General features: G+C 40.1%; 1 protein-coding gene across 2 annotated transcripts; it reads left to right on the top strand.

The window, feature by feature from the left end:
* Positions 1 to 46,695: 46,695 nt before the first annotated feature.
* LOC110880329 (kinesin-like protein KIN-14S) lies at positions 46,696 to 50,946 on the top strand. Of its 2 annotated transcripts, XM_022128924.2 has the most exons (13): positions 46,697 to 46,866; positions 46,990 to 47,085; positions 47,193 to 47,258; positions 47,345 to 47,439; positions 47,546 to 47,645; positions 47,747 to 48,043; positions 48,131 to 48,410; positions 48,521 to 48,682; positions 48,765 to 48,980; positions 49,071 to 49,108; positions 49,204 to 49,367; positions 49,478 to 49,591; positions 50,032 to 50,946. In XM_022128924.2, the coding sequence occupies exons 1-13, from the start codon at positions 46,860 to 46,862 to the stop codon at positions 50,803 to 50,805; spliced, it is 2,409 nt and encodes an 802-aa protein (XP_021984616.1). In that variant the 5' UTR covers positions 46,697 to 46,859; the 3' UTR covers positions 50,806 to 50,946. The 2 variants fall into 2 exon arrangements, with proteins under 2 accessions (XP_021984617.1, XP_021984616.1); XM_022128925.2 differs by lacking the exon at positions 47,193 to 47,258 and having other exon boundaries at positions 46,696 to 46,866; positions 50,032 to 50,937.
* The last annotated feature ends 21,143 nt before the right edge of the window (positions 50,947 to 72,089 follow it).

The following is a 72,089-nucleotide window of genomic DNA, read 5'->3' as shown; positions in this document are numbered from 1 at the left end:
CATCGGCTAATCTTGACAACATTCAGGCTATTCAGCGCCTCGCTCATCGTATCACAGATCAGGCAGTGGATCAGAACAGACTGCCTAAACGTATCAGCGCTACTGCTACCGCTACTGCTTCTACTACACTTGCTACTCCCAGTGAAAACAAGAGAAAATGGGATGGGGATTCTAGCAAGGGATCAGCTTCAGTGCAGTCACAAGTTCAGCAACGAAAGACAGACAGTTACCAGAGTCCCAGTCAGCACTCTTCAGGTAGCCACAGGCAGGGCGGATATCGAGGGAACCTTCCAAAGTGTAACACCTGCAACAGACACCACAGTGGCCAGTGTAAGAAGGGTCGCTGTCAAAGATGCCTCAAGATGGGTCATGAGGCCAAAGATTGTAGAAGCCCTCGACCTGCGAATCAGAACCAGCAGCAGCCACCAGCACAGCAGAATCAGCAGCAGGGCAACAAAGGGTGTTTTCATTGCGGTGCAGAGGGTCACTTCAAAAGGCACTGCCCTCAGCTGAACAGGAACCAGAACAACAACAACCATAACAACAATCAGGGTAATGGCAACAACAACAACAATGGTGGGAACAACAACGGCAATGAAGCAAGGGGTCGTGCGTTTGTGTTGGGGCAGGGTGATGCCAGAAATGATCCCAACGTCGTTATGGGTAAGTTTCGTCTCGACGATATTTATGTTACTGTTTTGTTTGATTCGGGTGCGGATACGAGTTATATGTCTTTGAAAATGAGTAAATTGCTAAAACGTACACCAACACCCCTAAACACCAAACATGTCGTAGAACTAGCAAATGGTAATAGTGTAGAAGCCACGCATATAGTCAAGGGTTGTAACATCGTTTTAGCGGGTCAGACCTCCTCGATTGATCTTATTCCTATAGTTCTGGGTAGTTTCGACATTGTCATCGGCATGGATTGGTTATCCAAGCAGCAGGCGGAGATTCTATGCAAGGAGAAGATCATTCGTATTCCTCGTGCGGGTAAGGAACCTCTCGAAGTTCAAGGCGACAAGAGTGGTGCTGTGGTTGGCATCATCTCTTTCTTGAAGGCTCAGAAATGTTTACGAAAGGGGCATACTGCCATTTTGGCACTTGTTACTGATGCATCGACGAAAGAGAAAAGAATAGAGGATATTCCAGTTGTACGCGAATTTCCTCAAGTGTTTCCTGAAGATTTACCTGGTCTACCGCCTCATCGTCAGGTCGAATTTCAAGTCGAGCTAGCTCCAGGAGCAGCAACTATAGCTCGCGCACCATACCGTTTGGCTCCAACTGAACTGGAGGAACTGTCTAAGCAACTACAAGAGCTCTTGGATAAGGGCTTCATTCGTCCAAGCTCTTCGCCTTGGGGAGCTCCAGTACTATTCGTGAAAAAGAAGGATGGCACTTTCAGGATGTGCATCGATTACCGCGAACTGAACAAGGTCACAGTGAAGAACCGCTATCCTCTTCCTCGTATCGACGACTTATTCGACCAGTTGCAAGGGTCGAGTTACTACTCCAAGATAGACTTGAGATCTGGTTACCATCAGCTGAGAGTCCGGGATGAGGACGTCTCCAAAACAGCATTCAGAACTCGCTACGGTCATTACGAGTTTCTTGTCATGCCATTCGGGCTTACCAACGCGCCTGCAGTCTTCATGGATCTTATGAACAGGGTGTGCAAACCTTATCTTGACAAGTTCGTCATTGTCTTCATCGACGACATTCTGATCTACTCCAAGAGTCAGGAGGAACACGAGCAGCACCTACGTCTTATCTTGGAACTTCTTCGAAAGGAGCAACTGTACGCAAAGTTTTCAAAATGCGACTTCTGGCTTCGTGAAGTCCACTTTCTAGGCCATGTGGTGAACAGGGATGGGATTCATGTCGATCCATCCAAGGTAGATTCGATCAGGAACTGGCCTGCACCGCGTACACCAACGGAAATACACCAATTCTTGGGTTTGGCGGGGTATTACAGACGATTTATTAAAGACTTCTCCAAGATCGCACAGCCGCTTACTATGTTGACACAGAAAGGTGTTACCTATCGTTGGGGTAATACACAAGAAACGGCTTTTCAGTACTTAAAGGATAGACTATGCAGCGCACCTATTCTCTCACTGCCCGAGGGCACGGATGACTTCGTGGTTTATTGTGACGCATCGATACAGGGGCTTGGTTGTGTATTGATGCAGCGGGATAAAGTTATTGCCTACGCTTCTCGTCAACTCAAGGTTCATGAACGGAACTACACGACGCACAATTTAGAGCTGGGAGCTGTTGTTTTCGCGCTTAAGATATGGCGACACTACCTGTACAGTACCAAGTGCACTATTTACACCGATCACAGGAGTCTCGAGCATATCTTCAAGCAGAAGGAATTGAATATGCGTCAACGACGATGGGTCGAGTTACTTAATGATTACGAATGCGCCATCAAGTACCATCCAAGCAAGGCCAATGTTATGGCTGACGCTCTCAGCCGGAAAGACACTCTACCTAGACGCGTACGAGCCTTGCAGCTCACTATTCAGTCCAGTCTTCCCGCACAGATACGAACTGCTCAGATGGAAGCATTAAAGCCTGAAAACGTCAAAGCTGAAGCCTTACGCGGCTCAAGGCAACGAATGGAACAAAAGGAAGACGGCGCCTACTATGTAACGGGGCGTATTTGGGTCCCACTTTTTGGCGGTTTACGCGAGCTGGTAATGGACGAAGCTCACAAGTCCCGCTACTCGGTACATCCAGGGTCGGATAAGATGTACCACGATCTCAAAACAACATATTGGTGGCCTAGCATGAAAGCCCACATTGCTACTTACGTCGGCAAGTGTTTGACATGTGCAAAGGTCAAAGTGGAGTATCAGAAACCAGCGGGCCTACTTCAACAACCCAGGATACCACAGTGGAAATGGGAAGAGATTTCCATGGATTTTGTTACAGGCCTACCTAGATCTCAGCGTGGGAATGATACCATATGGGTGATCGTGGATCGACTCACCAAGTCTGCACACTTCCTGGCTATAAAGGAAACGGATAAGTTCTCCACTCTCGCAGACGTTTATCTTAAAGAAGTTGTTTCGAGGCACGGGGTGCCCACCTCCATCATTTCGGATCGGGATGCACGATTCACGTCAGAACTCTGGCAAGCGATGCACAAAGCGTTTGGCTCTCGTTTAGACATGAGTACAGCTTATCACCCTCAGACGGATGGGCAGTCTGAGCGCACGATTCAAACTCTAGAAGACATGCTTCTGGCGTGTGTCATCGATTTCGGCAACAGCTGGGAAAAACACCTCCCTTTAGTGGAGTTTTCGTACAATAACAGTTACCACACCAGCATACAAGCCGCTCCATTCGAGGCATTGTACGGACGTAAATGCCGGTCACCTCTCTGTTGGGCAGAGGTGGGGGATAGTCAGATCACGGGTCCAGAGATTGTAGTGGACGCCACGGAAAAGATTGCACAGATACGACAACGCATGGCGGCAGCACGCGACCGTCAGAAAGCATACGCGGATAAGCGTAGGAAACCGTTGGAATTTCAGGTCGGGGACCGGGTTTTACTTAAAGTCTCACCCTGGAAGGGTGTGGTTCGTTTTGGAAAAAGGGGCAAACTAAATCCGCGGTATGTCGGACCGTTCGAGATCATTGAGAAAATAGGCAAAGTGGCCTACAAGTTAAACCTACCAGCTGAACTCCGTGCAGTTCACAATGTATTTCACGTGTCGAATCTGAAGAAGTGCCTGTCAGATGAGACCCTCATAGTTCCTTTTAAGAAACTCACTATCGACGAGCGGTTGCAGTTCGTCGAGGAGCCAGTTGAAATTACGGACCGGGATGTTAAGGTCCTCAAAAGCAAGAGAATCCCTCTTGTTCGAGTTCGTTGGAACTCCCAACGTGGCCCAGAGTACACCTTGGAACGCGAAGACCAAATGAAAGAAAAGTACCCCCAGTTATTCGGAACCAATGCATCCACTACTGAGACTGAAGCTACTACTGCGGAATTTCGGGACGAAATTCCAAATCAACGGGGGGATGATGTGACACCCCAGGAAAACCAGTAAACGATACAACTTACCTAGCTTCCTCAGTGAGTGCGTACCAAATTTCGGGACGAAATTTCTTTTAAGTTGGGGATAATGTGACAACTCGAATTTCCAAGATTTCTTTTTCGCATTTATTGCATGTTCTTGTATTGTTTAGTTGATTATTTGCACAATTAATTGCTAGGAAATTATATATGTTTTGAATCGTATTGTGTGATTGTGCATGGTTGTTTGGTAATTGTGAAAGACTTGGTAAATATATGAACTTGTGGTGAATATATGAAATGGTTATGAGATGGTGTACATGTGTAAAATATGATACTTAGGGAGGTAGAGGGTAATTAGTGAAATCCTAGAGATTCTTAACCCTAATCCTTTGTTCACTAATCATTTTCACAAGAAACCAAAGCACGTACTTCACATTCTCTAGCAATCATCACCATCATCACTGGCAAGACATTCATCATTTTCGATTTCCACATTTTTCTCTAGAATCAACACAAGGTAAATGATTGTTGTTCATTGATTTTTGATTGTATCAATTCTTGGTTGTTAGAATGCTTGTAAACCCTAGCTTTGATTTGATGGTTCTGTGCTTAATTTGAATCTTGATTATTGAAATGATGATGATGATTAGGGTATGCTTGATAGATTGATCCTGTGATGATTGTTGTTGTTAAGTATCGAATGATTGATTGATCCTGCATTGTGAAACTATGTAACTAGGGTTTTCTGGATCGTAGAAACTATGAAACGTAACTGTTACAATTACATTGAACATGATTATGCATACGTATGATTGATTGTTTATCAGAGTTTTGTGAATGATATTGCATATGTCCGACTTTTAGTGTGAAGCAAGGTCCGACCTTTTGTGGAAAACACCTAGTCCGAGTTCTTATAAGCCTCAAATGTCCGACCTTTGTGAGTTCAAAGGTGTCCGACTTTGATGGCTATTAAAGTGTCCGACCTTTAATGTAGTAGAGGGTCCGATTTTTTGTGAGGGGACCCTTAGTCCGACTTTTGAGCATGTTGGGGGTGTCCGAGCTTTTTATTAGACAAAGGGGGAGGTCCGACTTCTTCTTAGGGGTGTGAGTTGGTCCGAGTTTCTTGGCCACTCCCTCCTGTCCGATCTTTTACCCCTCAATCATGTATCCGAGTTTTAACCCCACCCCCTAGTCCGAGAATTTCATGTTTGTTTAGTCCGAGTTTAACTTCCAACTTGTTGTCCGACCTTCATTAACACCCACATGATCCGAGTTTTAGAAGGCTTCCATAGTCCGAGTTGTTGTGACTTGTTTCTCATGATCCGACCTTTAAACAGGGGAAACCCCCCCCCCCCACACACTTGTTTGTCCGAGCTTTGAATAGGGCAAGGTCATGTCTAACTTTATATGATGTTAAGTGAAGCTGAATGTATGTTATCAGTTATTACATGATTGAACCTGTTAAGTGTTGACTGTGTTATATTCGTTAGATTGTAAAGCATGCAACTGTTGTTTAGTCTGATAATCCATAAAGCGTGTTATTGATTTACTACGTTAGAATAGACCGATGAACGTGAAATATAACTGTTAGACGTTGCATGATGATGATTGCCTAAAGACACTTCGTGACATATGCTGCATGCGAAATCCTTGAGAACTTAACTGATTGTGTGTACATGCATACTATAGGACGTGATTGAGTATTCGTGAGCACATAGTTTAACATACCGAGCAAACCAAGGTGAGTTCACACCCTTACTAAGGCATGGGATTCCCAAGGGCTTGGGAATGGGATTGAAGGAATAAGGTTGAATAGATTCGTACTGACACTAATACTAGACTACCATATCACTGTCCTCGGTTGTGCAGGACACATACTTATGCTACTCACTGTCCTCGGTTGTGCAGGACACATACTTATGCTATTCACTGTCCTCGGTTGTGCAGGACACATACTTACAATCTACGTAGACTTATACTTATTACTATCCTCGGTTGTGAAGGATACTCACGTAAAACCTACGTGTATTTATACTTACTACTATCCTCGGTTGTGAAGGATACTTATGGTTACGAATAGTCTAGTGGTTATACAACATGGGAAGCCCCCACCAATAGAACGTACTATCGGCCCAGTAGAGCCACATGTTACATACGAACTTACTATTACGCATTTACTTTCTGTGAACTCGCTCAACTAGTTGTTGATCCTCTGTTACATGCCTTGCAGGTCGTTAGACACATGGAGCTTGCACAGGGAGGAGCTGGTCGTTGTGGGCTTGGATCGTGATTATCTTATTAAACACTTATGACATTTCGTACTTAATTATGTTGGGTTTTGATTATACGCTTCCGCTAAACAATGATAACTTACTTATGTTTTGGAAACACCTTTCATATGGATTTGGTTTGGTTTAATTGCTATTACTTTAACTATATACATTGTTCTATATGATTGGTGGCTTGATCCTGGTCAGTCACGCTCCCAAGCGGTGATACTCCGCACGTGGATTTTGGGGGTGTGACAGACACACTTGTCTGCATGCTTGCAGGTCTATAGGTTTATATCATTGGGACTTGCTGTCTGGGATGCTGGAGTGGTCATGGGTCGATATACATGGAGTCGCAATACAAGCTTAATGGTTTATGTACACATGGTTTATGAAACACTTAACAAATGAGTTATGCTTCCGCTGTATACAAAGAAGGATATGTAACGATTGTAACACTTTATGTTAATAAATGAAAGTTTTTTTTTAAATATAATTATGAGTTCAATGTGATTGGTGGCTAGATCCTGGTACGTCACACGCGTCGCGGGGAATTCCGCATGTGGTATTTTGGGGGTGTGACATATTACCGCGAGACGTGTGACTGACCAGGACCATGCTACCAATCATATTGAACAATTAATTAAAATAAAATAAACCCATCACCATCAACACGATTAGTGACCAAGTGTTCAAAACAAAGTGTAAGTTATTAGCGGAAGCAAAGTTTGAAAACCAAATAATAGTTTCAAGTTCATAATGTTTAATAAGAACCCAACAATGGTTCTCCGCCTCAACGACACTCCCACCGTGCAAGCTCCTGCATTATACCTAACGACCTGCAAAACATGTAGTAGTGTGTCAACATAAAGTTGGCGAGTTCACAGTTTATCAGTGTTGTTTCAAAGAGTAGGTTGTTAAGTTACTCTGTTTTATAAAACATGTCATGGGGAGCTACCCCATCTTTAAGCTACTAAACTGTGTCATACTGAAACTAAAGTAAAAGTTGTTGGTGCCCCGAGTTAATGTCTATTGTCATTGACCCTGTGCCCAGGCATAATAGTTCACTCCCGTCCTCTGCGGCACGGTGTGAGGCTTGTTAAACCTAATAGCGGCTACTAACTAGTATCCTGATTGCCAGACCCCGACGATTAATCGGTATAAATGTGCAGGGAATTTCAGATAGAGTTTCGTTTAGTCCGCTAAAGACATGCAGTATAAATATCAAATTAACAGTATTCCATCCCCAGGAATACTAGGCAATCCCAAAGCAGGGAAAGTGTTGTTTATTCCTAACCACTGGGAATACATGGTTTTAGTAAAATGTGTGAATTCACCTTAGATTAGCTCGACAGATTAAGTTATGCGAGCTAGTATAGTCAACCATGTCCTATTATGGAACCAAGGACATTAGGGGTTGTTTATGTAATTCACGCAAATCTTACACACATCTAACAATTAACATGCATACAAGTTATCACAACTACGTTACCCAGTAGTCTTAGGCACATGTTCGTAATATAGACTACAACACGCGATACACCATTTATACAATCATCAAGTATGTACGAGTACCAAATATAGCAGATTCAACACTTTATAAACTTACAAACATGCACAACTCAATTCACTGAAAATAGGCTGTTTTTGGGTGTCCGTTTACCGAACTTACGATATTGAAAAGGCCACAATCTTTTAATGTGATGTGCCCTTCGGAGGGGTTGGTCTTATGTTAAATTTTTAGAGTTTAACTCTTTACCAAAAATTAATAAAAATTCATTTACTAAGTTGCAATCAGATTCGTCACTTTATGACTACAGCTCACGGAAAAATTTATTTAAAAATCCTCGGTTATCCGATTGACGAAATTCTAGTCGAAGGTTTGCACGGACACTTAAGAGCATCTACAATATAAATTTCGTGGTCTAACTCTAAGTATTCATCAAGTTATGACTCAAAACATAACACGTAAAGTCTGCAGAAAAATACAGCTTTAATTGCTGAAACGAAACAATTTATTTAAAATAGCAAACGACGTCCAAAAATCATGATTCCAGCGTCATTAGAAGTGTATTTAGAAATAGCACGTTATAGACTTAAGAAACTCCAGATTTTGTTAAATTACGACCCAGTTACAGCAGATTAAAGTCGGTTGTAACTGTCGGACAGCTTGCTGTTTTCGTTACCCGATCTCCCTAACCGAAGAACTAGCGCGCCCAACGACCCATAATGATCATTTACAGCAGATTATTATCGCTATACGTCACCTACGTCATTAAAACAACAAGATTCTACCATCCTTCCCATGCCCAACTCTGACAACTAACCGAGTCCGTAACTAAATCTAAACTTTATATACATACGATTTTCATCACTTAGCATACAAATATTCTTATAATTACCAGAGATCAATCAAACAATGAAATGTATGAGTAGCATTTATAACCAAAACATATCACAACACTAACCGGTAGGAGATGAGAGAGCTAGAACACTTCATCTCTAGTGACAATTTAGAGAAAGATGATGAAGTAGTTGGAGTCGTTGAAGAACTTAGATCGGATGAAGACGTCGATCATGTTGTAATGAGCAAAGGGGGCAATGTGTCATATACTATGAATGTGCAGTTTGTTGAAGGAGTTGAGGTGGATTTTGAAGACTTGCAGGATATCGCTTACAATGATACACCGGTTGAAGCAATTCCTAATCCTGAGCCTATTCCTGAAGAAGTTAAGAGGGTCTTATGGCTAAGAAAGCCTCCTCTAAATCTAAAGAAAAAGCGTTTTGGGCATATCAAGGGAGAATACTCGGGCCAAATAAGAAGCCGGGATTTCGATGAGCAAAATAACTTGGTGTTAATCAAATGAACAGATGTCATTCAGTATTTCAGTCTGCGCTTCAAAACTCTCAGTTCCCTTCCGGCATATGATCTTCATTACATTGCTTAGCTTGACTTGAACACACCGACTTCTAACAGTATCATTGGAGCATTACAGAAGGCTTTAGAAGAAGAGAGTAGACTAGAAAGTGGAACTGGTTCAAGCCTGTTGTGGGTCGTCGAGTAAAAACAGAAGATAAATTCACCAGAGAAATCAAGTACAAGGTTGTGTACCGGCCTGCTTGGTGTTTGAGAACAATTCCGATAAGGCAATTCGACCTTGACAGTTTGGAAGGGATCGGGTATTGGTATATTGATGGTAAGACGAGAAAAGCAGTGATCACTAAGAAGAAAGTTACTGAGTTGATTGTTAAAGTGTTAGATCCGATGTGGCTAGTGAACTTCAAGCTTTTAGATTTGAAGAAGTTGAAACGTCTTTCTCTCCAGTATCTGAAAGAAGACCGGGAACTTGCTCTTCTATTTATTCGAGTTGTTCAATTCTGTGTGAAGAACAAGGTTGGAGTGGGAAGTGACTACTCAAATATTTGATGAAGACCTTCACAAAACTTGTAGATCCCACATGTATCAAGGGGGAGTCTGTAAGTGCACCTGTTGATGATAAATGCTGGATTCTGCATCATGAAGATACTTCAGGGTCTGTTTGGTAATTAAAGTATTGTTCAAGTCCATTTTCTTTGATACCCGAATTTATGTATTGTAAAGGAGTCCGAATTTGTGTTAAATTTAGACCTTCTGATTCTTGTTTAGTAGGTCAGAGTTTATTTTGGGGTTTTATGTTAGTCTGAATATATTGTGTAAATTTGGATTGATCTTGTCAGTATTTATTTGTCCGAACTTGTTTATGTTATATTCCGAACTTAGTGTTCCGGATTTGGGTCATTGTATATATACTTAGTGAATGAATGCAATGTCATGACTTTTGGATATTTATCTTTCTGTGCAAGTTTCTCTCTAGTGTGTGAAGCAAAACCGTAGCTATTGTGTGTTCTTTGTGTGTGTTGATAATATGTGAATACTTTGTGGATTCACAGATTAAAGTTCATCTATGTTCTTTTACACCTTCTGTCTTGTGACCTACGCAGCGGTACGCATCGCGTGGTGGATTCCGCACACCGCGTGAGTCGGTTGTTCGAGTTAGTGATCCTGTTTGGGTGTTCGAGGTCCTTAGGCGGGCTTACAAAAGTAGCTTTTTGGCTTATTAATTGAATTCTTTAGTCCATTGGTCACCTTAGAGTTCGTACAGAACCTTATCGGTTTAACAAGTTGCTTCATCAGAATTCTGATGAACTCCTTATTAGATTTCTGATGTCTTTGATCATCAGATTTCTAATGATCATATCTGATCAGATTCTGATGATAAATATCAGATTTATCATCAGAAACATCAGATTCTCCTGATCTAGTCTTCTTCTCTTGTTGAAGATGACTTTCTGATCTTCTTATGATGATGTTCTCTTTCTCTTGTCTAATAGTCATGTATCTTCTTTCATTGTGACCTTTTGACTTTGTCATCACCAAATCTAATCAGAAGGATCATATCATTGTTCTTCAACACTTACATAACGTTTCCTAACAATTTCCCCTAAGTGTTGTATAACAACCCTCCATAAATATTTTCGACACCCCTAATATATTTAAAATATCCCAATATGTTCTAAAATATACCCCGTATGTGAAAACCGAGCCCAAATATATAATTAAAAAAATAAAATAATAACAAGTTTAGGTGTCGCTCGCGGGCCGCGTAGACCGTTAAGGTCTCTAACGCAGGGCGTGACAGCCAGGCGATCAGACGACACCCTGAGCCGCCACATGTCACCATGCGTGTCGACCCTATAGCGCTGACCAGACAAAGCTAGGCCCTACCAACCCTATTACGCGGGCCGCGTAGCCCTTGGCTACGTCTTACGCGGGCTGCGAGAGAAGGCGAAGAGTCGCCTATAAATGGAGGCTCTCAGCCTTCAGTTTTCGTCGTTCAAAATCTCTTTCTCTCCTAAAATTTCTGAATAGTAGACGTAATCTCCGGGTATAATACCCCCTAAATAACGAAGTTCTGCTCCGTTGTAAGTAATATAACCCCGGTTACGTATTAGATACGTTGCCCGATTGATCCAGGGTTCTGTAACGGCTGTCGTGGTTCTGCCCAACGTAGTCGTTGGAATGTCGTCTCGGGGAAGGTATTACTAATGTAAATATTAAGGGTTATTATACTAACACGTGTGCATTTGTGTAAATTGTAGGACCGGTTTTGGCGCCGTTCGATTGCGTAACGAACGTTTCACGTGCGGAATCCGTGAACGAACGTGACCGAACACACGATAACGTACTACTAACGTGATTCCATTGCTAAATTTAACGTGTACGGTACAAGAATCACAAATACAATACTTTCTCTCTCTACTTTCTCTCTCTAGAAAGTCTTCTCTCCAAGTCTCCTCCTAAACTCTTTCAAGAACTTACTAAACTAGTAACATAATCCCCTATTTATATGGTCAAGGCTATTTAATGAAAGTTCACATTAATTACAAGTTTGCCACCTTGCCATTTCTAACTAAATATGACATTATGCGCTTGATTCCTTCCGGCTTTTCACTACGACTCGGATTGACGAAGGCGATAGACAATAAATGCATCAACAATCTCCCCCTTGGATATTGCCGTAGTCAATCTCGTAGTGAAACTCGTAGCAACTTGTCTTTCTCTCTCTCTAAAACTCGAACGAAGATGTAGTCGACAGACAACTGCACTAACAAACTCCCCCTTGAATATTGACGGAATCTTTAGTGAGAGTCTTCAACTACTCTAGCTCGAACAGAATCCCGGTGGATCTGTCTTCAGCTTCCGTTGCTCTTTCTTCAGATTCTTCAGGCTCCCCCTGTCGTCAAGCTTCCGTGCTTTTGGGATCGACGCCTGGCTTTCCGAATCAACAGATTAAGAAACCTGCACATCTCAAACACACAATTATAACAAACAATATTGTGATTCAACTTAATGAATCAGCTAAACATTTGAGAATTTTCACATTTAAAACTTTTCAAAATTTTAAACATTCCAAATTCTGATTCAATTTAATGAATCATCTTAAACATTTCAAACCATTAACCAACCTGTCTGTTCATCATGTTTAGCCTTTGAGATTTTGAATGTTAGCTTTTCAACATCAGTTGTCGAAAATCTTTTTGAATTTTTGAAAATAAGAAACATAAATGCAAAGACAGAAATTAAATGCAGAAATGAAATATGTACAAACATATTTTTGTGAGTTTGTGTAAGAGGATCATATCAGTTTTTGAGACACATCACACGCACCGTTAAGCTTTTAGACATTTTAAGTTCTAAACAATTCACGTTGATTGACGATATAATTGTCCTCTTAAATTTTCATACAACTTTCAATCTATTCAGGATACTATTTAAGTGTTTTATGAACTTAGTTCGATTCATGTGTCCCACCTCTTGAATATACTCCCGTATCCAGAATCTCAATATTCAGTCTTACAGGCAAGAATACTACAATGATATCTGTACATAAATTAGGGGTTAAATGCGAGAACTGAGGGATCTCAGGTCAGAACTTCCGTTCAGCAGAGAGATATCAGCTTCGACTTAGCAGTGTGTCCCCTTTAGAGGATCTTTTCAGCTACAACAGATGATTATCAATTTTATTGTCTAATCAGCTGAGGGCTTTATGCTATGTTTCAAGCATTTTGCGGAAAGTATTAGCCAAGGACTAGGTCAGAACTACCGTTCAGCAGAAGTCCCGGAATAATACCCCAGACATCATAGAGTATAAACACCTAGTATATCAGAATACGAGACCTTTCAAACGAGATTTCAGGGGTTACCTATATATCCAAGTAGTGTTCCCCACGAATTTCACAAGTTTGAAATTTCAGGTTTATATCCCGAATAAATCTACTAAATGTATGAAAACCTATCGTCACATCATCAGTGAGACCGTTTATTACACTTGACATTACATTTCTTTAGCGTGCTGTGATAGTCCACTGATTTACTATCATTTCCTCTTTTTCACAACAAAACTCGGTTTCAAATTTTTCAATGTTTTTGACATTTTCAAATTTTCAAATTTTTTTTAAAATTTTACTCCCCCTAAAATCAAAATATGTTTCAATTTTGATTTTCTGGGAAAATTTGAAAACTGTACAAATAAAATGACAAACTGATATCGAATCACTTCAATTCGCCATTCATTTGGCGTAAACAATCAGAACTCCCCCTCACAACAAACTATTTTCCCATTGTGATCTCAAAACACTTAAGTTTGTTTTAATCAAAATGGTTTTTCCGGAAAATTAGTTTTGTGTGTCATTTCATAAACTCGGGGTTTCATCACCTTGTTTTCTACACAATAGTAGGAAAATCCAAGTACAAGTTAATGTCCTTGATTTACCATTTGCCGTCCAGAATCTTCTGTACCACTTGCAACACATAAACTCATCTAATACCACTTGAAAGAAAAACACAAACAAACCTTTTTACCGTTTGTTTGATTAACGTTACCGATTAGAATTTTAGACAGATGCCGATTCATGATCCACGATTACCAACTTGGGATCTCCGGCAATTCCTGCAAAATCTTCAAACACAGATTTTAAAAAAAAATGCCGATTCATGCTCCACGCTTACAAACCTGGGAGCTCCGGCAAGTCAGGATTTTCAGTTAAAGAGATTCACCCAAGCCTGACGATCCTTGGGTGTTTTGAACATACCTTTTTGATTCATAAAATTCTTTAGCCCCTTTGACTTTTCCGTCAACCATTTTTTCAAAAATATTTAGAACATTGGGGTTAAAGGCTTTTTCAACATCAAAATCTTTCTTTTCAGAAAAAGATTGATTTGAAATTTCAACTTCGTCAACTTTTTGTTTATAATTTTCAGCTCGCAATGGTGGAAAGTTGATATCATCCATTGGCGGAACTGAATTTTCACTTTTGAGCTCAACTTGTGGCTCCCCTGATTTTGACGAATCAAAATCATCGCCTGAATGTGGCTTGTCTGACTTTATTGAGTCAGATTCATCGCCGACATGTGGCTCCTTTGTTTCCGAAGAAACAGATTCATCGCCAACCACTTCAACCTTCTTTATCTCCTCTTTTGTCCTCAGATTTGCATCTGAAGAATTCGGTTTACTTGACTTTGTTGTCGAGTGAATCGATTCATCAGCACTCTTATTCGATCTGTCGGGTGAACCCGAGGACAAAATCTTCTCCAGATATTCTCTGGCTTTCTTCCTCTTCTTTCGCAGTTTGTCTTTCTGCCCTTGAGAAAGTTTCACTTTCTTTTCTAGAACTTTAGGTTCTTGAACCTTCTGTTCTTTGACATTCTGTTCTGAAACTTTCAGTTCCTTGGGCTTGACAGTGACTGGTGTCTTTGCTGATTTCTGAGAATTAACCCTCAATCTTTCATTTGATCTCCTTGGGCAATCTCTTGCAATGTGACCTTTGATTTGGCAATTATAGCATCTTCTCGTCTCAAATCTCTGTCTCTGGCAGTTAACAGCAATGTGTCCTTGATAACCACATTTGTAGCACACTCTGTTATCGTACCAATCGCCATCTTCATACCAAACGCTCAGATCAAAGCACTGTTTGGCTTGGTGATACTCTTTCCTCTTCTTGATTGTTGGATTTGGCTTTTGAGCACTGTGGTCAAACCTGCACCACTTATTACCAACAATTTTTGAGTTTTTGTTTTTCAATTTTTGTACTTTTTGATTGCGATTGGATGATCGATCTGATGAGCTTTTATTTTCTTTTTGAACATTTTTCAATGTTTTAACAATTTGTTTTTGTTCAACAATCTTCTTAACAGGTTTTTGCTTTGAGCATTCGCCTATTTCAGTAGATCGCAAAACAGTATTTTTGAATTTTTCTTCTAATTCTAAAAACAATTTTTGTTTTTCAATTTTTCCATTTACATCATCAGATTTCTCATCACAATCTTCAACTTTGACATTATCAAAGTTTGTGACACAGTCACTTATTGGAATTCCATTAATCAGTTTTGGACATGAAATATTCACATACGTTGAAGAAATCACAAAACCTTTCAATTTATTTTCAAGCTCGTTGATTTTCTTTCGAGCTTGTACTCCATCTTTTTCAAGTTGGATAATCTTCTGAAGATGAGAATTTATCATTTTTTGCTTTTCGATGTTATTCTTACTAAACACATTCCTCCCATCTTCAAGAATCTTTATTTGAATTTGAAAATCTTTTTCAATTTTTACTTTTTCAATTTCTGAATTTTTTATTTGGTTTTTCAAAACATTTTCTGAATTTTTAAGATTTTTGTTTTCTAATGTCAAACTCTCTAAAACACTCAAGAGTTTGGCATTTTCAGATTTCAGATCTTCACAGTTTAAGCACTTTTCAATCATCTTTACAGCTTCAGCTTTCATTTCCACCTTGATTGCTGAAATTTCTTTAACTTGCTCTTCTACCTCTCGAACATTTGCCTCAGATTTTAATTTTGTTTCATTAGCTGCTTCTGCATTACTATTCTTTTGAATTTCAAGTTCTCGCTCTTTAATCTCTTCGATAAACATGCTCAAATTCACTTCTAAGTATATCTTCCTCAAATCTGACAAATACGTTCTCCACCTATCACCTGGTAACGCATTTGCCAACTTGTCAACCCATTCCTCATTAGTCTTGGTTATCTTCAATCTCATCATCTCCCAATACAACTCGATATACCTTTTTATCAATTCATCAGTTGATTCCCCCTTGATACCTGAAAAATTATTGAACTTGTTCAGTGTAAGATAGATTTCAGAATCCATATCTTGGGAATAAGAAATACACAGCAACAGATTTTCAATCAATTCAAAAAATTTCACACAAACAAACGACTATTCGATTGAATATCAAAGATTAGGCAACAACAAATCGAGTGAGGATTCTCTCGAGCGAGAATCCTATTCTTGACAAACACCTTGGATTTCCTGCAAACAAACAAGTAAACGATCAAATTATAACAAAATGAATACGAAACCATGTGTTGATGAACCCAATCTAAGACTCGTTGTCGAAGATTCGTGAACCCGTTCCAATGAATGTACACTGATTATTCAAATACCCCCAAATCTTTATAGAAAAATAATGTTTTTTATTTTATTTGTTTTTGTTTGTTTGTTTTTTATGTTTTTTTATTATTTATAAAACCCTAAATCCTTTTAACGCACAACATATATTACACATGGGCTGTGATTGGGTCTCTAAAGAAATTGGGGCGGTGCTACCAAGCTTAGGATTGGGCCCCTAATCTTAGTGGGCGGCACAACAACAAATGAACAAATGTGATTGGGCGGTGCACTAATGGGTGGCAACAATAATCGTGATTGGGCCTTTAATGGGCGGTGATGTTGGGCTTCACAACTAATCGATTTTGCCGACAACTTTACAGCAAAAAAAAATAATTTGGCCGTTTAAAAAGAATGTTCAGATTCATCGAAATACGATATTAATTCATCGAACAACGTTCTGCACGAAGATCCTCTAACTTCAACTCTTCATACTTTTGATCCACTGTTGTTTCTAACATGCTTTCCACAACTCTATTCAGCATGTAGAACTTGTGTTCATGCAACGCTTTAGCAGCCATAAGCTCTTTATTCTTCAACTTATAGTACTCGTTTTCACTTTCTCGACGATTCTTCTCCTCTTCTAACTCAGACACTCGAACTTTCAAAACATCAATTTCCGTCTGATCAACTTCAATTTTTAGTGCCAACACTTTGTTTTCACCTTCTAACCTCTGCACCTTACCAGCAAGAGACTTTTCTCTATCAGCAATCTTTTTGCATTCATCCGCCAACTTTTTATTTTCTGCTATCACCTCATCAATTCTCTTTTCCAACTTCAATACTTGAGAATTATTTGCAAAATCGAAATCAACATCTAGCAGATTTTCATGCAGTATTGCAAGACCTCTACTTGAAGAACCAGGTTGTGCTTGAGCGATTGGAGGTGTGCCAAAAAGATCTTGTGAAGAATAATATTGTTGATGTGGAGGTGGTGATGGTGGAAACATAGGAGATGGTTGTCGTTGTGATTGTTGTGGTGTTGGTTGTCTAGGAGGAGATTGATATATTGGAGATTGTGGAGGTGTTGGTTGATGTGGAGGTGTTTGTTGACGAGGAGGTGTAGATTGACGTGGAGGTGTAGATTGTGTTTGCATAATCTTCTGAGGGCGCTTTGACACTTTAATCTTTGGAGTAGCCTTCTTTCGACCTCCAGCTTTCTTTTTACCCTTAGGAGTAGATTGTGATGCTGAAACATGCTCTGGAGAAGGTTCATAAGGTGCATCTTCTTTCTCTTCTCTCTTCCTCTTTCTGAGTAACTTCTCCTTTTCTACCTCCTCTCTTATTCGCCTTTCACGTTCTCTTGCATCAACTACTTCAAACTCAGACACACTAGAAGAACTAGTAGTGTCTTTATCAACATCGTCGCCTTCAACATCATCTACCACTTTCTCTTTCTCCTGTGGAATGTCAACATTATCAGTAAACAAATCTGTATGAATTTCAATATGTGCTACACTAGCCGCCTCTTGTTCCTTTTCAATGTTCACCTCAGGAACTTCTTCTTCAGACTCATCTACTAGCACAGTTTCAGCCTTCTTCTTTTGTTTCTTCTTTGGCTTTGAAGAAGAACCTTCACCTTCAGCTACAGGAGTTGCAAGTCTACGTCTGCGTCCAGACTCCTTTACATACCACTCATTTTTTGTTGGTTTGAAACCCTCAATCATTTTCAACTCCACAGCATACAATGCTTCTTTCATTTCTTCTTGATTTCTCCAATTCTGATGATTTTCTGGATCAGGATCCACATAGTTTGCATCTCTCAGCAATCCAAAGTTTTCAATTACTAACTCCGGCTCTGGATGATGAGGATGATACTTGACAAGATTCTTTAACGAGATATTAGACATGTGAGCTTGAACAAGAAGATCATCCTTAATGTTTCTATCAATTCCAGGGTATGCACGATCAATCATCATTTGTACAAAACGTGGATATCTCCAGACTCTAACATCCAACGAGAGATTTTCCACCATATAATGAAAAACTATATGTGAGAAGTTGTATTTCTTATTCAACACCAATGCCGTAAGCATGTTCATCTGATAATCTCTCATCTGATCATAACTGCCCTTCGTGTGACTTAGAGAAATCAAAATACAATGAATTAAAAACTTGAACGATTTCTGAAATTTTGACTTTAAGTAGTTCCCAGTGTTCAATGTGCTTCTGTATCCCAAACGTAGCATACACCCCTTCACCATTCGTTCAGGAAATCTTGTGGGGTAATTGGCCTCATCAGGAAAATTCATTACTTCGCGAACTAACGCTTCAGTCACCAGAATAGTCTCCAACTTTCCATCCACTTCCACCACAGATGATATCACTTTGCTTGCCTCGTCATACTTTGCATTCAGCCAAAATCGACTAATGTGAGATCGGTACAACGGCCTCTGTTCTGTCATCGCTTTCTTTACTGGAATACGATCCATGTAGTTCAAGATACTGCTGAATTCAGATAATAACGGACATTTCTCCACATCTAAATCAACGCAACTGTTGTGGACTGGATCGAATAACACATTTGTAGATGCCTGCACAACAACAACAGAATTCATGGCTTAGAAAATTTTGAAATTTTGAAAACTGACCTAAAAGGCGATCCCACATAGTGTACTAAAAGCGAACCAAACATTGTTATACCATAAAAGCGACCCAAAGACTTAACAACCCTATAGGCGACCCACAAATATGACTAAAAAGCGGTCCTAAGTTAGAAAAACACAAAACGCGAACCATCCCTCGTTACATCAGCAAGTCAGCCCTACACATGCCTTAAAAGCGATCCTGAAATTGATACATAAAGGCGGTCCTTACATCAGCAAGATTCCTATTTGATTGCGACAATCTTTGGGAATCGTTTCATCTGCCGTCCGAGCCGAGTGAGGAGGAAATTGCTCTTATGTACCTGTATCAACAAAGTCAGTCGCAAGAGCCATTATCTAGTCCGCTAGATGTTCCTACGCCCACCGTGGGTACTCACGATGATGAAGCAGGACCAAGTGGAACAGTTCATATATCGCCAGAGGAACCAGAGGAACCAGCTCCGTCATTTGACGTTTCTGACGACTCAGAGGAGGAACCCGCTCCTACCTTTGACGAGGAACCAAATGAGACATCAGAGGAGGTTGTTGATCAAATCGTTGATCTCGACAAGACATCAGATAGACCAAGCTTTTACATGTTTTTATTCTGATATAGCTGATATGCAGAAAGAAGTCTCATACAAATGTTTTATTTCGCAGATTGAGCCCAGGACTTACAAAGAAGCATTGACCGAGGATAGCTGGGTTAATGCAATGCAGGAGGAACTGCAACAATTTGAGAAACTGGGCGTCTGGAGACTGGTCGATCTGCCGAAGAATCAGAAGCTGATAAAGACAAAATGGGTGTTTAAATGTAAACGTGGCGATAGAGGAGTCGTGGTTAGGAACAAAGCACGTCTCGTGGTCCAGGGCTTCAGCCAGCAGGAGGGTATAGACTATGAAGAGGTTTATGCGCCGGTAGCAAGGCTTGAAGCAATTCGCATTTTTCTAGCATTTGCTTCATGGAAAGATTTCAAAGTCTATCAACTCGGCGTTAAATCGGCATTCCTGTATGGCAAGATTCGAGAAGAAGTTTACGTGGGGCAACCACCGGGGTTTGCAGATCCGCTAAACAGAGACAAGGTGTATTTGCTGGATCAAGCTTTATACGGTCTCCACCAGGCCCCGAGAGCCTGGTATGAGACGCTATCGACCTACTTGCTAGACAACGGGTTCACAAGAGGCACAGTAGATAGCACCTTGTTCACAAAAGAAGTAGTTGGCCACTTGCTGATTGTACAGATTTACGTCGACGATATCATTTTTGGTTCCACCAACGACGAGCTATGCAAAGAGTTTGAAGTTGTAATGAAGAAGAAATTCGAGATGAGTTCTATGGGGGAGATGAAGTTCTTCCTCGGGTTACAAGTTGAACAACTACCCGACGGAATCTTCATTCATCAATCGAAGTATGTAAAGGACGTACTGGATAAGTTTGACATGACAGAATGCAGTCCTGCATCAACCCCCCTCGCACAAAATCATGGTATCTGTCCGGATGAACAAGGTGTGAAGATGGATGAAACATTATACAGATCGATCATCGGCTCGTTGATGTATCTTACAGCTTCTCGGCCCGACATCATGTATCCGACATGTTTGTGCGCACGATATCAGTCAAACCCGAAGCAATCACATCTGACAATCGTCAAACGAATTCTACGGTATTTGAAGGGATGCCCAAGCATCGGCTTGTGGTACCCTCGCTCGGGTGATTTTACATTATCTGGTTTTGCTGATTCAGACTTCGGTAGTTGTAAGCAGAACGCTAAGTCCACCACTGCTGGGTGCCAGTTCTTCGGAACTCGGCTTGTTACCTGGCAGTGCAAGAAGCAAACTGCAGTCGCGCTCTCAACTTGCGAGGCTGAGTACGTCTCAGCCTCTAGCTGTTGCTCGCAGATCCTCTGGATCCAACAGCAGATGCGCGATTTCGGTCTGCAATTCTTGGATACACCAACATTTGTGGACAATGAAGCGGCCATCAATGTTACGAAAAATCCGGTTCACCACTCAAAAACGAAACACATAGAAATCCGTCACCATTTTATTTGAGATTGTTACGAAAAGAAACTAATACGGATTGAACATGTGAGCACCGATGATCAGAAAGCTGATTTTTACACGAAACCGTTTGATAAAAAGAGATTTTATTATCTTTTAAAGTTAAATGGGTTAAAAAATCTGCAATCTGGGAGGGTTATCGAGTGTGAAGCCAAATTGGGCGGCGATCTGAATTGAACCGTATCGTGTTGTCAACTTTTGTTTGTACAGTTGTATTTCCTGCTTTTCGTTAAAAACAAAAACACAAAAATATGTTTTAGTTTTAGGGGGAGATATTCGCAGAAAAATACAAAAACATGATAAAATCATAAAAATCCAAAAACATTAAAAAATGCAAAAAGAGTTGTGTAGTATAGGGGAAATGATAGTACATCAGCTAGACGGGCACAGTACGCTAGTAATATGTAATGTAAAAATGCAATTAAGCAGTCTCGCTAAAGATGTGCCGGTAGGTTCTTACAGATTTAGTAGATCAGTTTGGGATATAAACTAAATTTAACTTGCGTTTTCGTGGGGAACACCTCCAGGATATATAGGTAACCCCTGAAATCCTGTTTGAAAGGTCCCGTATTCTGAGATACTAGGTCTTTATACTCGGTGATATCTGGGGTATTATCCCGGGACTTCTGCTGTATGGAAATACTGACCTAGTCCCCGGATAATACTTTACGCAAAAAGCTTTGAAAAATAAGCTTCACCCTCAGCATGCTGATGAAACAATAAAATTGATAGTCGCTGCTGTTGAAATGCAAAAGATCCTCTAAAGGGGACCCACCGAAAAGTCGAGCCGTCATCTCTCTGCTGAACGGAAGTTCTGACCTGAGCTCTCACGGTTTCGCATCTAACCCCAACAGATATCAGCTGTGGTATATTCACCTGTAAGACTGAATACTGGGATCCGGATACGGGAGTATATACTGAGGTGGGAACACACGTTGACATTTAAGTCTCTAAAACACTATTAACGTATCCCGAACAGATTGAAAATTCTGTGAGAATTTAAAGTGGATCAATATACCGACAATCAATGCGAATTGCTTAAATGTGTAAAATGAAATAAGCTTAACGGTGCTTGTGTTCTGTCGGCAGCTGATATGATCCCCTAACACGCTCGAAAAAATATTGTGTGTATATATTTCAGTTTGTACAGCTTTAAACCCAAAAAGATTTTCTTTTCTCATTTTAGTTTCGACAACTGATACCGGGGATTGGAATTTCAAAGCCTGTGTGCAGATCATGTAGGTGTCTAATGAGGGTTGGGTAAGCTGTGATTGAAACATAGATCTGGTATGATGTTTGAAAGATAAAAGGTGCAAATGTTTGAAACGTTGAAAAGTTCATTAAGTTGAACTGTTTTTGAAACAAAATGACAAAGTACTTCATAAATCTGATCATCCAGGACCATTAACTTGGACTTGGTAGGTCAAACAGTTGTCCAGGGTCATTAAATTGGACTTGGTCAACTGGGCGCCAGCATGTGAAATCGAAAAAGTTGAAAAATGTATAAAAAATTAATTTCTTGAAAGATCAAAGTTTGGATCGCTTTTGTGTCAATGGATCGCTCTTTTGTCATAGTAACATTGTGGACCGCTCAAAAGGACATGACAAATAAGCGGTTCAGACCTCATATTTAAGGAACAGGGTCCGCTTATTCTGTCATTACCCTAAACCGCTTTTACGTCATCATCTCTGAGGCGATTCGAGCGATCTCAACTAATCTTCGTGATTTCTTACTGATTTAGCTTTGTTTTTGCTTGTTTTTTATAGATTTCCATCATTTACATCATGGGCAAGGTAAGTCATCTTTCAATTTCAGTCCTAGTGTGTTTAAATCTCGTCTGTCGGCATGTGTGTATGAACGATTCGAGTTTTGTGCTTTTAAATATCATATCTGTCTAAATTGCTAGGTTGAGTGTTATCGTCTGATGATTTTGATAGATGTACAACATGTTAATTGCTGAGATTTGTACGTTAGATGTGTGTTGTCGGCAACAAGAAATTTCAATCTCAGATCTAGAGTGTTTAAGACATAACTGTAGGAATCAAAAGACACCTCTAGAGTCGGATTTATGTGTAGAATCAATTTTAGGGTATAAGATGTTTTTACGTGTTTTGATTTTGGGGTCGCTTTTACAGTCAGGGTTATTCAGACCGCTCATAAGTCACATTCTAGGACCGCCCATATGTACCATCTGTAAACCGCCCATATGAACAATCTGTGAACCGCTCTGATACCAATTGTAGGACCGGTTTTGACGCCGTTCGATTGCGTAACGAACGTTCACGTGCGGAATCCGTGACCGAACACACGATAACGTACTACTAACGTGATTCCATTGCTAAATTTAACGTGTACGGTACAAGAATCACAAATACAATACTTTCTCTCTCTACTTTCTCTCTCTAGAAAGTCTTCTCTCCAAGTCTCCTCCTAAACTCTTTCAAGAACTTACTAAACTAGTAACATAATCCCCTATTTATATGGTCAAGGCTATTTAATGAAAGTTCACATTAATTACAAGTTTGCCACCTTGCCATTTCTAACTAAATATGACATTATGCGCTTGATTCCTTCCGGCTTTTCACTACGACTCGGATTGACGAAGGCGATAGACAATAAATACATCAACATAAATTCTAGATAATCACCAGGAAAACCTTACAGAAAACTTAAGATAGCAATGTGAGTAATCTCCTTTTGTCAAATTGTTTTTACAAAACCTCACACAATTAATAATATATTAAACAGTTATTGAGTATTTGTATTCTACAATTATCGTCGATATATTGGGGTTTTGTATACAAAATTTGTTACTGCCTTGCGAGGAGTAACATGACCACAAGTCGGGTTGACAGTACCATGGGTGGTAATTGAATAGATGGAAACAAATGTAATTGCGTGACCGCCCTTAATACTGTACAATGGTCTTTATTAAACTTGATTAAACTGGGATTCACTCACCAGTATTTCCCACTGAAAAAAAGTTTTTAAACGCGTTTCAGGTAACAAAATGTGAAAGCCAAATAGAAGCCAGCTGGACAGTACTGAAGGCTTGGAAAAGTGGCTATAAAGTTACCTAAAAATAAAGAGACGTTTTATTAAATAAAATAGGGTTTACCCCTATGAAAATGTGTGTACTTAAAACTTGGGATTATTCCCACATGTTTAATATTATGAAAGTGTGGTATTTTACTCTGATAAAATATTTCCTAACTACAGTCCTGATGTAATTTCCGCTGCCAAAATGGATAAAATACAGATACCACCCAAACTGGTCGCGGCCGCCCGTTCCCGGGTTGTTAGGGGACGGGGGTTGCGACAGAAGGTGGTATCAGAGCTAAGCCACTGATTCGGCTACAAAAGTGTTCTACTGACACCAAGATATTATTCGAAGTGTTAGGAAATAAATCACGGAACTACGTGCATATTTGTATTTTATTGTTGTGTGTTATTTGACTATTTGTTAGTTTACAGTATGAGTGACCAAGGACCTTCTGACGCGTTTCATCAGTTGTCCAGCTCGCCTAGAAGCGAAGGCACCTCTTCACAGCCGGCCCACTCAGGGTACTCAGCTGATAATGAAGACGGGATATTCGTGTTTAAGGCTCAGTCTGAAGAGCCATTCCCTCCTAAAACGAGAGGATGGTTCAGTAGGGGAACACATGAACGTAGGAAACGAATGAAAAAGTTGCAACAACAGAGAGCCCGAGCAGCCGCCAAAAGAGAAACCGATGCCCACACATGATATGCTTAATAGAAGTTTAGCCAATTTCCATATCCTAGCAACCACAGCTGCCGACCCTAAATTTGAGCAACTGATAGCACCCCAACCATTACCACTATTCCCTAACCAGCCAATGGAAATAGAGAACAACCCAAAAAATCAAGTTGAAATGCATGATTTTAACCCAGAAGAGATACCTAGGGTACCTGCACCCAATCCCTTAGACCCAGATTATGACCCGTGGTGGGATGACAATAGGGATTATGTGCAACGATACCCAATAGCAGAAGATGAACCCAGGCCGAATGTGACACCTGTGTCACTTCAGCCATCAAACAAATACCAAACCAATGAAATATTGTATTTCATACTTGGGATTTGTATAAACATGTGTATCATTTGCACATATCAACTCTTGTTCGATTTCGGGCTTTAAATCGCTTTTTGGAAGGTTATACGCGTACTGATGCGTAAATATAACCAGTTTAATGCAACAAACACTTCAGAATAGTGACATAGGCTTAACATACCTCAAATAACTTAGAAATAAGTTTTGGATGGTTTGGTACGCCGAAATCAAGTTTATTCGCTTACAGGGACTAAATTTGACAAACTGCGAAAGTATGTCAGTTTGTACTTTAACAGACATTCCGAAACATGATCATAAGTTAAACACACGCTAAATATCATTTACATAGCTTAGAAATAGGCTTTAAGGGGTTCGGTGTGCTAAAATAAACTTTATGCTCATTCAGGGACTAAAAGCATCAAAAAGTGCATAAGTTTGCATTTTCGCGCATAACTTACGTTCTGAATACATCCGGACATCCAAAAATTTATGCAAGCATTAAAATATTTTATTTTAGTGTTTGGCATGAGAAAAATCCATTCGTCGCGCAATTTGGATCGTTTTTCGCGCTTGTGCGCATTCCGTCGTAATTAAGCAAACATCGCGATTGTACGACCAAACGAACCAACATCCGGCATATTTTTGAGCATGTTTCATGTCCATGATGTTTAAGTGTCATTTTAGGGCCTTAAGGTTGGCTTAACGGGCCTTAAACGTGTCGGAAATGAGCTTATTGCATAACAGGGACCAAAACTGTCATTTCTGAAATTTATTTGCTGATCAGACCCCCAGGCGGGGCGCGTAAGGTTGGGTTACACCTTACGCGGGGCGCGAGAGCCCCCCAGATCTGCAGAATTGTTACAAACAGCTGTTTACAGCTGTTAAACACCCAAAAACCACTTGCAAATGGTATTTCTCAAACCATGGATTGAATCTATGGGTGCCCAAGGTTTCCCAAAACAAGGGGCACACATGGACGGTTGAGATCGAGGCACGTTATTCGACAAACGATCCTAACGGTGATCCATTTCCTATAAATACCCCCAACCCATTTCATTTCAAACCCACTTGATTTCTGAGATTTTCTCTAAGTTGGAGTGGTTATCACTTCATACCTGAGAAATACTTGGAAATCAATCTTGCGGGGACCTTCTGTAAGTATTCTTTCGCGTTTTTCGTTCGTTGTAGCGTTAAAGTCAAACTGTGTTTGACTTTCTGCATTGACCAGTTTATGGTCAACGCGAAGTTCGTTTGAACTTCATAACGTAAGCGTAATCACGATGGTTATAGTCCCTAGTGAATATACCTACTGATTTCCACCTTATCTAGGCTCAGTGAAGATACGTAGTTTCAGCCAAAATGCGTTTTCTCGCGTATTTTGTAACCAAACTACTCTAGGGTATTAAAACCATTTGTTTTAATACCAAACCTATTTTCTAACTTTACTAAACATGTTCTAGCATGTTTAGCTCGTCGCTTTTAGATTTGTGCTTGTTTAGGGTCGTAAAGGTAAGCGATCTAATCAATCGCTTATACTTTCGAACCCGACCCATTTGGTCGATCATTAGGATCCGACCAAACACTTTAGGTGACCATAGTTGTATAGGGAATAACCTTCCGATGTTATACCTTATGGTCACGTCGTTTAAGTAGTTATATGATAGATAGTTTATATGCCTTAGGAAAATTACCAAAATACCCTTTTTACGCATAAATTTATTTTAAGCATATGTAACTTAATTTTTGACATATAAACTGATTTAGCAACAATATTAGACATGTTAAGGCATATAATACTTGTCATGGGACTAGTTAAGCGGTCCGAACGCGTTTTACACGAACGACGCGTTAAAGTAGCATAAGCTACCTATACGAGTCGTAATGGGTCGTAAGCACTTAGGTTAGGTTTCATTTTAGTATGAAGGCTTTGTTAAACCATGTCATATGAGTTCCAATACTCATTTGGTTTACGAAACCTCATACTATCCGATCTCCCGATTTAGGTCCGGTTATTTATTGTAGTTATCTATATAGGGCGCCGTTTGATTCCGTGATCCCTCTAGCTTTGCTTGGTTGTTGTTCAAGACTTCTAAGCACCCTCAAGTGAGTACATAGTCCCTTCTTTTACTGTTTTTCAAACGTTTTGGGGTGAAACACATGTGCCTACTTGTTACCTTCATGCTTTTCATGTTTTCATATCATATACTTGCTATGTTCATTAGTACACTATCAGTACATGATTTCATTATGCTTTTGCTATGTATGTCCATTTTGTGCATACTTAGTACATCGTTTTACATGACATTTTATGCTATGTATGTTCATTATACTTAGTGCATTTGTTTTACATCACATGCTATGTATGTTCATCATGCTTAGTACATTTTCATCACATGCTTACATTTTGGGTATGACATTTGGTTTGTTTAAGTGGGACCATATACATTCATTAACTTTGATCACGCTGCTCGTTAGTAGGTAATGGTACCATAGGAATTGACAACTCCCGTTCCTGACATCCTAGGTATGTTTGGATGGAAGGAATGACCGAATTCGATAAAACATAACACAGATAGACCTTTAACTTCGTTTAGGGGTTTATCACCACAGTCACAAGGCTTGGATGTATGCATTTTCACAATACCGCATAAATGTTTGTATTCGGTATAGCATGCATTTCCACAAAACATAACGTTGATTTAAACCACGTTTTACTTCAATACATTGTTTTGTGCATTTTTACCTATGGTTTAGTTGATACGTACTTCACTTGCCATACATGACATTTTGTTTACACATTACATGATTGACATTTCACATAGACATTTTGACATTGATATACACATTACATGGACTACATTTTGACATAAACACTTCGACATGGTTTGCACAAAGACATTTGACAAATGGTTTAGACATGGGCAATTTTCGTTGGTGGTATGTTTGGGTAGGTGATTTAAGTAACGAGGCGTGTGTAGTATATGATACAAGCATGGTGGATACGCCGCTGGTACTTCCTATATATAAGTGCTTGTATTATACTACATGTCGTAGCGTTATTTAAATCATTCAAGTTGGACTTATACATTTTACACAAATAACATATTTTTCACAAGACATTGTTTTACAAAACAGTTTGTTTTATACAAACTCATTTTACTTGGTTATTCATTTAATCCTTACATTATTTTTTTACACATACATATCTATCATCGCTTTTCAAATATAAAACAAAACATTTTACAAGGATCATGACTGACTTTTGTTAAACAACTTTTTCCAAACTTATAAGTCATGAATCCTAAATCAATAAAACCTATGTACTCGCCGGCGTTTTTATGCTGACGTACCTATTTTCACATGTGTTTCAGGAGATGATGCATAGGATTTATCAAGATACACATAGGGGGACTTGGGCCTTAGTGACATTAAAAGATGCAAGACTAGTTAATTATGTTATGCTTATTTGTTGTTAAGACATTGTAATCTCTTTTAATCAATAAAACAACATTTCAATTTCCATGTGTTATGAAACAATGATTCTGTTACAACACTCCCGACGATTCCGCCACGATTTGTTGTTTTCCGTGGTCAGGGAGTGACACCGAATCTAGCAGCCTACCCAGGTTTGGACCCTCTAGATCCCTACTATGATAACGATGAATACATTAGGGAAATTTTAGAGAATCCTTACCCGTTCCAGGAACCCGCACCCCAATTCCCAAACCCAGCCCCAGCACCTGCACCCCCAATGAGTGCAGAAAATGTGCAAGAGCTTCGAACTTTCGGAGAAGAGATTTTAGAGAGTAGTGAGAGAACGAGAAAGGTCGGAGAGCGACTCGTCTGGAAGTACGACGGGCGCAATATGGATTTCTGAATGAATCCATATCCGTGAAGGTGATAGTGGAGGTGGTAATAATAATAATAATAATAATAATAATAATAATAATAATAATAATAATAATAATAATAATAATATATAATATGCGTGTAGGTTTGAAAAAAAAAATCATAACTATGGATGCCTACTAGTAGTGTAATCTTTATTTCAGTTGTATTGTAATTTTTAATTTCAATACTGGTTTGTATTAGATGCATATTATATATAAGAAAAGAGTAAGTCGCAATGCTCGACGTTTTTTATCAACATGTGTGTTGTGTGATTGGTTGTATTAAATATTATCTTGTGATATTAATACGTGGTAAATGTTTAAAATTCAGATGGACAACGAAGTGAACCAGGAAAACCAGAATGATAATAACCAGAACGAAAATAACCCGAATAATGAGAATCTGAACAACAATAACAATAGAAACCAAGTGGATAACAGTGCTATCCAACACATAGTAGCACAAGGAATAATAGATGCAATGCCATTTATTATTCAAACTGTTAGGGAAGCGGATAATAAAAGTAACATAGCAGTAAGCAACCAACTGAACCGGAACACAACGTGAACAATGGACCCATACTTCAAGCGCCCATTCCCAAAAGAAGAAGGACCATGCCTTATGGTTGTTCTTATAAGGAATTCTGGTCCTGCAAACCAATAGAATTCTCGGGCAATGAAGGACCCATTGCAACTCTACGCTGGATAGAAAAGACTGAGGCAGTCTTAAAAATAAGCAAATGTGTGGAAGAGGATAATATAATGTTTGCCTCCAATCTGTTTAAGAATTTAGCCTTAGAGTGGTGGAACACTATCCTCCAGTCTAGAGGAAGTGATAGGGTTTACAATATGGAATGGGAGGAATTTAAGAATATGGTTGAAAGGAAATTCTGCCCTCCTAATGAAAAAGAACAGATAGCAAATAAGTTTCTCAACCTTAGGATGACTGGAGTAGATAGTAAGGGTTATACTACTACATTCTTCGAATTTGCTAGAATAGTGCCAACCCTTGCATCACCAGAACCAGTATTGATCTCCCGTTACATCTGGGGATTAATCGGAGAAATTAGGCATGTAGTCAAGGCAGCTAGACCTCAAACCATAGAAGAAGCTGTAGAACTAGCAAACACATTGACAGATGAAATAGTGCGAACACGAGAAGAAGACCAGAGAAGGAACCTAGCTCAGAGACTTACTCAAGAATTTCGTTATGGAAATTCCAACCGTAGGAATGTAGGTTCTACCTCTGCACCTTACTGTAAGGCTTGTAAGAAAAAGCATTCGGGAAAATGCTCCACTTACTGCAATTTTTGCAAAATACCAGGACACAAGGAAGAAGATTGTAGGAGGAAACCTAATAATGGAATGTGCTTCAACTACGGATAAAAAGGTCACATCAAGCCGAATTGTCCGAAACTAGTTCCAGCCATGGGCAACAAGAACACTAAAAATGCTAGAGCATTTGTTCTAACGGCAGATGAAACCAAGATGATTCCGGACGTGATAGCCGGTACTTTTTTAGTTAATGATGTTTTTGCTAAAGTATTATTTGACTCTCGTGCAAACCAAAGCTTTATTAATACTTCATTTTGCAAACTTCTCAATCAACCATTAACTAAACTCTCACAAGAATGTCTAGTAGAGACAGCAAATGGAGAAACCGTTAGGATTTCTGAAATCTTGAAGGGAGCAAGAATAGAATTTTTAAACCAAAAGTTTATTGCAAACCTTTACCCAATGAATCTGGCAGGATTTGATGTTGTATTAGGAATGGATTGGTTAATAGCCAATAAAGCCAGTATTTTATGTAATCAAAAGTCAATTCAAGTAAATTCACCAAAGGGTGAAAAGATCACAATTAAAGGAGATAAGCCATCTAGATCCACGAAATTCATCTCTGTGATGAAAACAACAAGTTATATAAGAAAAGGGTCATTAGTGTATTTGATTTCTATAATCACTAACACTAAAGGAAAAGAATTGAAAGATATTCCAGTGGTATCCCAATTTCCAGACGTGTTTCCAGAAGAATTACCAGGATTACCGCCAGACAGAGAAGTCAAATTCAGGATCCATTTGCTACCAGGGACATCACCAATTGCCAAAGCACCTTATCGTTTGGCACCCGCAGAAATGCAAGAATTGAAGAAACAGTTAGACGAATTGTTAGAGAAAGGATCCATACAGCCAAGTTCATCACCGTGGGGAGCGCCAATTTTATTTGTTAAGAAGAAAGACGGATCTATGCATATGTGCATTGATTACCATGAATTGAACAAGGTCACGATTAAGAATAGGTATCCATTACCAAGAATCGATGATCTGTTCGATCAATTGCAAGGAGCTCGATTTTTCTCTAAGATTGATTTACGGTCAGGATATCATCAATTAAAGGTACAGGAAGATGACAATCCTAAGACTGCTTTTAGAACAAGGTATGGCCATTATGAATTTACTGTCATGCCATTTGGTTTAACCAATGCCCCAGCTGCATTTATGGACATGAAGAACCGAATATGTAATTTGGATAAATTCATAATTGTCTTTATAGATGATATTCTTATTAACTCTAAGAGTAAAGAGGAACATGCAAAGCATTTGCACGCACTTCTAAGTTTATTAAGGAAAGAAAAGATTTATGCTAAATTTTCAAAGTGCGAATTTTGGTTAGAACAAGTACAGTTTCTTGGACATTTAGTCGATCATGAAGGAATTCATGTGGATCCCACTAAGATCGAGGCGATTACTAAATGGAAAACCCCTGAGTCACCAACCGAGGTTAGAAGTTTCTTAGGACTGGCCGGTAATTATAGAAGATTTATTCGAGATTTTTCTAAAATAGTCATTCCCTTAACTAAGCTAACCTGTAAATCTGTTAAGTTTGAATGGGGACCAAAACAAGAAGAAGCTTTTAGAATTCTTAAGCAAAGACTAACTCATGCACCTATACTAGCGTTGCCAGAAGAAACAGAAGACTTTGTAGTCAATTGTGACGCTTCTAAATTAGGTTATGGATGTGTGTTGATGCAACGTCAAAAGGTTATAGCTTACGCATCTAGACAACTTAAGAATCATGAAGAAAACCATTCAACCCATGATCTAGAATTAGGAGCTATAATTTTTGCCCTTAAGATTTGGAGACATTACCTTTACGATAGTAAGTTTATCATTTTTACCGATCATAAAAGTTTAAGGTATGTCTTCGGGCAAAAGGAATTGAATATGAGGCAAAGACGTTGGATGGAGATTCTTAGTGATTACAATTGCAATATCCAGTATCATGCAGGAAAGGCCAACGTAGTGGCTGACGCTTTAAGTCGGAAATATCATGAGAAACCAAAAAGGGTACGTTCTCTTAAATTAAATCTGCAAGTAGATTTAAATGATCAAATTAGAAAAGCACAACAATCAGTCATCAAGGATGATACTGAAAAGTTAAAAGGAATGATTAAGGAACTAGAACAAGGAACAGATGGAATTTGGAGATTCCATAAGAAAAGAACGTGGATACCTAAATTAGGAAACCTACGTCATCGTATATTAGAAGAAGCCCATAAATCTAAGTATACGATGCATCCTGGAAGTGATAAGATGTATCAGGATTTAAGAAAGAATTTTTGGTGGATAGGAATGAAAAAGGATATAGCAGCTTATGTTTCTAAGTGTTTAACCTGTTCACAAGTTAAAGCTGAACACTAGAAACCCTTAGGTTTGTTGCAACAGTTAGAAATGCCAATTTGGAAATGGGAATTGATAACAATGGATTTTGTTACTAAATTACCCAAAACAAGGAAAGGTAATGATACAATCTAGGTGATTGTAGACAGGCTAACTAAGTCAGCTCATTTCCTACCGATGAAGGAAACCTTTAGTATGGAACAGTTAGCTAAACTATATGTAAATGAAATAGTTTCATTACATGGAATTCCTTTATCAATTGTTTCTAATAGGGATAGTCGTTTTACCTCTCATTTTTTGGACAAGTTTCCAAAAAGCAATGGCAACCAGCCGATCGACCAGTCGTTCGCTCGGACTGCCGTCCGATTGAGCTGCCTAGCCGAACGACCAGCCCTTACCACTTTGGGTAACCCTATAAATACCCCTTGTCAATTTTAAACTTTCTACTTTTGGCAACTGACGTCCGAACAGCTCGTTCTCTCCACTTTTCTTCAGATTTCTCACAAATCCGGTAAGATCTCGTCCTAAATCTTGTACTTCCTTAATCTACATGCACTCCTACACCTTTCTATCTTTTGAATCTTAACTTTTAACCATGAAATCATCAAGATTCAAGGTGTTCTAGGATGACGTCATCATGTGTTCTTGAAGAACTTCATGTTTTGGCCTCAATCCACCAAGAACAACTTAGATCTAACCGATTTCCACATAAACAAATAAAGATCTTTCATAGATCTAAACATATTCACAAGAAAAAGGATTGAAAGATGGTTTTTCAAACTTTCTTTCAACTCTTTTACACTCAATGCATTCAAAACCGATAGAATCGGAGCTCGTGCCGACTTACTACTCATTCTTGTGGTTATGTTGGTTCAAGATCCGTATTCTATCCACGAGATTATCGATTCCGGGTTAACCAAGAACCATCGTCTTGAACCAGTGGACTGACTGAACTTGGGTGGTTCCTGTTCAGTCGGGTCACTAAAGCTTAGGATGGGATTCTGTTGGTTAGCACGTTATCAAAATGTCTCGATAAAATGACAAACATCAAAATAACCAAGTGTAAGACGAACAGGACGACCAGGACGGGGCGCCGTCCGATCGGACTGCTGTCCGAACGGACAGCCAATCTGAACGAATAGCCAATCCACATGACTGGGCAATCTGAACGACTTGCATCTTGGGTCCCACACTTCACCATTTTTGCCAACATTTGAAGTCTGAGTGTTGAACGAATTGTTGTCCGATCGGACTACCATCCGATCGAACTGCCATTCGAATCATGAGACATTTGAACTTCCACACTTAAACAATTTTCAACATGTTCAATGCACAAAGGATGCCACCCGAACGAACCACCGTCCGCTCGAGTGACAACCTGCTGTCAACTTGTTCTCACTAAAGTGTTCAACCAATCGGGTTGTCGTCCGATCGAACGACCGTCTGATCGACCAACCTGAAGGGTAGAGATACTTCTATGTTTTCAAAATGCTACAACAAAAACTTCAAAAGTCAAGCCATCATACACAAACACATCCTTCCCAAAGGAAGAAACAATCCACTCGAACAGCCATCCGACCGGACGACTGTCCTCACGGACTACAACTCGCACGACTGGCTGTCCGCTCGGATTACCATCCGATCAAACTGCTGTCTGACCCACTTGTACTTTGCATCGTTTTACGCATCGCTCATCGTTATGCTATCAATCTGTTCAGGCTAACCCTACTCTCTAGCGCTCCCTTCAATCCATCTATCGCTGTAAGTATACTTGATCCCTTTTTGCTTTATGCACTTTTGGGTGTTACATACGTTACTTATACAAAATCACATCGAACACACTACGCAATACTTTAAACGCTAACCACCATCGCATGTATATGTGACTAAATGAATGCTTGTTTGTTATGTTTACACATGGAATGTTGTCTACCTGCCTTAGCAACGGTAGTACTATTAGTTTGGACTCAGCACCCGTTCACTCGGGGGTTGTTAAGGACAATTACCTACATGGCTCATAGTGGTGAGTATGTATCGCGAACTGCCTTGGGCAGTCAACCCGCAGTCATTGGTATCGATAGGTTCATGTCGATAACTAACATGCCTCATTTCACTCTATGTACGTGCTGGTTATGCGAAACGCTTTCGAACTCTATATGTTATTATCAAACTTGTATGCTCACCTTTACACTATGTGTATTGACTTTTACTTTAACGTATGTGATAGGTGCTTAAGTTGCTAGGATGCTTAGGTGCACGGTGATGAAATCGAGGCTAGGGAAGGTCTAGAAACAATAAACAATTGTCTATAATAAAAATCTTGAGTTGTCGGAACAGAACAATTTGCCTAGATCTTTTCTGTAATAATTGTATTATCTTATATGACATGGTATGGGACATGTTGCTTTAAATATTTGGTAAATATAGTTGTTATAGAAACTTCTGGACAATCTGTTTCGCTCAGTGCCGCGCCCCGATGTTTCTGACATCGGTTGGGGTGTGACAGATTGGTATCCGAGCCATAACTATAGGGAATTAGGCAAGACTCGACCTAGTCTATAGTTAGGACCCAATAGACCGACTCGTGCATGTTCGGTAGAGATTATGTATGAGCTTACTACTATTCGACGCTATTCTCGCCTACGCTACATTGTCACTGCACCCGAATTTTCAATTGTAAATGAGCAATTAAGTCGAGATTAGGTGTGAAAACCGCAAACTCTCGATTAAATTGCTTGTTTGATCTGTATTTATCTATAAAACGCGAGAATTCGCGTTGAACCAGGAGTGAAATCCATACTTTAGCGCGGATTTTCGTCTCTATTTTATTAAAAATAGGAAAGAAGTTGTTAAGCCATGGGTGAAACCCTAACCTTGACGACTTGTTCCGACCTTTACTTGGTTTTCCAAAACTCTCACCAAAGTCTCGACGGACTCCAACGACCTGAAGTCACTGAATGACTAAAGGGATGCGTGCTGAACGCCCAAGAATCGAGGCAGAAGCACGATCCTGAAAATCAAAATGTGTATGACAAGTCCTTGAGAATAGTCGAATCACTTTGGATAGTCAATGTCTAATAGCCGCAGACAATCTATTCCTCGATTTTTATGTGTTTCGATTCTGAGCCCGCAACTGCTGACTCTGATGATTCGTCGATTTTATGTGTTTGTGTGTATTTATCTGTTTATGTGTTTAAATTTTGGAGAATTATTCGATTTCTGCTTTTACTTCAATCGACACGCACGACTCGCACTGCACTTCTATCTCTAAACGCTGACAAATCGCTAAATTATGGACGACCTTATGCTATGTTATACGCTCATGCTATACTACCCGCTATATTATTCGCTTATATTATACTACTCGATAAGTTAATCACGACCGCTATATTCGAACACTCGCGAACTTTGAATGATAGGTTTCTGTATTCTGACTGCCTCTGTGATTACATGCGTATGTGCTTCTGTGCCCTATGTGCTTATGTGTTTATGTGCTTATGTGTCTCTACGTGAATCTATTCTTATGTGCCTATGTGTTTATGTGATACATGTTTCATTATGTTCCTGAGCTTTAGTAAGTATTAGACGTGTGAGGTGAGATTCGATTTATGACGTGTCTGAGACCTATGACAATATCTGTTGTAGACAATGTCAACTGGACCATCATCTGGACCTCGTCACCCACGACTCACTCGCCAAGAACAGAGGGACAAACGCCTTGCTGCCATCCTCGCTAAACAAGTGGCCAAGGTTGTGGCTCAGATCGTGAGTGAAATTTACGAGAATGTTAGCAAATCGTCTGAGGTGTCTAGAACCGAAGCTCCTAAAGTTGCTACCAAGACTGCTTTCAGCTTCAAGCAGTTCAAGGCTTGCGGTCCAAAGGAATTCACTGGAGAAGATGGCCCAACAGCTATGTTTCAATGGTTCAATTCCGTTGAAGTCACTCTGCGCCAAAGTGGATGTCCGGAAAATCTCCGCACTCTAAACGCTACCGGCGTCTTCCAGTCCCGCACATTAGACTGGTGGACGGCCGAACGAAACAAATGCGGAAATGATGCAGCCTATGAGCTGACATGGGAGGAGTTGAAGGCCATCATGATGGATGAATTCTGCCCTCCCCATGAACACCAAAAGCTGGAGGACGAATTATGGAACATTAAGCAGAAGGATGGAGACAACGTTGCCCTGACTACTCGCTTTAAGCAGCTCAGCATCATCTGTCCCGATCAAGTGAAGACGCCCAATATGGCAATCAAGAAGTACATCTGAGCTCTACCGACTGTGTTGCAGATTTTGTGAATGCCGCAAAGACAGCAACGATCGAAGAAACTTACTTGCCTACCTCAGAAATCAATGACAAGCGGGTAAAAGCTGGTTTTTGGGATAAAACTTCGAAGATCTTGCACCAAGTCACCGTCGCACCAACCTCTGAAACCGCCGCCGCTCAACCGTCAAAGTCCTCACGTCGCAGGAAGAAGAACAACAATAGCAGCTCCAGCAACAAGAACTGTGCTGCCACCACCACTGCTGCTCCACTTCAAGCCGTACCGGCTCAGCAGCAGTCTCACCACCGTCCAACACCAGTTACTTATGCACCGCCTGCAAAGCGCGCATACACAGGCCCTCACCCAGCTTGCCCAACATGCACTTATCATCACCCGGTGGGTCTTGCCTGCTGTTTCTGCGCTCACTGCAATATGTACGGCTACTTCACTGCTAACTGCTGTACTGGTCCTCGTCAAGCGCCAGCTCAAGCCACTGCTCATCAAGCTCTGCTCCCAGCCTCACAAGGCCAACACGCGGCTCAGGCACCCGCGGTCAACGCCCGAGTCTGCTTCGCATGTGGTGATCCCAACCACTTTGCGAACATGTGCCCGAACAGGGTTGTGAAACAAGAGCCCCAGCAGCAGCAGCCTCACCAGCAGCAACAGCCGCAGCAACAGCAACAAGCCGCACACGCCAGAACTTTCAATATCAATGTGCGCCAAGCCCAGGCTGACAACAATGTGGTCAATGGTACGTTCCTTGGGAATGGAATTTATGCTTCATGTTTGTTTGATACTGGAGCCGATAACTGCTTTGTGTCGTTTGAATTCGAGAAGCTTCTTAGTCGTAAGCGCTCCTATCTCCCCTCGACGTTCGATGTAGAAGTCGCCACTGGAAGAACTGTCGCCGTTAATTCTGGTCTTCGTGATTGTACTCTTGAGCTCAACAATCACATCTTCCCAATCGACCTTATTCTGATGCAACGCGGAAGTTTTAACATCATAATAAGCATGGACTTTCTTCGCGAAAACCATACTGAAGTTGTATGCTTCGATAAGATGATTCGATTCTTGCTCGCGAATGGTGATTTATTGTGTGTCTATGGTGAAACTGCTTCGAAAGGTCTCAAACTCATGGCATGTGTCCAAGCCAGCAAGTATCTCCGCAAGGAACACAGAGCTTTCTTGGCTAACATTGTAGTAGCGGAGAAGGAAAAGAAAGGAAGGACCGAAGTAAAAGACGTTCCTGTGGTCCACGAATTTCCTCAAGTGTTCCCTGATGATCTTCCTGGACTCCCGCCAAGTCGTGATATCGACTTTCGTATCGACCTCATTCCTGGAGCCAACACTGTTGCCAAAGCTCCTTACCGACTCGCACCGTCCGAAATGCGTGAACTCTCGAGTCAGCTTCAGGAATTACTTGAGAAAGGCTTTATTTGCCCGAGCACCTCTCCATGGGGCGCACCAGTCCTTTTCGTCAAAAAGAAGGATGGGTCATTTCGGATATGCATCGACTATCGGGAATTGAATAAGTTAACCATCAAGAACCGCTATCCCCTGCCTCGCATTGATGATTTGTTTGATCAGCTACAAGGTGCTACGTGTTTCTCGAAGATCGATCTACGCTGAAGCTATCACCAGCTACGCATTCAATAGGAGGATATACCCAAAACCGCATTTCGCACTCGTTATGGCCATTATGAATTCGTTGTTATGCCTTTCGGTTTAACCAACGCACCCGCGGTTTTCATGGATCTGATGAATCGAGTGTGTAAACCATATCTCGACTGATTCGTCATCGTGTTCATCGACGATGTCTTGATCTATTCCAAATCGAAAGCCAAACACGCGCAACATCTACGCTTGGTTCTCGAGCTACTCCAGGGGAATCAACTCTATGCCAAGTTCTCCAAGTGTGAATTCTGGCTAGAGGAGGTTCAGTTTCTGGGTCACATAGTCAATAGTCAAGGTATTCATGTCGATCTCGCGAAGATTGAAGCAGTTAAGAGTTGGATTACGCCAAAGAACCCGTCTAAAGTCCGTTCTATTCTCGGATTAGCGGGCTATTATCGACGATTTATCCAAGGATTCTCAAAAATCGCTGTTCCGCTTACCGCTCTTACGCATAAAGACAAACGTTTTGTTTGGGGAACCGAACAAGAGTCTGCCTTCCAAACCCTCAAGCACATGCTTTGCAATGCTCCTGTTCTCACATTGCCCGACGGAAATGACGACTTCATTGTCTATTGTGATGCTTCCAACCTTGGTCTTGGTTGTGTTCTTATGCAGCGGGACAAGGTTATAGCTTACGCATCTCGTCAGCTCAAAATCCACGAGAAGAACTATACGACCCATGATCTCGAGCTAGGCACGGTTGTTTTTGCGTTAAAGATTTGGCGACACTACCTGTACGGTACCAAGTGTACGATCTTCACCGATCATAGGAGCCTACAACATATCTTTGATCAGAAAGAACTTAATATGCGTCAACGCTGATGGGTAGAACTTCTCAACGATTACGACTGTGAGATTCGTTATCACCCAGGCAAAGCAAATGTCATTGTCGACGCTCTCAGCAGACGGAGTTATCTGCTCAGCATTCGTAATGTCCAAGCCCAATACGATCTCGAAACCCTCATTCGCGAAGCCCAGCATGCCTGTTTTAATGAACGCACCCTGAAGTAGGAACGAATCTACCACGATGGAGCCCATCTTGTGAATAAGTCAAATGGGATATTCCATTAGCTGGATCGAATTTGGATCCCTAAACGGACCAATTTGCGAAAGATTTTGATGGACGAAGCCTACAAATCCGGTATCCTATTCATCCCGGTGCCGATAAAATGTACCAGGACCTTCGCTACAAGTACTGGTGGCCGGGCATGAAAAGGGATATTGCTCTCTACGTTGGGAAGTACCAGACTTGTGCAAAGGTCAAGGTTGAACACCAAAGACCCTCTGGCTTACTCGAACAACCGCCAATCCCTATGTGGAAGTGGGAGAGTATAGCTATGGACTTCATAACAAAGCTTCCGCACACGTCATCAGGTCATGACAGCATCTGGGTTGTTGTTGATCCTTTAACCAAATCAGCTCACTTTTTGCCAATACGGGAAGACTACAAGGTAGAACGATTAGCCCGAATCTACACCAATGAGATCATTTGTAATCATGGGACGCCTCGCGACATCATCTCTAACCGTGATGCTCGGTTTACCTCGCGACTGTGGGAAACGTTTCAAGCAGCTCTCGGTACTACGCTTAACCTGAGTAGCGCATTCCATCCTCAAACCGACGGTCAGACGGAAAGAACGATTCATACCCTTGAAGACATGCTCCCTTCGTGTGTCATAGATTTCGGTGGTAATTAGGACGCATACCTGCCGTTAGTCGAATTCTCGTATAATAACAATTATCATTCCAGCATTCAAATGGCACCATTCGAGGCTTTATACGGAAGAAAGTGTCGATCGCCTATTGTATGGTACGAGATCGGTCACTCGCAATTAACCGGTCCTGAGCTATTGCAAGAAACGACTGACAAAGTCCTCCAGATTCAAGACAACTTGTTGAAAGATCGAAGTCAACAGAAAAGTTACGCCGATAGACGACGCAAGCCCCTTGAATTTAACGTTGGCGACTACGTACTCCTAAAGGTATCACCTTGGAAGGGTGTGGTCAGATTCGTTAAGAAAGGGAAACTAGCGCCTCGATATGTTGGACCTTTTAAGATTCTGGAAAGGATCGGAAAAGTCGCCTACAGACTCGAACTACTGGAGGAACTTAGTAATGTCCACCCAACTTTCCATGTGTCAAACCTCCGAAAGTGCCTGGCTGAGCATGATTTAATTGTACCTCTCGACGACCTCCAAATAAACAAAACACTACACTTCGAGGAGAAGCCTGTCGAAATCATGGATCGCCAAACCAAGTAGCTCAGACGCTCGCGCATTCCTATTGTGAAAGTCCGATGGGAAGGCAAACGAGGCACAGAGTTCACTTGGGAACTCGAAAGCGACATGAGGGCGAAGTACCTGCAGTTGTTTATTACCGCTTCGGCCTAATTTCGGGACGAAATTCCCTCAACTAGGGGAGGCTGTAACACCCCGTGTTTCGAAGTCAAAGTCAAAGTCAAAGTCAAGATTGAAGTCAAAGGAAGAAAAAATTGCTAATTGCGATCTATCTCTCCTTGCTCAATTCCTGTTTTGACTTCTTTGACTCGTAGATTAGTCTATTTTATTACCGCTTTAGTTGTATTATGTGGAGTATCTATTAATAATCGCATAGTATTCGACATTTATCGCGTATTTAATTGCTTGGTAATCGCTATCGCAATCGCACTCGCAACTAGAATTACACATTTTGGTTATTGTTATACGTGTGTGTGTGCTTTATGTGTTACTTGTGCATGTTTAATTTATGTTATGTGTGGTAATCAATCGAAACACAATCGAACTCAATCGCAATCGAAACAATATGATAACTGGTGGAGAAGAGATAGTGCAAGATATAGTAGTTGGGATTAAAAGTAATTTGACTAGGAAACTCTCTCGCATCGCAATGCTCGCAATCGAAATCAAAACAGCAAAACTCGTCGCACCGAACACTTGAATCAAGTGACTTACTACTCATTCTTGTTGTTGTGTTGGTTCAAGATCCGTATTCTATCGACGAGATTATCGATTCCGGGTTAACCAAGAACCATCATCTTGAACCGGTGGATTAACTGAACTTGGGTGGTTCCTGTTCAGTCGGGTCACTAAAGCTTAGGATGGGTTTCTGTTGGTTAGCACGTTATCAAAACGTCTCGATAAAACGACAAACATCAAAACAACCAAGTGTAAGACGAACAGGACGGGGCGCTGTCCAATCGGACTGCTGTCCGAACGGACAACCAATCCGCTCGACTGGGCAATCCGAACGACTTGCATCTTAGGTCCCACACTTAACCATTGTTGCCAACATTTGAAGTCTGAGTGTTGAATGAATTGTTGTCCGATCGGACTACCATCCGATCGAACTGCCATTCGAATCATGAGACATTTGAACTTCCACACTTAAACAATTTTCAACATGTTCAATGCACAAAGGATACCACCTGAACGAACCACCGTCCGCTCGAGTGACAACCTGCTGTGAACTTGTTCTCACTAAAGTGTTCAACCAATCGGGTTGTCGTCCGATCGAACGCCCGTCCGATCGACCGACCTGAAGGGTAGAGATACTTCTATGTTTTCTAAATGCTACAACAAAAACGTCAAAAGTCAAGCCATCACACACAAACACATCCTTCCCAAAGGAAGAAACAATCCACTCGAACAACCATCCGACCGGACGACTGTCCACACGGACTACTACTCGCATGACTGGTTGTCCGCTCGGATTACCATCCGATCGAACTGTTGTCCGACCCACTTGTACTTTGCACCATTTTACGCGTCGCTCATCGTTATGCTATCAATCTGTTCAGGCTAACCCTACTCTCTAGCGCTCCCTTCAATCCATCCATCGCTGTGAGTATACTCGATCCCTTTTTGCTTTACGCACTTTTGGGTGTTACATACGTTACATATACAAAATCACATCGAACACATTATACAATACTTTAAACGCTAACCGCCATCGCATGTATAGGTGACTAAATGAATGCTTGTTTGTTATGTTTACACATTGAATGCTATCTACCTGCCTTAGCAACAGTAGTACTATTAGTTTGGACTCAGCACCCGCTCACTCGGGGGTTGCTAAGGACAATTACCTACATGGCTCACAGTGGTAAGTATGTATCGCGAACTGCCTTGGGCAGTCAACCCGCAGTCATTGGTATCGATAGGTTCATGTCGATAACTAACATGCCTCATTTCACTCTGTGTACATGTTGGTTATGCGTAACGCTTTCGAACTCTGTATGCTATTATCAAACTTGTATGCTCACCTTTACACTATGTGTATTGACTTTTACTTTAACGTATGTGACAGGTGCTTAAGTTGCTAGGATGCTTAGGTACACGGTGATGAAATCGAGGCAAGGGAAGGTCTAGAAACAATAAACAATTGTCTGTAGCAAAAATCTGAGTTGTCGAAACAGAACAATTTGCCTAGATCTTTTCTGTAATAATTGTATTATCTTATATGACATGGTATGGGATGTGTTGCTTTAAATATTTGGTAAATATAGTTGTTATGGAAACTTCTGGGCAATCTGTTTCGCTCAGTGCCGCGCCCCGATGTTTCCGCCATCGGTTGGGGTGTGACAAGATGGACAAAGCGAAAGGACAATTCAAACAATGGAGGACATGCTTAGAGCTTGTGTAATTGATTTCGGAGGTAATTGGGACGATCATTTACCCTTAATAGAATTTTCTTATAATAACAGTTATCACACAAGTATCAATGCTGCATCCTTTGAAACACTTTATGGACGAAAGTGCCGAACCCCACTCTGTTGGGCAGAAATTGGGGAAAAGCAATTATCCGGACCAGAAATAGTGCAAGAAACAACCGACAAAATCGTTCATGTCAAGGAACGACTGAAAACAGCACGTGACCGACAGAAGAGTTATGCTGATAACAGACGTAAACCGTTGGAGTTTCAAGTAGGAGACAAAGTGTTATTGAAAGTCTCTCCTTGGAAAGGAGTGGTAAGATTCATCAAAAGAGGAAAGCTAAGCCCCAGGTATGTTGGACCTTTTGAGATTATTATAAGAATAGGACCTGTAGCCTATCAGCTACAACTGCCAAAGGAAATGGCAGAGATACATAATGTATTTCATGTCTCTAATCTCAAGAAATGCTTAGCTGATGAATCACTGATGGTACCTCTTAAGGATATAGAGGTAAATGAGCAGTTAAAATTTGTAGAAAGACCCCTACAAATTGAAGACAGGAAAGTTAAGAACCTTAAACACAAGAGATTAGTTTTGGTCAAAGTGAAATGGGACTCCAAAAGAGGACCAGAGTATACATGGGAGCTTGAATTAGAAATGCAAAGGAAATATCCACACCTGTTCCAGTAGATCTCGAGGACGAGCTCTAAAACAAGGTGGGGAGGATATAACAACCCTCCATAAATATTTTCGACACCCCTAATATATTTAAAATATCCCAATATGTTCTAAAATATACCCCGTATGAGAAAACTGAGCCCAAAATACATTATATAATTAAAAAATAAAATAAAAACAAATTTAGGTGTTGCTCGCAGGCCGCGTAGACCATTAAGGTCTCTTACGCGGGGCACGACAGCCAGGCGATCAGACGACACCCTGAGCCGCCACGTGTCACCATGCGTGTCGACCCTATAGCGCTGGCCAGGCAAAGCTAGGCCCTACCAACCCTATTACGTGGGCCGCGTAGCCCTTGGCTACGTCTTACGCGGGCCGCGAGAGAAGGCGAAGAGTCGCCTATAAATGGAGGCTCTCAGCCTTCAGTTTTCGTCGTTCAAAATCTCTTTCTCTCTTAAAATTTCTGAATAGTAGACATAATCTCCGGGCATAATACCCTTAAATAACGAAGTTCTGCTCCGTTGTAAGTATCATAACCCCGGTTACGTATTAGATACGCTAGCGATTGATCCGGGGTTCCGTAACGGCTGTCGTGGTTCTGCCCGACGTAGTCTTTGGAATGCCGTCTCGGGGAGGGTATTACTAATGTAAATATTAAGGGTTATTATACTAACACGTGTGCATTTGTGCAAATTCTAGATAATCACCAGGAAACCCTTACAGAAAACCTAAGACAGCAATGTGAGTAATCTCCTTTTTTTGCAAATTGTTTTTACAAAACCTCACCCAATTAATAATATATTAAACAGTTATTGAGTATTTGTATTCTACAATTATCGTCGGTATGTTGGGGTTTTGTATACAAAATTTGTTACTTCCTTGCGAGGAGTAACATGACCACAAGTCGGGTTGACAGTACCGTGGGTGGTAATTGAATAGATGAAAACAAATGTAATTGCGCGACCGCCCTCAATACTGTACAATGGTCTTTATTAAACTTGATTAAACTGGGATTCACTCACCAGTATTTCCCACTGACAAAATGTTTTTAAACGCGTTTCAGGTAACAAAATGTGAAAGCCAAATAAAAGCCAGCTGGACAGCACTGAAAGCTTGGAAAAGTGGCCATAAAGTTACCTAAAAATAAAGAGATGTTTTATTAAATAAAATAGGGTTTACCCGTATGAAAATGTGTGTACTTAAAACTTGGGATTATTCCCACATGTTTAATATTATGAAAGTGTGGTATTTTACTCTGATAAAATATTTCCTAACTACGGTCTTGATGTCATTTCCGTTGCCAAAATAGATAAAATACAGATACCACCCAAACTGGCCGCGGCTGCCCGTTCTCGGGTTGTTAGGGGACGGGGGTTGCGACATGTTGTACGAAAAATAGCTACTATGACATACAAACTAGAGCATAATAATCAAACAAAAACTTTTAAGATCAAAACAGAATAATTTTCAACCATTCATCAAAGAGTAAATAAAGTTGTTTTTCAAGCAAAATGATAAAGATCTCCCTTCTTCAGTTTCTTTTTTGGTGGGATAGGCTTGTTGCATTCTTTGTATAAAGCTTTGTAGACTTCTCTCGCTTTAATCCATTCATCCATTATTTCTTCAATTTGCTTCATGAGGTCTAACTTTGCTCCTCCTTTGATCATCAGTTGTTATTGTTTCTTGTTCATGCATTCTTTGATGTATTTGAGGGTCTTGTTAGAGTATTTGCATATGTCCCTCAGTCTGAACATTGCTCTTTGCTCATTGATATCCCTGTAAATAACAAACAATTCAGGTTTCTCAAAGATTAAACATGTTCTTGCTTCAGCCTTAATTTCATCATGGATCTCTGTGTTTGGAGGAGATATGAACAACTTTCCTCTAATTGCATCCTCAAAATGAATGCATAGATTAAAATCACTAATAGCAAATCTCGTGAAGAGCTTTATGCCACTAGTAGTGATGTTCATTGCTCTTCTGACAGTTCTACTGTGTGATTTATCTTTTTCATAAGTCTTCCTCAATTTTATTGTATGACATCTATGAGTGCTTATGAATAGTGTTTTTTTGTCTTTTAGTGTGAAGTTGACACTTACACCCCTTCAAGGTTAATTAGATTTTTTTAACCAATTTATGTTTTGTATCCCCTGACTTTAATAACCCCTAAACTTTAACTAAATCTACTTTTACATTTAAACGTCTTTACTTAATCGCGCGACTTGCTTATTTGGACGTGTTAAAAATTGATTTATCTTATCGTTGTTTCAATGCCAATTGTTATACATGGGTTGTGTTTCGTTTCGACTTAGTTATTTTTTTTCTAGAATAATGTTGCGCGTGCGTTAATCAATGTTTTTATGTCTATTTTTTTTGTTCGGTTTGAAAGTTGCCCCTTGCAACGCGCAAGTCCAAAAATTAATACTAAAAACCAAAGTCTGTTGCTAATTCTCCCACTGGCTTTGGCCCCTCAACTTTCAGTAATGACACATGCACCTATTTATATTCAACAGTATAAATTTAAGTTATTGTACATTTCGACGTTACCGCAACCGACAAATTCAAATTACAATATGTTTCCATGCTGCCACAACGTGCAACGGGTAAAATTACTAGTAATAAACAATCCAAATAAATTGGTGATCAAGGATAGTAAAAGTAAAGGGTTGGTCTAAGACACAATTCACAAAAAAAAATATGGTGATTAAAATGTAAAACTTAAGCTTTAGTGGCTAAAATGAAAGTAACACAAAGTTGAAAAAAAATATATACGTTATGATTTAGGCTCGCAAATCAACGGCTCAGATTCCTTCAAATTCAAAATCAATCAAAATCCCCCTTTTAACGTACACACTCTTGCCCGTTTGAATTTCCAATACGCTCTCACTCTCTCCTCTTTCTCTCTCTAAAATACTCTCGATCTCCACCGACTTGTCCGCAATTTCACCGATCTGTTCACTTTTACGTGCGTTATCGAAGATTTCTAGCGTTCATGGCAGGTAATTTGTACTGTAATTCTTGATTTTTTCCACAATTTCACCGATTTGTTTGGTATATTGACGGAATGATTGAAAGTGTTATCTGATTATCAGCGATTGATCTGTTATTCTTGAATTTTTCAGAAAAGACTCAGGAATTGGAAACCCTAACTATGAACATGAAGCTTTTGAAACTAGATCCGGATCAAACCCTAGAAAAATCCCCTGATTCTGATGCAGGTTAGAAATTGTAACCCTAAGCGTGTTTTATTATATATTTTGTATTGTAATTTCTGTAATTAATTGTTGTTAAATTGGATGTTTCCTTATTCCGATTTCGATTTCAGAACATGTTGAAGTGCAGTCTGAATATGAGCAGCAAACCCTAGAAGAATCCTCTAATTCTGATGCAGGTTAGGAACTGTGACTCTAAGTGTATATAGTTATATGTATTGTAAATAATTGTTATGAGTTGGATGTTTTCGGCTTCCGATTTCAGAACACGATGAATGCAACAGTGAAGTGCAGTCTGAACATGAGCAGCAAAAGCTTCCGATATTTGAGAAATTCGAACGGTTGAGCAACAAAGTGATGGTATAAATTACAAATCCTTTGTTCTTTTTGTTAGTTAAATGATTACCTGCATTAGTTTTGTGTATACTTGATATATGAATTTCTGCAATTATTATTTTTTTTTCAGAATTTGAGAAAAGATCATATGGCACTCTGTGATGAAGTTAAAAGTATAACTTCTGATTCTTTTCCTGGATCTGAAGTTTTGACTGCTCTTCAGAGTCTTGGTAATCTCTTTAATTACACTTTTAATTTGTTTTTGGTTTCCTTTCTGTTGTAACCATGATTATGACTGCTAATTTTGTTCATGGTTATGTTGTGCTATAAGGTGACGAACATGAGGCGTTGAAGAAAAAGTATCAAGAAGAATGTGAAAGGTTGAAGAACAGATGTCAATTAGAGTGCTCGGAGAGAAAACGGTTATATAATGAAGTCATTGAACTTAAAGGAAACATTAGGGTGTTCTGCAGATGTAGACCACTAAACCATGATGAGATCGCAAAAGGGTCAACTTCTGTTGTTGAATTTGATTCAGCTCAGGAAAGTGAACTAAAGATAATCGGATCCGATTCGTCCAAAAAGCAATTTAAGTTTGATCATATATTTAGACCTGAGGACAACCAAGGTAATCAGAGGATAATGTGATCTTTGCATTCTCATTTATTTATCTTGATTCTCATGTTATGAACACCTGTTTTTACTGTGTCTGCAGAAGCTGTTTTTGCACAAACTTCCCCTCTAGTGGTGTCAGTACTTGATGGATTCAATGTATGTATCTTTGCGTATGGGCAAACTGGAACTGGGAAAACGTTTACGATGGAAGGAACTGCTGAAAACAGGGGTGTTAACTACCGTACTTTGGAGGAGTTATTCAGGGTATCGAATGAAAGGAGTGATATTATGAGATACCAACTATGTGTAAGCATGTTAGAGGTTTACAATGAGAAGATAAAAGACCTCTTGGCTGAAGATGCTGATCAACCTGCTAAAAAGTGAGCTTGTTGACATACACTCTTAATTAGTTTGTGCCTTTAATTGCATATAACAGAATGCCCCACATATGTAAATCTTGTTTGGCTAATACTTCTTGTTTTAAATGCAGGTTGGAGGTAAAACAATCAGCTGAAGGAACCCAAGAAGTACCTGGGCTATCTGAGGTGCCCGTTTACAAGACGGATGAAGTTTGGGAACTGCTGAAGAGGGGGAGTCGTGCGCGTTCTGTTGGATCAACCAATGCTAATGAGCTTAGTAGCCGTTCTCACTGGTACTTTTGTTACAATCGTATATTATTGAAAAGGTTTATCGTGCTAAAAATCGCATTGCTTAATGGATATCATGTTTTCTAGCTTGTTGCGTATTACTGTTCGTGGGGACAATACGGTGAATGGACAGAGGACTAGAAGCCATCTTTGGCTAGTAGATCTGGCGGGAAGTGAACGAGTGGGAAAGATTGAGGTTGAAGGTGAACGGTTGAAGGAATCCCAGTTCATAAACAAGTCACTTTCTGCATTAGGAGATGTAATTTCGGCTCTTGCATCGAAAACAGCTCACATTCCTTACAGGTATTATCCACCTTCCTACAACACATCCTCTTACTAGTGTTAGCATCATTCCTTTTAATCTTATTTCCATCTGCTTTTTTACGAAATCAGGAATTCAAAGCTTACCCATATTCTGCAGAGCTCTTTAGGTGAGGTTTTCGCAACTGTTATTTGTTTAATCCCTTTTGTGCATACAAAGATTAACGACACTAATGTTACCATAATTACCTTGAATATTGGGCAGGAGGTGATTGTAAGACACTCATGTTTGTTCAAATTAGCCCAAGTTCATCAGATCTCGGAGAAACCATTTGCTCCCTGAACTTTGCAAGTCGTGTGAGAGGTGTTGAGCATGGGCCTGCGCGCAAACAAACAGATAACACTGAGCTCTTCAAGTATAAGCAGCTGGTAATTTGCTTTGAAAATACTCGATCGAATTAGGATTAAGAATTCACACTCTGCCACCTAATGTTGGTTTTTCATATTTAGTTATGTGTTTTTCTTTTTATGGTAAACAGGCAGAGAAAGCAAAGCATGACGAGAAAGAAGCAAAAAAATTACAGGATAGTTTACAATCTGTGCAACTACGTCTCTCTGCTAGAGAACACATATGTAGAACTCTGCAAGAAAAGGTACAAAACTCAGCTTACAGGTTACTTACCATTATAATGAAATCGGCTCCTGTTTAACAAGTTTTTCGCTGCTGGTCAAGATGGGCATGGGTTTGACCAACCTGAAAAAAAGAAAATATTAATCTAATTTTTTTTGAAGTTCATCAAGTGATACTGGAAGTTCTATGCATTTTTTAAATCATGGTAGAACTTGTTCCAAGAGTCAACTTAAAACTCACTTAACAACTAATACATATATTCTGTATTTACATAGTTAATATGTATTTTTTATTTATATAATTTCAAGTATCATGTTGAGTCATGACTCTAGTAACAGGTCAATGACTTGAGTCGTGGGTCATGAATTTAGCATTCTGAGTCACTAACAGTGATTTAAATAGAGCCAATATCAGAAAATTGATATATCTAAATAAATTACTGTTATTGATTTGTATGCATAGGTTCGGGATCTTGAAAACCAATTAGCCGAAGAGCGGAAAACTAGACAGAAACAAGAGAATAGAGCTCTTGCTGCGGCTTCTTCACACTCTTCACTATCTTCATTAACACAAGGTCTGAGTACTATATCAGAAAAGAGGCCTCCATTAGGCCCATCGTCAAAGATGAGACTTCCTCTGAGAAAAATCAGTAACTTCATGCCAGCTCATCCATCCCCCGCCGCTTCACAAAAACCAAAACCCTTTACTCATAATCTGACAAACGAGGACAAAGAGAATCTGTCAAGGCCATCATCAAACATGAAACCACTCTCAAGAGCCAGGCGTGGGTCCATTGCTATGAAACCTGCTGCACCTACTTTGACTAGTCAAATCCTGAAGCCAAAAAGACGGGCTTCTGTCGCCACCTTTCCGTCTGAACCAAACTCAAGCTCGAGCATGATGACCACCCCGATCATGAGACATAATGCTGCACCCCGGATGAGGAACGACCGGGTGGTGGGAAGGCAATCGTTTGTGTGGGACCCACAAAGGGTGTGGCGGACCTCAAGGGTGCAGTCACCTCTGGAACCCACAAGGGGGTCAACGTCGACGGGTGTTGAGGCAACACCTGTTGCTGCACCTAGAAGCAGCAAGTTTATGGGTAGCCCGCCTTCTCATGTTGTTGGTTCATGGAAGCCGAAGCATCCAACAGTGGTGGCGTTACAAAGAAAACAGTTGGTTTGGAGTCCTTTGAAATACAAAGGTACAAAGGGAGTTAGGAAATCGTTTGTTTGATTAAATCCCCAATCTTACTTTGTGAGTGAAGAAACAAATACATAACTTCGGCGTTGTTTGTTTTCTTATTACAATGTTGGCTAAATATTGACTTCAGGGATTGAAATTGAATTCAATGCTAGTTGGAGGTCATTTCGGTCATTTTACATGCATTTTTTTAATTGTCTTGTTTGAATTCAATTATGAATGGTTTGTGTTTGGACTAAAATAAATGATTTAAAAAATCATATTGTTCAATACACAATTTAAAAAAGTTGTACTAATAAGGTCAAACATGTTACATGCATACAAAATTACAGGCCCTATTATTACTTGGATAGAATAACATGTACACTTATTATTATCAATGTTTTCATAACCAGACTAGACATCGAACCAATCACCAATCGTTTTACTAGTCCATTGGGCTTGTAACATATGGTGAGCTCAGAGTTCAAACATTTCAGAATGAACCCTTATTTTTTTCGGTCGCTAAATGCCTCTATCTCTCTCTCTCTTGACATGCTTTCTCTCTCTACTTGTTTCTTTCCTTCTATAGTTATGATTCTCGGTCCAACACCAAACCAGTTCTCTGGTCTAACCACACATTTGCTATCAACCAGCCGAATATCTCAAGCCAAAACGAACCACATAAAACCGAACTGCCCACAATAACAAACCCCGGTCCGTTAGTGAAAACCATTAATAATACAAAGCAACTCAGTAGTTACTGTTCTTCAGACTAACTAAAGATCTATTGCAACTGAAGCTAATCTATGCTCTCTATATGCACATTGTATGTTAATTGTAATGATCCATTCTTGTAATAGTGTGTGAACCGAGAGCTAATTTAGAGAGAGTTGAGAGATACTTGTTTGATGGGGATTGATTTCTTGTCAATATGTTCTTGTTCTTCAATTAACATGTGATGACATGGTCATTGGATTCATATAGGGTTGTATTATTGGCACACCTTGGAAATTTATATCGACACCTTTAATACGCATCGTATAGGTCAATAAGATGCGTATTATGGTTGGTTCAAACTTCAAGGTCAGTCAAAGGCTGACAATGTTCCCCTTATAAAAAGTAATACGCATCATATAGGCCTATGCGATGCGTATTGAATGTGTCGATTTAATATTCCAAGGTAGCTTTCTGTCACCCGGGCGAAGAAGCAGCACTTTGGACGGAAAACTACACGGGACGGATAGCGTGGTATGAAACGATAACGAAGCCAAACATTGACAGGACAGTGAATTATATTGATTTATTTGTATATTAAAAGAAAATTTTATTTGTTTTATTTATTCCAATATTTACCTTCTTCAACATTTTGAGTTTTTTTTTTTTCACCGTTCTCTCGTTACCATCAATTTTTTTTTTCACAAACATAAAATCCCGAAGAAGTTTACCGAAGATCATCGTAAGAAAATCCTGTCGAACAACAATGTCCTGTTAATTGTTTCAGATGACAAGGTTTGGCCTCTCGGTTGGACGGTGTCTGACGACGGTAAACTCTGGCTGCAGAAGGGTTGGCCTGAGTTTCATAAGCATTATCAAGGGCGTAGCTTAAGAGGGGCCGGGAAGGGCGCCCGACCCCCCGAACTTTTCGCTCAGTAGTGTTATATATGTAGTTTTCGTATATAAATTTTTGGGTATATACGTTTTCGACCCCCCGGTTCTATAGAATTTTTTTGGTATATACGTTTTCGCCCCCCCCCCCCGGTTTTCATGGTCAAGCTTCGCCACTGAGCATTGTTGCTTAAAGTTTGGACATTTGTTGGTCTTCAAACATCTAGGAAAATCTAAATTTCATGTTAGAATATTCGACCCGGAAGATGTGATTAGGGTAAGCGTGCCGTAAAGTTGCATCTTTTAGAGAGAGACCTTTAAATTGTTGGGGTGTGACTGTCCAAACAATATGAATGCACGCAACGAATTTGACAACTGTGACAGCTTATTAAAAGTTCCTCAGGCTCACGATAACCGCATTGGTAACAAACTGGTGCTGTTGGTGGTCTTCTTTCATGTTTCCCAAAATAATTTGAAGGTTTACAAATTTCAATATCATTTTGGTGATTTTCTGAGTGTTTGTAACATTCGTCTAATTCTGAAAACGATAAATCGTTATATGTATTTTATAGACATACACTTGCTTCATAGGACTCACTTGAATCTGATGGTTGGCGGCAACCGTGTTGGCCTCTCCAACAATGTACGCACGATACAAACCCTTGTGGTTACGCGCCCTCTGGTGATTCACCTCTCCCGGAGGGAAAGTACCCAAGAACCAATCCCGACATGTTCCAAAATCAACAAAGGTATCTTTTTGCTTCAAACTTCAGACGGGGGCATGTTTTTCTTCGCCACGTTGCTCCTCAGTATAAGGTTTGTAATAGATATCCCCCAATGTGTCCTCCGCACCAATGGGGGATCACGGCCTTGGAATTTTCTTCCTATCACCTTTCTGGCTCGCCGCTCCAGAGCCACCAGCACCCGTACCAGCCGTAGTGGTAGAAGTATCTTGATGCGCCACCTGCGCCTGTAAGTTGGCAGCAGACCCCCAGCAATAGATAACACTTGTGTAGTTTGGGTGGGGGCGTCATGCTGCGCGGCTGCACTGGGAGTAGGAACTTCTGGTCCTTTACCTTTCAAGGGCTGGTCAAGCCCGGTGATATGCACGACCTCCAAACCCTGCGCTTTATCATGAGTGGTGGTAGCAGCGGTCTCGATCTCTTGGAACACTTACTTTTCAGGAATAACATCGCCTGCAGGCTCCACAACCCTTTTTTCAGCCTCCTTCTTAGTGGTCGTCTTTGGAGGGATAATAACAAACTAGGTTTTCTTGAGCTCTGGCTCCTTAGCCTTTTTTAGCTCATGTCCCTTAACCTTCTCTGCAGCCTTCTTCAGCGCCTCTGCAGAAGGGAAAATGTGACAAATTTTACCAAGGTAGAAAGCATAAAACATGAAGGTTACAACACCAACCTGGTGAGAATTTATAAAGGCTCCGCAACCTACCCTGTTTCCCTATCGGTTGGGTCGCAGCAGCTTTTTGCGCCGGTGGAGTGTCCCCAGCAGTGGTCTCCTCGCGCGACCTTTTTCTGGTCACCAGCCGGGAACCTTCTTCTTCAACCTCTTCTTCTTCATCTTCCTCATGAAGGGAGGACGGAGTCATGCCGGACTCAGGAGCCCTAGACCCGGCGCTCCCTAAGCTCTTTGATACAGTCGCGCTGCTCTTCTTCTTCTCACCTATACGAGACAACCCCTCTAATGAATCACTTGCAACAACTTAGTCTTCAAGGTTACTTTGTCGAAATCGAAGAGTACCTTTTTTAGGAACCGCAGCAGTTGCGCGGCTACCTCCAGTCTTCTTACTGGTCATGCCAGTATCAACAGTAACTTTCTTCTTGGTCGGCATCTTCTTCTTCGTTGGGGCCTTCTTTGGGTTCTCCTCATGGTCTATCTCTAGGTTGTGTAGCACACCTGCAAATATGTTAGACCAGGAACTTAGCTCTTCATTCGACGAGCCTACGGACTCCTCGCTGGAAAGATAAAGAATCTCTTTCCCAACAGAAGTCACGCCTCGCAAAGGCCTTGGTTTGGGAAGTTGCGCACCTTCGATTGCAGTGGGAGGGTTAGCAAAGATCCCCGCTGGCGGATATAAGAAGCTGTTCTTGATCTGCTCATACCAGAATACCGCACCGTCTCCCAAGGGACGAACTCCCATCGCGCCACCAAACATAGGAAACACGCTTTGGTAAAGCTGGGCAACTACAGTTAGAAATAATAATCAGGCGCGAGCATCTTGCAAGAAAAAAGATAATAGAAGTATGGAAACATACCTTCTCCTTCTAACATCAAAACAGGCACTTCCTTACTGCGCGCGGGCCATTTATCACTCATTCTCGTCGCAACTAACACCTGCTCGACAAAGATCCTGTTTGGTGTAGCCAGTAACCGCATGTACCAGTCTTCCGTCTTCGGAATTGGAAGTTCTTCCTTTTCGATCTTGTCGGACTCCCGGAAAATCATCGCAATCAGTATAACTTCTTCTTGAATGAAGAAGAACTTCATCTTCCAGTCGTGGAAGCTCTTGGGTGGGTTTATCAGTATCTTCTTTGCAGCACGAAGACCAAACGAGTAAAAACCCATGTTCCTGATCAACTGGTAAAAGGCTCTAAACTTTTCAACAGAGTGCTCCAGTCCCTGAGATCGACATATAAACTCAAAATGACGGATCCTCACCATCCCCATCGGGCTGAGTTAGGAGATGTGAAAACCGTAAAAATGAAGTATCGACGACATGAAAGTGGTGGCCGGCAAATGAAAATTGTCATCAAGGAAGAAATCAACAAATAACAAGATGTAGCCCGGTGATGCATCGACGACCATCTGGCCTTGCTGAGGATATCGAGCATCCCACTCGGACGGAAACTGGAATCCTCTAACTATTTTCTCAAATAAACCTTGGTCCTATTTGAGAACCGGGACCGGACCAGCACCTTCTTAAGTAGCAACTACCTCCTCTTCAGCCATGTATATCAGGTATTCGAGGAAATAAAAAGATGGATGAAGATCTACCTAAATTTCTGGGAAAAACTTGAAGATTGTCTAAGAAATCTTTGAAGATTTGAAGACGATAACAAGATCAGAGAGAAGAAGAGAGAATCCGAAGGAACGGATGTGAGTTTCTCTCTCTATCTCTGAATATATATACTCATCGCATTTAATGCAATGGGTAAACGTGCAGAATAATCCGCGCGCGTAACCAACTAGAGACCGCCACGTAAGGCGGGATTCTCAGAGTGACGGTTACCACGCGCGCATGGGCCTTACTCACCTAACAACAGACGAACCGTCAGTGACAGCATGATGATCGCCATGCCAGCAGTCAACTCAAAGGTCACTATCAACGACATTTGCACCAACCCGTCAAGATTCAAAATTCGAGGAGTTTCCCACAAAATTTTAAAAGAAACTTCATGTTGAAGATAGCAAGAGCTGCGCCGCATACATCATCAGTCAATAATCATGCGCGCCAGCCAGCAAAAGTAATAACTATCAAGAAGCAGGTCCGGTAGCCGCGCCGTAGTAATTGACGAACACTTACACGCGCGTCGGCTATCAAGATTCAGCAAATGCTCCAAAAACAAACCACTTACTTCTTTTTTCTAAGTCTAGAGCTCCAACCATTTACTTCGCGCATGGAAGCAGCACTGGACTGGGGGGTCTTGAAGGGGTATGGTCCCAAAAAGCCGCGCAAACCAACCAGGTCGCGCGCAGGACCATACTCCTTATACATCAATCTGACTAATCTACAGACCCCGCACGGACTACTTAGGCACAGCCTAAGTGTCACACCCCAACCGATGGCGGAAACATCGGGGCATGGCACTGAGCGAAACAGATTGTCCATGAGTATCCATAACAACTATTAATTACCAGATAATTAAACGACATATCCCATACCACAACATATCCAAATAAAACAGTTATTACAAATAATTGTCTCAAAAACAAATACTGTTCCGACGACTCAGATTTAGCGTGATATAACTAGACCCCTAGCTTGATTCACCAAAGCACAGCATTCCTAACATTCAAACACCTACCTCATACGTTAAAATATAGGTCAATACACATAGTGTAAATGTGAGCATACAAGTTTGATAGTATAATAGAGTTCGAAATCGTTTACGCATAACCAGCATGTAACATGTCCAAAGTGAAGGGAAGTAGGTTATCGACAGAGAAATATGCACAGACGTGACTGCGAGTTGTAGAATGCGAAACACATATCCCCACTGGGACACGTGAAGTAAGCCCTTAACAACCCCTGTCCACGACAGGTGCTGAGTCCAAACTATAGTACTATCGTTGCTAAGGTGTCAGACAACAATCACTGTGTTAACATAACATACAAGCATTCATCGAATAACACGTAGCATGCAATAACGGTCAGCGTATATAATTTTTGCGTTATGTGTCGTTTATGATTTAGAATAAGTAACGTATGTAACACCCAAAAGTGTGTAAAGCGAAAAGGGTTCGAGTATACTCACAGATAGCGTTTAAATAAATAAACACTGTCTTGGATTGAAGGGAGCGCTGAGAGATTAGCCTGAACAGTTAACGATAGCATAAGCGATGAACGATGCGTAAGTGGGCGAAAGTGACTAAGTATCGAGTGGCAACCCGATCGAATGGCTATTCGATCGGTTGACCATTCGATCGGATGTCAATCCGTTCGGATGGTCATCCGATCGGATGGCCATTCGATTGGGTTGACATTCGTTTGGTAAGGATGTGTTTGTGTATGATGGCTTTGAAGATTTCATAGTAGCATTTTGAAAACAGTGAAGTGTCTCTACCTTTCAAGTTGTCGGTCGAACGGTCGTTCGATCAGATAGCGGTCCGATTGGCAGGACACTTAGTGAGAACAAGTTCACAGCAGGATTGTCACTTGATCGGATAGCAAGCCGATCGGATAGCAATCCGTTAGAAACTAATGTCCTTTGTAAGTAATGAAATGGTTAAGTGTCGAAGTTCCAAATGTCAGATAATCGGATGGTCGTTCGATCGGATGGCTATCCGATCGGACGGCAATCCGTTCGACGTTTAGAGCCTTGAAAGTTTGAAAATGTTAAGTGTTGGAACCAAGTACAATCTGATCGAATAGCAGCTCGGTCGGATGGCAATCCGATCGGATGGTTATCCGATCGAATGACAATCCGTCCCTGTCACACCCGACCACGTAAAACATCAAATCGTGGCGGAAACGTCGGGGAGTGTTGTAACAGAATTATTGTTTCACAACCATGGCATTCAAAGTTATGTTTTATTATTCAAACATGAAAGTTACATTGTCTTAAACGAAAGAAAACGAGAGTACATAACAAAATTTAAACTAGTTCTAGCTTCATTTTTAAGTCACTAAGGCACAGGTCCGCCCTAGTATGTCACGATCATCATATGCAACAGCTCCTGAAAACACATGTGAAAATAGGTACATCAGCATAAAAATGCCTGTGAGAAACATAGGTTTTATGAAAATAGGATTCATGACTTAGGTTTAAAGAAAAATGTTTAATAAGAATTAGTCATGAATCTTGTTAAGTGTTTTTCTTTTATAAATCCTTTGAAAAGCGATAAAACCATATGATATGTATATATAAAAAAAATAGTGTATGGTTAATGAATAACCAAGTAAAATGAGTTTGTATAAATTAAGTAATGTGTAAAACAATGATTTAGTGAAGATATGATGTATGTGTAATATGTCTAAACTGAAAAGATTTAATTGACGCTGCGATATGTAATACCATACAAGCACTTATATATAGGAAGTACCAGCGGCGTATACACCATGCTTATATCATATTACACATGCCTCGTTACTTAAATCACTCAAACAAACCACCAAATTGTAATGTTCAAACCAATAGTCAATGTTTATGTGTAAGCCAAGTCCAAATGTAAATCATGTAATGTGTAAACAATGTCATGTATGGTAAGTAAAAAGTAACTACTTAAACCAAAAGAAAAAATGTACAAAACAAAGTGTTTTGAATAAATCAAAAAGTCATGTTTTGCAAAGTAAATGCATGTTTTACTGATACAAACACTTATGCGGTAAGTTAAAAGCATACATTCAAGCCTTGAGACTGTAGGATAACCTTAGAGTAAAGGTTATCAAAATGTTTTCGGATTCAGTCATTCCTTTCATCCAAACAAACCTAGGATGTCAGGAATGGGAGTTGTCAAGTCCTATGGTACCACTACTTACTAACAAACGGCGTAGCTAATGTTAATGAACGTATTTTAGTCCCGTTGCATAAACCAAATGTCATACCAAATGTAATCATGTTATGTAAAAACAATGTACTATGTATGCTAAGTTAACATACAAAGCAGAAAAGTCATGTAAATCAATGTGCTAGCATGCTCAGTGAACATACATAGCAGAAATGTAATGTAAAAATGTACTAAGTATGCTAAGTTAACATACATAGCAAGCGAAGAAGTGATGTAAAACAATGTGCTAGCATGCTAAGTAAACATACATAGCAACACATAATGAAATCATGTACTATAATTGTACTAATGAACATAGCAAGCATATGATGTGAAAACATGGAAACGCACAAAAGTAACAAGTAGGCACGTGTGTTTCACCCCAAAATGTTTGAAAACAGTAAAAGAGGGGACTATGTACTCACTTGATATTGCTTAGAAGTCCTAGGATAACCACCAAGCAATTCTAGAAGATCACAGAATCAAACGGCACCTAATATAGGTAACTACGTTAATAAACGGACCTATTCGGAGGATCGGGTAGCATGAGGGTTCGTAAACCAAATGAGTGTAAGAGCTCATGTATTATGGTTTAACAAAGCCTACATACTAAAATGAAACTAATCCTAAGTGCTTTCGACCCATTACGACTCGTTTAGGTAGCTTATGCTACTTTAACGCGTCGTTCGTGTAAAACGCGTTCGGACCGCCTAAGTAGTCCTATGACAAGTAAAATATGCCTTAACGTGTTTAATATTGTTGCCAAATCAGTTTAGATGTCAAAAGTTATGTCACATATGCTTAAAATGAATTTTGGCGCAAAAGGGCGTTTTGGTCATTTTCCTAAGCCATATAAACTACCTATCATATAACTAACTAAACGACGTGACTATAAGGTATAACCTCGGAAGGTTATTCCCTATACAACTATAGTCACCTAATGTGTTTGGTCGGATCCTAATGATCGACCAAATGGGTCGGGTTCGAAAGTATAAGCAATTGTTTAGATCGCTTATCTTACGACCCTATATAAGCACGAATCTAAAAGTGACGAGTTAAACATGTTAAAACATGTTTAATGAGGTTTAAAAACAGGTTTGGTGTCAAGATAGGGTCTTGATACCCAAAAGTAGTTTGGTTACAAAATACACAAGAACACGCATTTTGGCCGAAACTACGAATCGTCACTAAGCCTATATAACGTGGTAATCAGTAGGTATAGTCACTAGGGACTATAACCATCGTGATTACGCTCATGTTATGAAGTTCAAATGAATTTCGCGTTGACCATAAACTGGTCAATGCAGAAAGTCAAACGCAGTTTGACTTTTAAGCTAAAAATGCATAAAAAGAACGAATGAATACTTACAAAGGGTCCACGCAAGTTTGATTTTCCAAGTATTCTTAAGTATGAAGTGGTTAACACTTCAACTTAGAGAAATCTCAGAAAAATGAAGTGGGTTTGAGCAAATGGGGTGGGGGGTATTTATAGATTTCACATAACCGTTAAGATCGTTCATCGTAAAACGTGCTTCGATCTAGGCCGTACATGTGCACCCCTTGTTTTCTAAAACCATGGGAGCCCCTAGTATGAGCCCATGGTATTGTAAAAACCATTTGCAAATGGAAAAATTGGTTGGAACAACTATTAACAGCTGGAAAAACATATCTGTGTAGATCTGGGAGATTCTCGCGGCCCGCATAAGTCCCAGTAGCAGTCTACGCGGCCCGCCTGGGCTGCACAGTTCAGCAAAAACTTTCATTTTTACAGAAATGGTCCCTGCAGTTGTTTTAGCTCATTTCCGACACTTTTAAGGCCCGTTAAGCCAACTTTAAGGGCCTACAATGATGCCTAAACATTGTGGACATGAAACATGCTCAAAAATATGGCGGATGTCGGTTCGTTTGGTCGTACAATCGTGATATTCGCTTAATTACGATGAAATGCGCACGAACACGAAAAATGATCCAAATTGCGCGACGAATGGATTTTTCTTATGGCAAATGTAGGTCCCCTTGATGTGTATGGATCTTCACAGAATCGTCTTTCTAATCAAGAGTGCGGAATCCTCTTGATCAGAATATAGCAGAAGTGAGTAGAAACAGAAATCAGCAATTCACTTTCAAACCGGGTTTCTATTGATTATCAAACTTTCGTATTACAATCAATCTAAACCCTAACCAACACAATTTCGTCCAAGCCCTAAGCACTCTCACGAAATTACTCTCTCAAATATTGTTTTGGCTGATTAACTGATTAACCTAAACCCTAATGTCTAACCTTGTTTATATAACACAAGGTTTACAAGTGGGCTAGGTCAAACATCATGGGCTGCGAATTGGACAGGCCCAATTCGCCCCCCATCACCCAATTCTTTGGGTTTAGTTAGCCCAAACATTACAACTAACTATTACAAAGCTAAACCCGCTAACCGTTTATCGTTTAACTAATTACAAGATATCCAAAGACCAAATCTAAGCTGTTGTCACAAATATGCACCAACAAACTCCCCCTTGACAATAGCTTCATAAAAACTTTGTCTTAAGTCAAAACTTTGTCTTCGGTCTTCTTGCAATCTTCAAGTAATCTTGCACTGTCTTTGGTCTTTGGATAGCTTCAGCTTCAATAGCTTCTGTCAGCAACAGACTGTCAGCAACAGACTCCCCCTAAGCTGATGCATCCAATCACCAAATCTTCAAAACGTTAGCGTTTGAGTAAACTCCAGTTCAGCATTTGCAAAGCAATCTTCAAACTCTTCAATCTTGTCTGCAATATAGAAAGGAGGTTCTACCATGCATCCAATCAAACTCTCATCTTCTCAGCAACTTCTCAGCAACAAACCGCTTCAATCTGTATACTATAAAACAAACATCTCGAGAAAAACATAAGAATTTTTTAACAAAGTTAAATAAATTATTATTTTCCGAGAGATTAGTTAAACTGTATAACAGATTAAGCATTTTCAACTTATCACCAGCACGCAAAGCTTTTTGTCCAACACTGAAGAACCTGCCGGATTTTAAAATTTTGAACTCACTTTCTAACACCGTCTCCCCCTATCGGTAACAATTCCTCCAAGAATAACAGTTTTCCGTACGTTAAGAATTTTAAATAGAAAAAGACACTATTTTTGGATTTTTATATTTTTCTGAAAGCAAGTAAATACAAAAGCAATAAACACTCTATTTTTGTGAGAATCACTGGTAAGAAGATCATGTCAGCACAAGCAAACCGTTTCACACAATTATAATTCTTTATTTAATTTTTTCGTGAAAAGCAGTTCACGACAATTACCAGTATGTTTGTCCACTTAAACAAAAATGCATGAACATATCAAGTACCATTACCATATGATACGTTAAGGTAATTTTATGTCTGATATATTAGCGTGTCCCACAACAGGATATACCCCTGCGATCAAGGTATGCACAAAGATTCATCGTAGTAGGTGAGTATACTGATGTCATCCTTTAAGATATCCTGACTGTGTCTAGGTCTGCATATAAACTGTTTTATCATGTTTTGATTGCTTTACTATGAACACCCAAATAAAAACAAATCAAATCCTGGAAATATAAACAGCACACTCTATCATGCAAGTATCTTCCCTACCACATATTTCACAAGTCCAATCCAGATTTCTGAAATCTTAACTGGGAATAGGTTGAGAAGAGAACAGAATAGATCTTTTGTAGAGATGGTATAATATACAGATCAAATGAGTTTTACTCAGTTTGATATAGGTTTCTTGGGTTTCTTTTGGGCACTTGAGGGCCTCTTTCGGGTGTATTAGATCTATAGCGCGACAACGTACAGCTAGGTCAGCATGTATCTGGATGCAGCAGAAGCTGTCGTTGTCTAGCACCTCCAGGTCAGCATATATCTGGATGCAGCAGAGGAGGTACACGACTTTTTTCAGAGAAGATTTCAGAATCAGATCAAAATTGTGTGTATCGGGAAATATACAGACATTCAAATAGAAATGAGCTAATTCCAAGTGACTATCTTTCCTGGGGTCATGTACAATTTTAGTTCTAACAGACAGACAGCCAAGATATCCCTAGTTGAAACAACAGTATAAAGACCCAAAACTTCAGATTTTGGCAATCTATCAACGCAAGAATTAAGGTCATTAAACCATAAACCACTGATGCGTTCCCCACTCATATTCAGTTCATTTAAGTTTATATCACATTGGTAAATTGGTTATTTCATGCTTTTTGCCTACTGGTACATCATATGATGAAGCTGCTATCACACTTAAGCAATTTAATTTCAAGTTCAGTGTGACAGTCTAACTTGCTGATGTACTATCATTTCTCCTTTTCACACAGTGATAACTCATTTTTGATTTTCTAATTTTTTTTTATGTTTTTGATTTTTCAATTTTTTTTTTGTGTTTTTGATTTTTAAGAAAAGCAGTAAACTATTTACAAAAATTCTTATGAAAAACCAGTTATTCAGGATTCCTCATCCCGTTGAGTTCGACTAAGTGTTCAAAGCGAGCCCTGTCAAATGCTTTAGTATAAAGATCTGCCAGGTTATCCTCTGTGTCAACTCGATGTAATTCAATTAGTCTCTTTTCAGCACAATCCCGTATAAAATGATGACGTATGTCAATATGTTTTGTGCGACTGTGGTTCACGGGATTATTAGTTATTGAAATAGTGGCATTATTGTCTATCATAATAGGAGTACGAGTGAAATCCAAACCGTAATCGCGCATTTGCTGTTGTATCCAGAGAACCTGAGAGCAGCAGCTTCCAGCAGCAATATATTCAGCTTCACACGTAGAGGTAGACACACAGGATTGCTTCTTGCATTGCCAAGACACGATCCTGCCTCCTAAGAACTGAAAACCACCTGTTGTAGACTTTCTGTTTGACTTGCATCCTCCAAAGTCTGAGTCAGTGTAAGCAACAAACGTCAAATCACTATCAGCTGGATACCACAACCCAAGTTTAGGTTTCCCCTTCAAGTAACGAAGAATCCGCTTCACTGCTTTCATGTGTGACTCTTTAGGATTCGCCTGATATCTGGCACACAAGCATACGGCAAACATGATGTCAGGTCTTGAAGTAGTCAAGTACATCAGAGAACCAATCATTGCCCTGTATTGAGTAGGATCAACGTCTTCAGTACTTTCATGATCTGGGCCAAGATTGTGATTTTCACATATGGGTGTGTTGGAAGTAGTGCAATCATTCATTTTGAACCGACTCAAAATGTCATACACATACTTTGTTTGATGAATAAACATCCCATCCGCCTTCTGTTCAACTTGTAATCCCAGAAAGTAAGACAGCTCACCCATAGCACTCATTTCGAACTTGCTCTTCATCACCTGCTCGAACTCTTTACACATGCTTTCATCAGATGACCCAAAGATGATGTCATCCACGTACACCTGTACCAGCAGAAAATCTTCCTTCTTCCTCATGATGAACAGTGTACTGTCAATCTGACCTCTTTCAAAACCATTCTTTATCAGATGTGTAGACAGTGTCTCGTACCACGCCCTGGGAGCTTGATGTAACCCATACAAAGCCTTATCAAGTTTGTACACTCGATCTGGATAATCTGGATCAACGAACCCATCTGGTTGTGAGACATACACCACTTCTTGGACTTTCCCGTAAAGAAACGCACTCTTCACGTCTAGTTGGTAAACTTTGAAGCCCTTGAAAGTTGCGAAAGCCAGAAACAAATGAATTGCCTCCAACCTTGCCACTGGTGCAAACACTTCATTGTAATCTATCCCTTCTTGCTGATTGGAACCTTTGACCACCAATCGAGCCTTGTTTCGTGTGACTATACCTCTTTCATCTTTCTTGCACCTAAATACCCATTTAGTGTCAATCTCTCTTTCAGCTTTAGGAAGATCAACCAACTCCCAAACTTTCAACTTAGCAAACTGGGCCAATTCCTATTGCATAGCTTCAACCCATGAATTGTCTTTAAGAGCCATATGAATGTTCTTCGGCTCCTCTTGGGAAATAAAGCAACTATACAAGCACTCGTTCACAATCCCAGTCTTCTCAATCGACACAAATAAACCAGTATTCGCTGCTATGCTTCTTCTCGTCTGAACACCTGCAGTAGGATCTCCAAGTATCATGTCAACTGGATGATCCCTATTTGCTCGTGTAGTTGCAACAGCATCGACTACTAGATTGTCACCCAGGTTTGATCCAACCTCCCCCTGAATATTCTGATTTGCAAACGGATTAATGAAATCCTCCCCCTGATTGGGTTCGGGTTCACCATCACTTGAATCAGTATCAGCAGTATCTTGGGAAGTTTCCGGAGCATCTGTCATATCAACATTTGATCTAGGCATGAACTCGCCTTCATCATCTCCATTTATCACTGTTTGAATCAGCTGAGACTCATCTGCATTGGAAAACTCAGGAATATTAAATGATTTAAAAAGACTTTCATAATCATATAATATAGCTGGTCCACTCGTTGACTGTTGAGGTTTGTAAGAAGTAATTTCAACATTAAACACAACCTCAATTTTACCAGTTTTTAGATTAAAAACCCTTTTATTCGGTGCGCCAGGTACGTAACCTAGAAAGTAGCCCTCGTCAGCCACCTCACCGAATTTTTGTTTATCTTTATTTCGCACAATGGTGCAGGGTAATCCAAATGGTTCAAAGCCTTCTAAGTTTGGTTTCTTGTTAAACATTAATTCATGACAAGTTTTGTTAAAACGTTTAACAGTCAAAACTTTGTTTAGGACATAGCAAGCTGTATTCACAGCTTCTCCCCAGAAAAGAACTGGTAGCTTAGAATCTGAAAGCATTGTCCTAGCAGCTTCAATCAACGTCCTGTTTTTCCTCTCAGCAACTCCATTCTGTTGAGGCGTATAAGGAGCAGAATATTGATGTTCAATTCCCTTGCGAAGACAGTAGAGATCCAGAATACGATTCTTGAACTCCGTGCCATTATCACTCCTTATCCTCTTGATCTTTGCATCATGGACGTTTTCCAATTTTGTAAAAAGATCTATCAACATCTCTGCTGTCTCATCTTTTGTACCTAAAAAGAAAACCCATGAATAACGTGAGTAATCTTAGTGACAACTAAACAATAGTACTTTCCACCTATGCTCCTCACGTTCACTGGACCGAATAAATCCATGTGAAGTAATTCGTAAGGGGCATCTATGGAATTTACTGTTTTTGATTTGTGAGGTTTCTTGTGTTGTTTTCCCTTTTGACATGGAAGACATTTGTCTTCCACTTGAAACCTCCGCAGTGGAACCCCTTTCACTAGCTCATTTTTAACAAGGTAATTCATTTTTTCGATAGTGAATATGGGCCATGCGTCTGTGCCACAACATCGATTCAGCTTCAGATGTTTTTGATAGTAAACACGCCACCACTGCAGTTGGATCCTTAGCACCCATGTCCATGACATAAGTGTCATTTCTCCTTGGCGCTCGCATCACTATCCAATCTCCCGGTATCTCCAAACCTGGTTTCAACACTAATGCTTCATTCTTGGTAAAATGGACCGAGTGACCCTTGTCGCAGACTTGTGACACGCTCATCAGATTGTGTTTAAGCTGCTCCACATAGTTCACTTTGTCCAGTGTGATCTTCCCATTGGTCACCTTTCCTCGTCCTGTAATTCTACCACCTTTTGCACCCGCAAAATTCACATGTCCTCCATCATAATCTTCAAATTCAGTCAACAATCTCGCATCCCCCGTCATGTGCCTAGAGCAGCCACTATCAACATACCACAAGTTGATAATCCTCCTTAGCAGCTCCTGCACACACCAACCAAGAAATTAGTTAGATTGGGGGAACCAAGCCTTAATGGTCTTGGGTCGTCCAAATTCACCAACCACCGGAACATCCATCCAATATCCATTACTCCTAACTGGAGTCTTGGATCTCAGACCAGTTGGAATTTGATTTTGATTTCCACTAGGTCTTTGGTCCTGAGGGTTCCTATGTGTGTTTGGACTATTTGACCTTTGAAAATTTTGATTTTGATTCCAAGAAGCATTATTATTATAATTTCTAAAGCCATTGTTATAAAAATTTCGACCACCATTATTTTGGTATCGATTTTGATATTGACCTTGACTTCTGAAATTATTTGTATTTTGGTTGTTCATTCTTGGTGAACTGCTTCTAGGTCTCTCAAATCTGCCTGGTGGAGATCTAGGCTGAAATCTAGGTTGATTTCTTTGAAAACGAGGAACTTGTGGAGTTCCTTTTTCAGCCTTATCCACACCAACAACAACTTTCTCTGGTTGCTTAGGAGCAGATTTCTTTGGAGAGTTTGACTCTCTCTCTCTCCTGCTTATCACCACTTTTCTCTGGTGACTTCTCTCTCTTCCTCTCATCCACTTGTGCTTCATTCCTTTTGTTAGGACAACAGCTAGCTACATGTCCTTTGGTGTGACATTTGAAGCACGACATCCTCTTCGAAGACTTCTTATCTGAAGCCTTTGAACTAGATTCAGGCTTTGATGATGATGCCTTAGAAGGATCTGGTTCAGTTTGCTTAATTTCAGAATTTTCTTTGTTTTTATTTTTAGCAAACTCTACGTTCGACTCATTTTCAATAACAGCTGTCTCGTTTTTCATGTCACTTCCTTGAACAAAATTTATCTTTTTAGCAAAAGTCGAATTTTTATTCTTAGGTTGTGAAGTTTTATTTTTCAAAACTGGTTTGCTGTTATTATCCTTCTTAGCATCACCTCTCTCTAACTCATCTTCTTGGCTTGATGTGGAACTACTTGGTGCTGTTGACATAAACTTTGTTAGCTCATCTTCATCAGGTAGGAATGAATAATCATGACTAAGAGGAGGTGGGACTTCATTAAAGCCTTGGAATCCCACACTAGTCTTGTCATTACTCTTCTTTAACCCACCCATCATGTGTTTCATAACAAAAGTAGAATCCCTGAATTGACCCAATTTCTTTTCAAGTTTAACAATTCTGAGTTGAGCATCTGACAACTCTTTGTTTTTATCAGAAATCTCTTTTGTTTTCTCAGCCATCATGTCATGAGCTAAGTCTATGACTTGAAGTTTTTCATTTAATTTGCAGGTTACGGCTTCAATTTCACTTTCATAACCTTTTATTTTCTTCAAGTATGACGTTTCATTTCTTTTAGCAAAAAAGTTTGATTCTTTAATGTTAGACATCTCGCTTACCAAACTTTTGTTTTGTGCAGACAACCTGTCAACCTCACCCTGTAGTTCACGACATTTTAAACACACAGAATTAGATTTTACCTCTCCTGTTTGTTTGTCAAGGTTGGCCATTAGAGCTGCAAGCTGAGCTTCCAATTGTTTATACTTAGCATCCTTTTCCTCAGCTACTCTTTCATGTTCAGAATTTTGTTTTTCATCTTCAGCACCTGTTGTCTGATCAACCTTCTTTTCTTCAACTTTATTCTCTACCTTCACCTCAGCATCCACTTTCACTTCAGCATCATCTACTTTAGCTTCACCATCATCGATTGGAGTAATCTCTGCCATGAATGCTTGAGTGACATTCCCATCATTTTCTAAATGAATGCTCCAATCATATGAACCCTCTCTTGCAGTAGAGATCAAAGCCTTTGAGCTGGAGTTGTTTGACGCATTCCTGTTGTTTGAATTCTGGCTCGAATTATCTTGCTTTTGTTTCTGACATTCCCTAGCAAAGTGCCCATAACTTTGACAATTAAAGCACCTCACTTTGGTCTTGTCGAAACCAACACTTCTTCCTACAAATTTTCTTCCTGTCCTGTTCATGAACCTCTTCACACGCCTAGAAATCATTGCCATTTGCCATTGCAAATCCATCTCTTCAAGATCGTCAGGGTCAATCTGATCGTAGTCTTCATCTAAAGTAGCAGGATCAGATATCTTCCCCTGAATGTAGTTTTCATAAGAAGCCACAAACGAAGCAAGTAGAGCCAGATGCTCTTCAGCAGACTTCACACTCATTGGCATTGACTTAGCACTACTACTCTGCTTAGAAGCTGACGATTTCTTTACTCCTGATGATCCTCCTGAAGCAGCAACAAAACACACATCACCATCCTGATTCACCATTACCTGCTCATTTTCACATGATAAAAATGCAGTAGCAGAGTCGCTAGAAGCGTTGTGAGATGAAGAAGATGTAAGCCCATTGTAAACAGCCGGATCTTGAACCTGATCATATCCAGTATCTTTCTTCTTCATGCTGAGCTCATAAGCTCTCAACTTTCCTACTACCTCTTCAAGCTCTTTTGTTTCATAATCTGCTTCACCCTTGATCATTAGAGTGTAGATATCCCACTTAGTAGGCAAAGCATCTAGCAGCTTGTCATTCTTCTCTACGTCAGAATAGCAATCGATCTCATAATTGTCCATTTCTGACATCAGATGGTAGTAACGAGTGATGACGTCTTCAAGTGACTCATGCTTCATGTACTTGAAAACAGCAAACTGCTTCTTCAGTAGATCAATCTTGTTCTTCTTGACATCAGCATTTCCAGCGTATCTTTTCTCCAAAGCATCCCACATATCCTTTGAGTTAGTGTACTTCTTGAAGGTATGTTTGATGCTATCAGGTAACGACATTTTGATTGCAGCCAAGGCTCTCTTTTTAGCCTCATACATCTTTTTATCATTATCTTGCATGTTCACATATTCTATTCTACGTGGTCTGCCCTCAAAGTCGTGTGTAGGATTCACGTACCCATCTTCGATGCATATCCACATGCGCGTATCCTGATATTCAATGAAGGACTGAAAACGATCCTTCCATGTCAAATAGTTTTCCACCTTCATCATCTTAGGTGGTTTGTTTGTAGTACCAACCTCATGTTCCATCTTCAACAACTCGTTCAAAGTAGACATGTTCGACATTTTAACGTTGCAGACTGAGAAAACCGTACAAAATTATCCGAAAAACAGTGATTACCAAATTACACCGTTAGAATCGTCTCGAAAAGACGAGTCCAATGATATATAATGTTAAAAACCGAATTCGGGATTTTCCAGGATAGGTTCGCTGACAAGTCAAATTCGCTGGTTTGCAACTAGTTCAAATTCGCTGATCAAGTTCACAGGTTCGCAGGTCAAAATCGCTGGTCAACTTCGCTCCAAATTCGCTGGTCAATTTCGCTATTACGACGACCAGTAAATTCGCCGAAAACCGTGGTAATTTCGCTGTGGAAAATTACACGGTCATCAAAGTCGCCTTTGGATTTAACTTCGCCGGTAAGTTTGCTGGTTAAACTCGCAGATCAGTCAAATTCGCCCAGTACAGCTAATTTCGCCCAGTAACTATGGAAACTCAATCTGTTCGAATTTTTTGATGATTTTTTGGATTCTGCTAACACAAATCTGCAAAATCAAAACACCAAATCAGCAACTTAAAACCGAAAATTATGAAGAACTGATTGAATAAACACGAAGAACACGAAGAACAGTCTGCGAATCTTCAAGTCTATCAGCCGAAAACTTTTCCAGAATCAACCGAATCTTTCCAGAAATCCTGCAAACCACCAAACAAACAAACCAGAAGATCAAACAGCCAAAAAAATTCGAAAATTTTATCAAACCAAACACATAAATTTCGAAAATTTTAAAAACCCTAATTTTCAGGTTTCAAAAAATCGAAAATTTTACTCCCTGTTTCTGCAGCAACAATTCTGAACCGAGCAATCAAGAGCCTAGATGCTCTGATACCAATTATAGGTCCCCTTGATGTGTATGGATCTTCACAGAATCGTCTTTCTAATCAAGAGTGCGGAATCCTCTTGATCAGAATATAGCAGAAGTGAGTAGAAACAGAAATCAGCAATTCACTTTCAAACCGGGTTTCTATTGATTATCAAACTTTCGTATTACAATCAATCTAAACCCTAACCAACACAATTTCGTCCAAGCCCTAAGCACTCTCACGAAATTACTCTCTCAAATATTGTTTTGGCTGATTAACTGATTAACCTAAACCCTAACGTCTAACCTTGTTTATATAACACAAGGTTTACAAGTGGGCTAGGTCAAACATCATGGGCTGCGAATTAGACAGGCCCAATTCGCCCCCCATCACCCAATTCTTTGGGTTTAGTTAGCCCAAACATTACAACTAACTATTACAAAGCTAAACCCGCTAACCGTTTATCGTTTAACTAATTACAAGATATCCAAAGACCAAATCTAAGCTGTTGTCACAAATATGCACCAACAGCAAACACTAAAATAAAATATTTTAATGCTTACATAAATTTTTGGATGTCCGGATGTATTCAGAACGTAAGTTATGCGCGTAAATGCAAACTTGTGTACTTTTTGACGCTTTTAGTCCCTGAATGAGCATAAAGTTTATTTTAGCACACCGAACCCCTCAAAGCCTATTTCTAAGCTATGTAAAGGATATTTAGGGTGTGTTTAACTTATGATCATTTTCCGAAATGTCCGTTACAGTACAAATCGACATACTTTCGCAGTTTGTCGAATTTAGTCCCTGTAAGCGAATAAACTTGATTTTGCCATACCAAAGCCTTCAAAACTTATTTCTAAGTTATGTAAAGGTTATTTAAGGTATGTTAAGCATAAATTGATGTTCCGAAGTATTTTTCGCGTTAAACTGATTACGTTTACGCACCAGTTTGCGTATAATTCTCCAGAAAGCGATATAGAGTTTGAAATTGAATAAAAACCAAAACATGAAAAATGTCAAACATAAACAAACAAACATTTGGGATCAAATAACTTTATTTCATTGATAACTGAATTGTTTACAAGATTACAAGCACAGATGTCACAGTCTCCCCTACTTGTGGAAATTTCGTCCCGAAATTTATTTAGAGGAAACTCGTAAGAATAGATGTGGATACTTCGCCTTCATTTGATCTTCCTGTTCCCAAGTAAACTCGGGTCCACGTTTAGATTCCCAGCGAACTTTAACCAATGGAATGCGCTTGCGTTTAAGCCATTTGACTATACGGTCCATGATTTGCACAGGTTTCTCAACAAAATGCATCGTGTTATCAACACGAATTTCGTCAAGGGGTATGTGGAGGTTCTCATCAGCTAGACACTTCTTGAGATTGGACACGTGGAAGGTTGGATGAACATTTCCAAGTTCAGGAGGTAACTCAAGTCTATAGGCTACCTTACCGATTCTTTCGACGATCTTGAATGGTCCAACATATCTAGGTGCAAGTTTTCCTGTCTTTCCAAATCTGATCACACCTTTCCAAGGTGAGACATTAAGTAATACATGATCACCGACTTGGAATTCCAAGGGCTTGCGTCGTCGGTCCGCGTAACTCTTTTGACGGCTTCTAGCTGTCTGAAGGTTATCACGAACTTTCTTAACCTTATCAGTTGTCTCTAGAATGAGGTCAGGTCCAGTAAGATGAGCCTCGCCGATCTCATTCCAGCAGACTGGGGAACGACATTTTCGACCATAGAGAGCCTCGAAAGGAGCCATGTTGATGTTGGAGTGATAAGTGTTGTTGTAGGAGAATTCAATCAATGGAAGATGTGAA

Source organism: Helianthus annuus, chromosome 11 (genome assembly GCF_002127325.2).
Source record: "Helianthus annuus cultivar XRQ/B chromosome 11, HanXRQr2.0-SUNRISE, whole genome shotgun sequence".
NCBI classification, from domain to species: domain Eukaryota; kingdom Viridiplantae; phylum Streptophyta; class Magnoliopsida; order Asterales; family Asteraceae; genus Helianthus; species Helianthus annuus.
Note: the sequence above shows the minus strand (reverse complement) of the source record. Positions and strands in the feature narration are given on the sequence as shown.

Excerpts from the sequence above, each read along its gene's own strand:
- LOC110880329 (XM_022128924.2), top strand. Across the intron at positions 47,440-47,545 it reads GGTTGAGCAACAAAGTGATG|AATTTGAGAAAAGATCATAT; the intron begins GTATAAATTACA and ends TTTTTTTTTCAG. Across the intron at positions 48,044-48,130 it reads TAGACCTGAGGACAACCAAG|AAGCTGTTTTTGCACAAACT; the intron begins GTAATCAGAGGA and ends CTGTGTCTGCAG.